General features: G+C 44.5%; 3 protein-coding genes across 3 annotated transcripts in view; 2 read left to right on the forward strand and 1 right to left on the reverse strand.

Moving 5' to 3' along the window:
* LOC147106682 (sperm-specific sodium:proton exchanger-like) overlaps positions 1–9,820 on the reverse strand; it is a 504,645-nt gene extending 494,825 nt beyond the window's left edge. Inside the window, exons 1-2 of the mRNA XM_086008503.1 lie at positions 9,460–9,820; positions 6,044–6,144 (exon numbers count right to left, since the gene is read on the reverse strand). Of these exons, the coding sequence (XP_085864629.1) occupies positions 6,044–6,144; positions 9,460–9,673 (315 nt within the window). The 5' untranslated portion in view covers positions 9,674–9,820. The remainder of the gene's footprint in view (positions 1–6,043; positions 6,145–9,459) is intronic.
* An 8,492-nt stretch (positions 9,821–18,312) lies between these two features.
* Positions 18,313–32,116, forward strand: gal (galanin/GMAP prepropeptide). The gene is made up of 6 exons (XM_086007725.1): positions 18,313–18,477; positions 18,620–18,700; positions 23,487–23,541; positions 26,841–26,927; positions 29,140–29,217; positions 31,817–32,116. The coding sequence occupies exons 2-6, from the start codon at positions 18,620–18,622 to the stop codon at positions 31,873–31,875; spliced, it is 360 nt and encodes a 119-aa protein (XP_085863851.1). The 5' UTR covers positions 18,313–18,477; the 3' UTR covers positions 31,876–32,116.
* A 4,894-nt stretch (positions 32,117–37,010) lies between these two features.
* Positions 37,011–60,348, forward strand: LOC147106684 (cytochrome c oxidase subunit 6A, mitochondrial-like). Its single transcript, XM_086007726.1, has 3 exons — positions 37,011–37,134; positions 57,676–57,809; positions 60,144–60,348. Exons 1-3 carry the CDS (start codon positions 37,050–37,052, stop codon positions 60,222–60,224), a joined length of 300 nt encoding a protein of 99 aa, XP_085863852.1. The 5' UTR covers positions 37,011–37,049; the 3' UTR covers positions 60,225–60,348.
* Positions 60,349–60,948: the final 600 nt, after the last annotated feature.

Here is a 60,948-nt window from a genome sequence, read left to right on the forward strand (position 1 = left end):
AGGTTGAGAAAGCGGTTGCAAAAGCATACAGGATTTTATTTTTTTAATTCGTTCATGGGATGTGGGCATCGCTGGCAAGGCCAGCATTTATTGCCCATCCCTAATTGCCCTTGAGAAGGTGGTGGTGAGCCGCCTTCTTGAACCACTGCAGTCTGTGTGATGAACAGTGCTGTTAGGTAGGGAGTTCCAGGATTTTGACCCAACGACGATGAAGGATCGGCGATATACTTCTAAGTAAGGATGGTGTGTGACTTGGAGGGGAACTTGGAGGTGGTGGTGTTCCAGTGCGCCTGCTGCACGTGTCCTTCTAGGAGGAAGAGGTCACGGGTTTCGGAGGTGCTGCCGTTGCTGTACTGCATCTTGTAGATGGTACACACAGCAGCCACGGTACGCCAATTGTGGAGGGATTGAATGCGGTGGCACAATTTAGGAGTGTGATGGAATACTCTCCACTTGCAGCTCCAACAACACTCAAGAAGCTCGACACCATCCAGGACAAAGCAGCCATCTTGATTGGCACTCCATCCACCACCTTAAACATTCAATCCCTCCACGATCGGTGTACCTTGGCTGCAGTGTGTACCATCTACAAGATGCAATGCAGCAATGGTGAATACCTAGCCTCTGACCTGCTCTTGTTGCCACAGTATTTATGTGGCTGGTCCAGTTAAGTTTCTGGTCAATGGTGACCCCCAGGATATTGATGGTAGGAGTTTCGGCGATGGTAATGCCGTTGAATGTCAAGGGGCGGTAGTTAGACTCTCACTTGTTGGAGATAGTCATTGCCTGGCAAATGTGTGGCGCGAATGTTACCTGCCACTTATCAGCCCAAGCCTGAACGTCGTCCAGGTCTTGTTGCATGCGGGCATGGACTGCTTCATTATCTGAGGAGTTGTGAATGGCACTGAACTCTGCAGTCATCAGCGAACATCTCCATTTGTGACCTTATGTTGGAGGGAAGGTCATTGATGAAGCAGTTGAAGATGGTTGGGCCTAGGACACTGCCCTGAGGAACTCCTACAGCGATGTTCTGGGGCTGTGATGATTGACCTTCAACCACCACAACTATTTTCCTTTGTGCTAGGTATGACTCCAGCCAGTGGAGAGTTTTCCCCCCGATTCCCATTGACTTCAGTTTTACTAGGGCTCCTGGATGCCACACTCGGTCAAATGCTGCCTTGATGTCAAGGGCAGTCACTCTCACCTCACCTCTGGAATTCAGCTCCTTTGTCTATGTTTGGATCAAGGCTGTAATGAGGTCGGGAGCGGAGTGGTCTTGGTGGAATCCAAACTGGGTATCAGTGGGCAGGTTATTGGTGAGTAAGTGCCGCTTGATAGCACTGTCGATGACACCTTTCATCACTTTGCTGATGATTGAGAGTAGACTGATGGGGCGGTAATTGGCCGGATTGGATTTGTCCTGCTTTTTGTGGACAGGACATACCTGGGCAGTTTTCCACATTGTCGGGTAGATGCCAGTGTTGTAGCTGTACTGGAACAGCTTGGCTAGAGGCGTGGCTAGTCCTAGAGCACAAGTCTTCAGCACAACATTGTCGGGGACCACAACCTTTGCTGTATCCAGTGGGCTCAGCCGTTCAAAAAGGGGTGCATATGGGAGCCTGGGCTTCATAAATAGAGGCATAGAGTATAAAAGCAGGGAAGTTATGATGAACCTTTATAAAACGCTGGTTTGGCCTCAACTGGAGTACTGTGTCCAATTCTGGGTACCGCACTTTAGGAAGGATGTGAAGGCATAGCGAGGGTGCAGAAAAGATTTACAAGAATGGTTCCAGGGATGAGGGACTTCAGTTACGTGGATAGACTGGAGAAGCTGGGGTTGTTCTCCTTAGAGCAGAGAAGGTTGAGAGATTTGATAGAGGTGTTCAAAATCATGAGGGGTCTTGACAGAGTAGATCAAGAGAAACTGTTCCCATTGGTGGAAGGGTGGAGAACCAGAGGACACAGATTTAAGGTGATTGGCAGAAGAACCAAAGGCGGCATGAGGAAAAACGTTTTTACGCAGGGCTACGGGGAAGGTGCAGGGGAGTGCTCTTGCAGAGAGCCGGCATGGGTTCAACGGGCCGAATGGCCTCCTTCTGTGCTGTAACCATTCTATGATTCCATGAAAATGCAAGTAGGAATATGGAGGAACATTTTTAACCAAGGACAAATCTGGGGTTGCTATTCGACCAGCGGAACCAACCAGCACTGACTTGAAATAAGACCTCATTCAACTGCAACAAGTGGCACGCATGATGAAGTAATCCCACTAAACTTTGAACCAACCATGACATAGAGAAAAGCCATGCTTGAAGGAACCAATCATTGAGATGTGCATGTGAGATCCACGAGAGAAGTCTGAACACAAAGAATATAAGAACTAACACAATACCTAGTTTTTTTTACTGCAGTCGGCCAGGACAAACGTGTCCTGGTCTAATGGGAAGAAGACGTCTAAACATTCAACAGACTCCAAGTGATCGGCGATTTGGCAACCGGGCACTTGAAGACTCCAGGACAGGTTAAGTTGGGTTCTTATTTAAGCTGTGTGTTAGTGGTTAAATAAAAGATCTCAGAGATAGTGGGGGCAATTTTCTCACTGGAGGCGAGATGGAGGCGGGTTTCAGTTTGGGTGGGTTTGAAACCCGCCTCCACTAATAGTTTACAAAAAATTGCGATTTTCCCATGATTGGCCACTTGATTTCAGAGGTGTGGGATGCCCTTGGTCAATTAGTGTTTTGGGATTGAAACTCGCCTCTGCTGACATCATTTTCCAGTCTGATTTTATGGCTTCTTGCTGCCTTGGCTCATTCCACAGGATTTCTGCCTATGCTGCACCACCTGCAACATATTCTGAGAAACCACTATGTCCAATTCCAAGGCAAGGGCCTACCCGAGGCTCTCGGATGAGGCGCGGCAAATGTTGGTTGAGGGGTGACAGCTAGCAGGGAGGTGCTCTTCCACTCATCTGGGAGGAAGAGGCCTCCCAAAGAAACCAAGGCTGTGTGGGTACAGCTGGCAAGGGATATAACCTCTCGATCGGGAGAATGTTTCTGTGTATTGATGAAATGCCATCCCTGTTGGAAAGCATTAAAATGATCTGATGCCAAAATGTTGGCGTTATGGAACCTGTTCTTTCACCTTAGGCAGCTCCACATTGCAGGCACTGCCACACTTGTCAAGTTGGTGGCCTGAGTGAAAGGAGGCCAGAGTCATGTCCATTGTCAATGATGTCTTAGGATGGAGGCAAGGACATGTGCCAACTTGGGCAACCTATGCAAATCTGGTCATCATAAGTTCATCCCTTGCATCCCGGGCAGCCATGTGCTTGCGTGCTGCCGCTGGTCGTTACACCGGCGCTCTGACCTCCTCCTGCTCCTCCTCCTCCTCCTCAGCCTCTTCCTCCTCATCTGAGGAGAGCTGGAACTGAGCCATTTGCTCCTCAGGAAGCTGCAAGCCACGATGCTGTGAGATGTTGTGCAGTGCACGGCAGACCACGACCAGTCTGGAGACCCTGTATGGTGTATACTGCAGGGCTCCACCTGATCGGTCAAGGCAACGGAAGCGCATCTTCAACAACTCAATGGTTTGCTCAATGATGGACCTGGTTGAAGTGTGGCTGGCGTTGTAGTACTCTTCAGCCTCGTTAGCTGGCCTCCTGATTGGCGTCATTAGCCACTTCTTCAGGGGGTAGCCTTTGTCACCAAGGAGCCATCCACTAAGTTGGTTTGGCGGATTGAAAAGCGGAGGAACACTAGAGTGCCGCAAGATGAAAGAGTCATGGCAACTACCACAGAACTTGGCGCAAACCTGCAAGAACTCCTTCTTGTGGTTACACTCCAGCTGTACATTGAGGGAGTGGAAGCCCTTTCGGTTGACAAAGATAGCTGGGTTGTGATAGGGTGCCCTAAGGGGCACATGTGTGCAGTCTATGACGCCCTGCACCATTGGCATGCCTGCCATATTTGCAAAGCCAACCGAACAGGCGGTTATACTTGCTTGATCCCTTGAGAACTGGATGTAATTGTGGGTCTTAGCAAAAAGGGCATCGGTAACCTGCATGATGCAACTGTGGGCAGCCGACTGGGAGATGCCGCTGATGTCTGCTGATGATCCCTGGAAGGAGCCTGAGGCAAAGAAGTTGAGTGCGGTGGTGACTTTGACAGCCACTGGTAAGGGGTATCCACCCATTCCTCTGGGCACCAGGTCCTGCTGCAGCAGGCCGCAGATCTCTTGGACAACCTCTCGCGAAAGTCTCAGCCTCCTTTGGCGCTGCGGCTCACTCATGTTGAGGTAGCTCATCCTTTGTCTGTAAACCCTCTGTCAGGGGTATCTCCTGTGGCAAGATGCCTCGATGCACTGGCGCCTTCTGCCCTGTGCAGCATCAGGTGGCTGAGCAGGAGGTTGGGGCTCCTGCTGCTGTTGCTGCTGAACTGCCTGGTTCTGCTGCTGCCGTGAATGCTCCTCTTCCTCATCTGAAGTCCATGGAGATAGAAAACGAATGGTTCCCATGCTGCTTGCAGATGCCTCTGTTGGGGAAGCGCTCATTGCAAGCAGGGAGAGGGTCTTCCAAGGAGGTCCCACAGTTGACAGATTCTAGTTGCAGCACCTCCGATTTTGGAAGGCCTTCTAAAAGTGCTCAAAGACCTTTTAAAGTAAAGTTCTGGCACCTGCAAGTAATCCTTGATGAAATAAATGATGTATTGTTGGACCTGCAGCTGTGAGGAGACCACCCACGAGTAGGTTTACCTGGCGTGGTTTAGGAGGGTCGTGGAACACGCCGAAATGCTCGAAAAATCACGAGGGCCTCTCAAAATAGGCTTAGAGAGGCCCTTAATGAGCATTTAATGATGTTAACTAGCGCCATGGCCAGCTGGAGGCGGGACCGTTTCTCGACCTCCAAAACCGGCACTGGCAAAATCCCACGGAGGCGGGTTCCAAACCCGCCCTCATTGATTCTGATTTTCCCGCCTTTAACGTCAGAAAATCGCCCACAGTGTATCTGTGTGTGTTTTCAAGTGGATTCAGGTCTATGAACCCCACTAACACCTAACGTGGGAGGTGTAAAAGTCATAAATAATTCCTACACCCCACACACCTTTCTACCATCACTGTCTAGAATTTGGCTGCACATAGTGACACCACCCCCAGCCAGAATGGAGATGATTGGTTAATTCCATCGAACACACCTGGAGACTGCTAGAAGTGAGTGGGATTGATTTTACGCACATAATTTGTATGTAACTATCCACTCACTGCATTTTTCTAGATAAATAATCAATTTGTATTATGCAACTAGCCTCCACTCACTGCATTTTGCTGCAGAAATCATCCTGCTTTTATTAGGAAACGTTGCTGCAGTTTCAGTCATGAGCTCTGTTTGTTGTGGTTCGTAGAGTCTCTTTTTAAATAGGCCCTGTAGCCTGCTTGCTGTAACACACTGTTTAAGCAGACTCTGTTTATGAGTAAATAGACTTTGTTTGCTGTGAGTACCGCCATAAGTCCCATGCCGCCTCCAATTCATTGGCTGACAGTGGTGTCAATAGACACCTTGCTAGAATTCTCATCCCAAAGTTCTCTACCTTGCTACATCCCACCCCACCTTAAAAAGCATCTTCAATCTACACACTGACTCTAAAAATTACTTCCGTAGCTCATCTCCTAACACATGCTTGATGTTAGTCAACCCTTTTGTCAAGCACCTTCGAACATTTTGCTAAATTAAAGGCTATAATGTAAATGATAGTTGTTGAATAACTAACCAGAAATAACACTACAGTGATGATTCAGGGATGCAATTAGTTCCTGACACTGGGATCTCATTAGTTGAAGGGACAATCACTGAGATATGACTAGCCATGGTTCTGAAATGTGATTTCTGTTTCCACAATCTGATTATCAAAGGGACTTTAAAACCCAATAGCATAACATTCACACGGGCATAAGACTTTTAATGATATATATATTATTTTTTAACTTATTTTTCTTTTAACATAGTTTGATATATTACAGTAAGATTTCCTTAGAGAGAGAAGATTCATACCTGTGGATACTTGACACTTAACGCTCCAAAAGCAATACCAGCCATGCAGACTATTACAGTGTATGGAAGCTTTATTCTCTTTAGCAGAGTTCTGGTCACAGCTGCAAAATAAAGCCCATCAAGTGTGTTTTCAATTTTCATAACACAAGAGTTAAATAAATAAAAATACATCAAGTCTGTGCCAAAATCAATTCAAATCAGATCCGGGTTTAATTGTTCTAGCCATTTCACAATCAAGACTATCAAGTTAAATATTAAGATGTATTTAAAGGAGAAGCTAAAAAGAAAAAAAAAACTTATATCAAATAAACCTCTTTTGGATATTTGTGTTTGCCAACCATTATTGCCTACAAAATGTAGAACCTTCTGAGTTTTATGTCTTAGATCTTGTTGCTAATGGAGCAATCTTCCTTTTTCAAGATTCATTCTCAACACTGCGTTGTGCCAAGGTATCTCACCACGGTGCGGATAAAGAAACAGAAGATTGGCTGGTGAAGATGTTACGCAGTTCATTACAATTGTGCAGTACCAAGCATGCAGTGGTACAAATGTTTACTGCAGGACCAGCTGCACTGGAAAGTACAAAGTCTTAGATTTGATTTTCTTTAAATCTTCTGAAGGAACATTGAAGATCGTTGAAATTAGGCCTATTGTCCTCACGGTGTGACAAACATCTTAAACATAGTGAAGGCTACGATGTTTAAAACTCTTGGGAATGGATGCGGTCAACATCCCACTGATTACAATGGTGACAAATTGCATAGTTGTGGAAAAATTAACTGACACTTTGAATCATACTGGGACCTTTTATACATAAGCAGAGAGGCATTCCAACATCAAAACAAAGTCACTGCAGGGTATTCTTTACCACATGCCTTCCAGGAACATTTTGAAGATTGGCTCAGTTCCAATGATAGGATGATGAATGAATAATAACAACTTATGGATTATGTTGTGACACTATAGTAGAAAAACATCCCAAGGCATTTCAAAGAGGCGTATTCAGACAAAAACTGAGCTCTTAGACGGGGTGATCAAAATCTTGGTCAAAGAGGTGGCTTTTAAGGAGGGCTTTAATGGAAAAGAGGGAGATGGAGAGGCGAAGAGGTTTAGGAAGGGTATTCTACAGCATGGGGCCGAGACAGCTGAAAGTACATACAGCAATGGCAGGAGGAGATGCACAGAAGGCCAAGTCCAAAATTTAAATCAAATTACATATTTTCCAATAATTACATTTATCCATTGAATTGTCTTTTGTGTCTTTCAATGTTTTCATTAAAGTTTTTACTGTACTTGAAGGCCTCAGCCTCTTCCAAAAGCCTCAACATGGACGATATGTTTGCCCAGAGCTGTGGGCTAAATTTGCACTGTGCAGTCTGGGTATATGCAATGTACCTAATTTTCCAGCTACACTGATAGAATATTTTTCTTTAGCTTCTAGAACTTTCTGCTCAGTACCTTTTCTTCAACTAATTTTGAAAAAGAGGATAAATTTCAGAAGATACAAGGTAAAATTTATATTGGTTGTTCTTTGTTAAGAGTGTGTGTGTGTGATAGAGGGAAATTACAATGTTCTGATTATACACTTTTAGCTTTTGTTCTGTGTTCTATAAACTTCAGAAAGTATATTAAGCAGGGAGTGAGAGATATGCTGGGGTTAGAGAAAGAGAAGGGAAGGGAGAGGGGTTAATTTTCCAAGAAAGTTGAATTTTGAAGCCATTACTTATTTCACCTGTGTTTGCACTGTCAAAACTGCTCACTACGCCAGCATCATCCTGGAATACAAAGATAACCCCTGGCTTCTTTTCTCCACTACGGTCTCCTTAAGCCCCTCTTCCTTGCTACCTCTACCCTCAATTTCAAAAACAAGTGCAAGGAGCTAATGGACTTCTTTGTCACTAAGATTTAAGACCATCTGTTCAACTACCTTTGCTACGTCCCTCCTTTCACCATGCCCACCATGAAACTCCCCCAAGGGGAGTTTTGATTTTGATATTGTACTTCTGATTTCCGAGTCCAAATAATTTATTTAAATGATGAATAACAGTGATCCCAACACCAATCCCTATAGAACACCACTTCCAACCTTCCACCAGTCTGAGTAACTACCTTTAACCCCTACTCACTGTTATGTTTTGCAGCCAGTTTGCTATCCATTCTACTTGTCCCCTGACCTTAGTCATGAGTCTACTAGGTACTTTATCAAAGGTCACAACCACTGCATTACCATTGTCTACACTTTGTTACTTCTTCAAAGAATTCAATAAGGTTAGCCAAGCATGACATTCCCTTTTGAAATCTATGCTGACTATTCTCTTATTATATTTTTGGCTTCTAGGTGTTTTTCTATTACACCTTTGAGTAAAGATTCCAGTATCTTTCCTACTAGGCTAACTGGTCTATAGTCCCCTGGATTTGTTCAACTTCCTTTGTAAATATAGGAATAACATTAGCTGTCCACCAGTCCTCTGGCAATGTTCCCTTTTCTATTGACTTTTCATTTAGTGGCCTTTCCTCATGTACTGTCCCCCTCTCTTTTCAAAACTGCCATCGTCACCACCCTCTTCAAAATTGAATATACTTGAACCCTCTGTCCTTGCAAACGACCACCCAAGCTCCAACCTCCCTTTCCTCTATAAAGTTTTGAACATGTTGTAGCTTCTCAAACATACCCATCTTTTTCGCAACTCCATGTTTGAAGCTCTCCAATCAGGTTTATGCTCTTGCCACAGCACTGCAACATTAAAAATTACATCCACTGTGACTGCGACCATGGTACACTATCCCACCTCATCCTTCGTGACCTCTCCACAGCCTTTGACACGGTAAAGCACACCATCTTCCTACAAAATCTCTCCTCCGTTGTCTAGCTGCGTGAGACAGACCTCACTTATCCACTCTTACCTATCCAATCAAAGCCAGAGCATCTCCAGCAATGGCAATCTTCCCCCACACAGTTACCATCTACATATTAACCCTCCACGACATCATTTAAAGACATCAGGTTCCACATATACACCAACGAAACCCAGGTCTACCACTCTCGACCCCTCCACTGCCTCAATATTGTCAGCCTTCTTGAGTGACATCCAGCCTTAGATGAGCCACAATTTCTTCCAGTTAAACACTGAAGCCAGCGTTTTCAACCCCTGCCATAAACTCCATACCCTCGCCTCCGATTCTAGCTGCATCCCTGGGCACTGGCTCAGGTTGAACCAGACTGCTCGCAATCTGAGTCATATCTGACCCCAAGCTGGGCTTCCAACCAGATCCTGCTGCAGCACTCCCCCACTGGCGGGGAGGTGTAATTACAGCAGGACATGTTTACATGGGCAATTTACGTTACAATCAGAAATTTATATTGCCCCATTATTTCAATGCTAACTGCGGTCTTTACATTATTTTTGAGACTTTACCTCCGAACAGAAAGGTTCCAAAGATGAAGGGAATGACTTGGGGCAGACCTTCGCCCATGATTCGAAAGGTGGATCTTCTGAAATGCAAGTACGTCCCCAATGTGCTCTTTTCAGATGCTACAAAATCGAAGCTGGTGGTATTCATCAGGTCGCCGCCTTCACTGGCAGTGTGCCACGGCAGGCCCCGCGTTACGTTGGGCAACACGCCCATCATTCGCACCGTTTTAATGGCTCCCCGTCCGACAGTTCGGCAACAACCACGCGCTCCGAATGCCCCACACGTTTGAACGGGCGAGACAACTGCGCATGCGGCTTGGGAAGCCAACGCGCGCCAGTCTCTTTGTCACGTGATCTCGAACCGCGCATGCGGCTTCACCAGAGGCGCCTCCTGCTGTGTACCTGTGCTGTTCTACCTTTCTGAGTGTCTGTCAGTGGTGCTCTGCTTCTGTCGCTGTGTGTTTCTGTGCGCGTCTCCCCCCTGCCTCTGTTTGTAAGGTTCACTCTCTGGTTCCCTAAGTTGTCTGTGATTCTCTCTTTCAGTCCCCTTATTACAACAACAACAACTTGTATTTATAAGGCGCCTTTAACTCGTAAAATGTCCCAAGGCGCTTCACAGGAGCGTTATCAAACAAAATTTAACACCGAGCCACATACGGAGATATCAGGGCAAATGGCCAAAAACTTGGTCAATGAGCTAATTTAAGGAGCATCTTAAAGGAGGCTAGAGAGGCGGAGAGGTTTAGGGAGGGAATTCCAGAGTGTAGGGCCTTGGCAGCTGAAGGCACAGCCAACAATGGTGGAGCGATTGAAATCAGGGATGCTCAGGAGGCCTGTTGAAGTTTCAAGGTCCATAGTGTGGCTCACCATTAAGAATAAATTTTGGATTTAGTTGTTGTGGGTGTCATTAACTTTTAATAATTTAAAAGAGAGAATGGAGGTGAAAGAAGAGGTGGTCATAATGTGTATATTTCTTTATACTGTTATGACCACACAGCTTTGCTTGACCCCGGCCCATACATGAATTGGGTCTGTGGTGGATCCGTTGGTCAGGATCGCGGCTTGCATGTCGTCGTGAAACAGGCGGAGGATGGTGACAAACCTTTGAGGGCAGCTGAATTTGAGCAGGACACTCCATAATCCCTCACGGTTGAATGTGTCGAAGGCCTTTGTGAGGTCAAAGAAGGCCATGTACAGCGGTTGGTGCTGTACCCTGCATTTCTTTTGTAGTTGACGCACGGTGAAGATCATGTCCGTTGTGCCCCTTAGTGGGAGGAATCCACATTGCGACTCAGGGAGGAGCTGTTCAGCCACTGGGAGAAGGCGATTGAGGAGGATTCTTGCAATGACTTTCCCTGTGGCAGACTGCAGGGAGGCTCCTCTGTAATGACCACAATCGGACTTGTCACCTTTCTTGAAGATGGTCACGATTACGGCATCTCTGAGATCCCCTGGCATGCTCTCCTCCTTCCAAATAAGAGAAATGAGTTCATGTATTCGCGCCAATAGTGCTTCTCCGCCATGTTTTAGCGCCTCGGCGTGGATTCCATCTGCTCCTGAGGCCTTGTTGTTCTTCAGTTGTCAGATGGCCTTTTCAACCTCATGCTGGGCTGGGGTTGTGCTAAGTTGGTAGCGGGCAGCATGCTGCAGGATGGAGTTGAGGACACTCGCGTCGAAGACAGAGTCTCGGTTAAGGAGATCTTCTAAGTGCTCCTTCGCATACGGACCAGGGTCAAGCAAGGCTGTGTCATCGCACCAACGCTCTTCTCAATCTTCCCAGCTGCAATGTGGAGCTAATCTACAGAACAAACGGCAAACTGTTCAACCTCCGTCGCCTCCAGTCCAGATCCAAGGTCGTCCCATCCTCTGTCATCGAATTACACTATGCAGACGATGCTTGCGTCTGCGCACACTCTGAGGCCAAATTCCAAACCATCGTCAACACCTTCACGGAAGCATGTGAGAGCATGGGCCTTACACTAAACATCCGTAAGACAAAGGTCCTCTACCAACCTGCCCCCACCACACAATACTGCTCCCCGATTATCAAAATCCATGACAAGGCCTTGGACAACATAGACCACTTTCCATACCTCAACAAGCGCAGATGTTGATGACGAACTCCAACACCGCCTTCAGTGTGCCAGTGCAGCTTTTGGTCACCTGAGGAAGAGAGTGTTTGAAGACCAGGACCTCAAACTCAGCACCAAGCTCATGGTCTACAGAGCAGCAGTGATACCCGCCCTCCTTTATGCTTCAAAGACATGGACCATGTACAGCAGGCACCTCAAAGCACTGGAGAGGTACCACCAACGCTGCCTCCACAAGATCCTGCAAATCCATTGGCAGGATAGGCGTACCAACGTCAGTGTTCTTGCTCAGGCCAACATCCCCAGCATTGAAGCTTTGACCACGTTAGATCAGCGCCGACGGACAGGCCACATTGTCTGCATGCCCAATACGAGACTCCCAAATCAAGCACTCTACTTGGAGCTCCGACACAGCAAGAGAGCCCCAGGTGGGCAGAGGAAATGCTTCAAGGGCACCCTCAAAGCCTCCTTGACAAAGTGCAACATCCCCACCGACACCTGTGAATCCCTGGCCCAAGACCGCACAAAGTGGAGGAGAAGCATCCGGGAAGGTGCCGAACACCTCGAGTCTCTTCACCGAGAGCAAGCGGAAGCCAAGCACAAAAAGCAGAAGGAGCGCACGTCAACCCAAGCACCCCACCCACCCGCCCCTTCAACCACCGTCTACCCCACCTGTGACAGAGACTGTAGGTCCCGCATTGGACTCATCAGTCACCTAAGAACTCATTTTTAATGTGGAAGCAAGTCATCGTTGGTTCCGAGGGACTGCCTAAGAAGAAGTTATGAACATAATCTTTATAGAAACATAGAAGATAGGAGCAGGAGTAGGCCATTTGGCCCCTCGAGCCTGCTCCGCCATTCAATGCGATCATCCAAATTCAGTACCCTGTCCCTGCTTTCTCCCCATATCCCTTGATCCCCTTAGCCTTAAGAAATATATCCAACACCTTCTTGAATATATTTAATGAATTGGCCTCAACTGTCTTCTGTGGTAGAGAATTCCACAGGTTCACCACTCTCTGGGTGAAGAAATTCCTCCTCGTCTCAGTTCTAAATGGCTTACCCCTTATCCTTAGACTGTGACCTCTGGTTCTGGACTCCCCTGCCATCGGGAACAGCCTTCCTGCATATAGTCTGTCTAGTCCTGTTAGAATTTTATAAGTTTCAATGAGATCCCCTCTCATTCTTCTAAACTCTAGCGAATATAAGCCTAATCGACCCAATCCCTCTTCATACGTCATTCCTGCCATCCCAGGTATCAGTCTGGTGAATCTTCGCTGCACTCCCTCCATGGCAAGAACATCCTTCCTCAGATAAGGTGACCAAAACTGCACACAATACTCAAGGTGTGGTCTCACCAAGGCCCTGTACAACTGCAGCAAGACATCCTTACTCCTGTACTCGAATCCTCTCGCTGTGAAGGCCAACATACCATTTGCCTTCTTAACCGCCTGCTGCACCTGCATGCTTACCTTCAGCGACTGGTGCACAAGGACACCCAGGTCTCGTGGCACTTCCCCTTTTCCCAATCTATTGCCGTTCAGATAATAATCTGCCTTCCTGTTTTTGCCACCAAAGTGGATAACCTCGTATTTACCCACATTATACTGCGTCTGCCATGCATCTGCCCAATCGCCCAACCTGTCCAAATCGTACTGGAGTTTCTCTGCATCCTCCTCACAGCACACACGCCCACCCAGCTTTGTGTCATCTGCAAACTTGGAGATATTACATCTAGTTCCCTCGTCTAGATCATTAATATATATTGTGAATAACTGGGGTCCTAGCACCGATCCCTACGGTACCCCACTAGTCACTGCCTTCCACTCGGAAAAAGACCCATTTATTCCAACTCTTTGCTTCCTGTCTGCCAACCAGTTTTCTATCCAAGTCAGTACCTTACCCCCAATCCCATGTGCTTTAACTTTGCACACTAGTCTCTTATGCGGGACCTTATCGAAAGCCTTCTGAAAGTCCAAATACACCACATCCACTGGTTCTCCCTTATCTATTCTACCAGTTACATCCTCAAAAAATTCCAGTAGATTAGTCAAGCATAATTTACCTTTTGTAAATCCATGTTGACTTTGTCCGATCCTGTCACTGTTTTCCAAGTGCTCTGCTATTACATCTTTTATAATGGACTCTAGCATTTTCCCCACTACCAATGTCAGGCTATAATTCCCCATTTTTTCTCTACCACCTTTTTTAATTGGTGGGGTTACATTAGCTACCCTCCAATCCATGGGAACTGTTCCAGAGTCCATAGAATTTTGGAAGATGACCAGCAATGCATCTACTATTTCTAGGGCCACTTCCTTAAGTACCCTAGGATGTAGATTATCAGGCCCTGTGGATTTATCGGCCTTCAATCCCGTCAATTTCGCTAACACCATTTCCCTACAAATACTGATTTCATTCAGTTCCTCCCTCTCATTAGATCCTATGTTCCCTGACATCTCTGGGAGTTTATTTGTGTCCTCCTTTGTGAAGACAGAACCAAAGTATGTATTTAATTGGTCTGCCATGTCTTTGTTCCCCATTATAAATTCCCCTGATTCTGACCGCAAGGGACCTACGCTTGACTTTAGCAATCTTTTTCTCTTCACATGTCTATAAAAGCTTTTACAGTCAGTTTTAATGTTCCCTGAAAGCTTACTTTCATACTCTATTTTCCCTTTCTTAATTAATCCCTTTGTCCTCCTTTGCTGGATCCTAAACTACTCCTAATCCTCAGGTTTGCTGCTTTTTCTGGCCAATTTATATGTCCTCTCCTTGGGTCTTATGCTATCCCTAATTTCCCTTGTTAGCCAATGTTGAGTCACCTTTTTTGTTTTATTTTATGCCAAAGAGGGATGAACAAATTCTGTAGTTCATCCATGCGATCTTTAAATGTTTGCCATTGCCTATTCACCGTCAACCCTTTAAGTAACATTCCCCAATCCATCCTAGCCAACTCACGCCTCATACCATCGTAGTTTCCTTTATTTAAATTCAGTTCCCAAGTCTCTGAATCAACTACTTCACTCTCCATCTTAAGGAAGAATTCTATCATATTATGATCGCTCCTCCCCAAGGGGCCTCGCACAACAAGATTGCTAATTAATCCTTTCTCATTACATAATACCCAGTCTAAGATGGCCTGATCTCTAGTTGGTTCCTCGACATATTGGTCCAGGAAGCCATCCCGTATACACTCTAGGAATTCCTCTTCCACAGTATTGTTACTAATTTGGTTAGACCAATCTATATGTAGATTAAAGTCACCCATGATAACTGCTGTGCCCTTATTGCACGCTTCTCTAATTTCTCATTTAATGCCATCGCCAACCTCAGCATTACTGTTTGGGGGTCTGTATACAACTCCCACTAACGTTTTCTGCCCCTTGGTATTTCTCAGCTCTACCCATACAGATTTCACATCATCAGAGCTAATATCCATCCTTACTATTGTGTTAATCTCCTCTTTAACCAGCAATGCTACCCCACTGCCTTTTTCTTTTTGCCTGTCCTTCCTGAATATTGAATACCCCTAGATGTTGAATTCCCAGCCTTGGTCACCCTGGAGCCATGTCTCCGTAATCCCAATTATATCATATCCGCTTACATCTATTTGCGCAGCTAATTCATCCACCTTATTACGAATACTCCTCGCATTAAGACAAAAAGCCTTCAGGCTTGTTTTTTAAACACTCTTAGACATTTTAGAATTATTGTTTACTGTGGCCATGTTTGATTTACACCCTTGATTTCTCTGACTTCCACTTTTGCTTTTCTCCTTCCTGTCTTTTGCTTCTATCCTTGCTTCCCTTTCCTCTGTCTCCCTGCACAGGTTCCCAACCCCCCACCATTTTAGTTTAAACCCTCTCCAACAGCACTAGCAAACACTCCCCCTAGGACATCGGTCCCGGTCCTGCCCAGGTGCAAATCGTCCAGTTTGTACTGGTCCCACCTCCCCCAGAACCGGTTCCAATGTCCCAGGAATTTGAATCCCTCCTCCTTGCACCATTCCTCTAGCCACGTATTCATCTGAAATATCCTTCTATTTCTACTCTGACTAGCACGTGGCACTGGTAGCAATCCTGACATTACTACCTTTGAGGTCCTATTTTTTAATTTACCTCCTAACTCCCTATATTCAGCTTTTAGGACCTCATTCCGTTTTTTACCTATATCGTTGGTACCTATATGCACCACAACAACTGGCTGTTCACCCTTCCCCTCCAGAATGCCCTGCAGCCGCTCCAAGACATCCTTGACCCTTGCACCAGGGAGGCAACATACCATCCTGGAGTCTTGTTTGCGGCTGCAGAAATGCCTATCTATACCCCTTACAATAGAATGCCCTATCACTATAACTCTCCCACTCTTTTTCCTCCCATCCCATGCAGCAGAACTACCCATGGTGCCAGGAGGTTGGTTGCTGCTGCCTTCCCCCGATAAGCCATCCTCCCCAACAATATCCAAAGAGTATATCTGTTTGAGAGGTGGATGGCCAAAGGGGACCCCTGCACTACCTGCCTGCACCTACTACTCTGCCTGGTGGTCACCTATTCCCTTCCTGCCTGTGCAGCCTTTACCTGTGGTGTGACCAACTGATTAAACGTGATATCCACAACGTCCTCAGCATCGCGAATGCTCCAGTGTGTATCCATTCGCAGCTCCAGCGCTGCAATGCGGTCTGCCAGTTGCTGCAGTTGGATACACTTCCCGCACACATGGTCGGCAGGGACACAGGAAGTGTCCCTGATTTCCCACATAGTGCTGAAGGAGCATGCCACGGGGCTGAGCTTTGCTGCCATGACTTACCCTTTAATTAATTTACATTAAATCAATACCACCAATTGTACTACAATTAAATGATATACTCAAGGGCCCTTGTTTCCTAGCACTCCCCGCTACACAACAGAGACCTTAGAAACTATAACCACAAAATTAAGACCTTCTAAACTTTATAAACTATGAACCTTAACTGTCTAACTATAGAGTAGTATTAATACTCACCTGGCAGTACTCACCCAATCAGCTGCTTCCTCCTGCCCGCATCACATTTTGAATCGTGACATGGCTCTGGAACGCCGCCGCCGGTGGTCTGTGAGATTGGTAAGCCTCTGTAAAAAAGCCCGTGAAAGTGAGTTTAAATACTCACTGAAACTCCGCTCTCACCGCTCCCGACAATGGCCTCTGTAAAAAAGCCCGCGAAAGTGAATTTAAATACTCACTGAAACTCCACTCTCATCGCTCCCGACACTGGCCTCTGTTATAACCATACAACTGAGTGAACAAGATTTAACTCAAGATTGCGAAAAATGTAAGGGGAAAAGAAAGCATGCAGATAAATATCTACTTTTACCAGAGTGGCAATGTATCTATTTGTAGGGTGTAATGGGAAATCATTAGATGAGCACAGATATCTTGCAGGGTTGTGGCCCTGGAGGAGATTACAGAGATAAGGAGGAGTGAGGCCATGGAGGGATTTGAAAACTGAGTGCGTGGTTTGCCCTCTGTATCTGAGTCTATCTCTCTCCTGAACAACAGAGTTCTGCCAGTGTTCTGGCCAACATGATTCCTAAATCAGCACCACTAAAGTCATTTCTCTCCTTTGCTGTTTATGGGGCCTTGCTGTACACTTACCTAAAAACAGTACCCTTCAAAAAAAGGCAATTAATTGGATGTAAAAACAGAAAATGCTGGAAATACTCAGCAGGTCATTGACCTGAAACGTTAACTCTTTCTCTCTCCACAGATGCTGCCTGCCCTGCTGAGTATTTCCAGCATTTTCTGTTTTTATTTCAGATTTCCAGCGTCCACAGTAATTTGCTAATTAATTGGATGTGAAGCGCTTTTGAGACATTCGGAGGACGTGAAAGACTGTAAAAATGCAAGTTCTTTCTTACTGTAACATGGAAGAATTGTGTATAGCTGCTTCAAACTTCATACATTGTACACTATTACATCCCTACTGTGTTGAAACCAAGATTCATTGCACTGTCTCCTACTACAATCTTTTCCCCAGAATCTTAAAAGTGGAGCCCTACATCTCCCTCAGTATTCCCACCCTCCTATAATCTACCGGCTTTTAAGCCCCAAGCTCGGTATCATCTAAATACTACTGCCAGATGTTTCGTGTGAACTATGAGTCTGGGCCCCACACTCCAATTGTTTAGTCATTTTAAAAATACACTATCTCACGAACGAGTGAAAAGATGCTTCGGAAGTCTGTAAACCTTGATTTGCATCAGAAGTTGTGATCAGCTTGAGGTATTGGTTTGTGCTTCAGCTCTGGGAGTAACAGGTGACAGGAAACAAAGTGGTTTTAAATCCCAATCGAGATCCATGGTTAAAAATATTGAAATCGCAGAGATTTTGATCTGTAATACCGGTTCACTGGTCATGGGGGAGGGTGGTGTAAGGATATATTTTTGGTACCTAACGCTGAAAAATGTACGAGTGTTCGCATTTTATTAATTATATAACTTAGAAAGTATTCCTGTCACGGACGGAAAATATAAAATTTAATTCTGAAGAGGATTTAAAAAAAAATTCGCCGCCAGCGTACAGCAGGCAAATTACGCTTTGTGCAGCCAGCCTTCGGGACAGTGCACTCATCAAATGTAATTATGTGCTTCGTGTCTATCTGCAGCCAAATTACCTAAAAGTATACTTCATATAATTGGTGCAATTTTGGTTCTAATGGGGGTGACATACAGAGGAAATAGGGCTCGTGACGCGAGAGGGGGATTGGCGATGCGATTGGCTTCCAATATAAAGGTACACAGCCCACTCGGCTCTCTGCAACAACTTCTGTGTTATGGCAGTTATTGCTCCAGGCAAGAGGCAGACGTGTTAGTTCAGCAACTCTCGAGGCTGCAATCACAAAAGTACGTCAAACCAGCGAGTTCAGAAGAAAACATACTACGGCCAAAGCAAGGTAAGATCACAATAGTCAGGGGGGAAAAAACATTTTTCTATTTACTTTTCTTTTATCTTAAAATGTTACGTATATTTTTTCTCTTTTTCTGGGATATTTCTTCAGGAATTCAGCTGTTTTATTCTTCCTCCTCCGCTTTCAGATGCCGAGCTGCGCCAGCCTCCTGTGTGCGTCTCTGGTCCTGTGTGCCGCCGTCTCCCACTCTTTCGGGCTAGTCCTCTCGGTGAGTTCTTTCTGAAGTGTCTCGTCCCCCTTTTCAGATGCTCCATTATTTAATTGACTTCAGCGAAGGTGCCTGTAACTCTGCACCTAGCGCTGCCGGTTTAGCACTCTCCCTCCCTTCCCTATATGAATTGAGGATTGTCTTTAAAAAAGTCAATAAACCTGTCACTAAGGACGACTTTTTAAAATTGTTACAGTTAGAAAGAAACGTGAATGCTGATGATGTGAAATGAAAACCGTGTTGCAAGTGCTTGGCAGATTTCTTTAGCACCCAAAATATTAACCTATTATGAAGAGTCTGATTAAGGATCTCTCCTGGAAACAGCCTGTTTATTAAATAAAAGGTCTGTTGAAAGATCACCATTCAAAATATCAACCTGTTCTTCCTACTGCTGTGGCCACTATTTATTTCTGAATTTGTGTATTGTAACTATAAATGTGGGGTATAAGATAATATAAAATATGTTTTACTATGAAACTTTGTATTTGATGTCATGTGTATATGATCATTATATTGGGGGGATTTTTAACTGGGAATGGGATTCAGGTGGGCAGGATGGCATGAGTGCCCAATGTATCTGAGATTGGCATTGTGAGTCTGACTATATTAACTCCATGGGCTTTATCTGCATGCTGCCAGTCAGCTGCCTGCCCAAAATGGGTGAAAAGCAGCAGCTGGTCAATGGCAGTAAAAGTTTGGGCAGCAGGAGGCCACTGGCCAGCACCAAAAGAAGGCTCATGGGCAAGAAGGTAAGTCATTGGGGATATAATAGCAAAATACTGCGGATGCTGGAAATCTGAAATAACAACAGAAAATGCTGGAAATACTCAGCAGGCCAGGCAGCATCCGTGGAGAGAGAAACAGAGTTAACGTTTCAGGTCTGGGACCCTTCATCAGAACTGGAAAAAGGTGGAGATGAAATAGATATTAAGCAGGTGCAGAGACAGAGGGGGGGGGGGCTTTAGGAGGGGAGGAAGGAATTGAAAGAACACCCTGTACTTTTGTAAGAGGCAGGAAAGATAAAATGTTGCAAATGGGAATGGCAAAAATCATACTGCATGAAAAATGGGGGCAGGATAATTATCTGAAATTGTTGAACTCAATGAGTCCGGCAGGCTGCAAAGTGCCCAATCGAAAGATGAGGTGCTGTTCCTTGAGCTTACGTTGAGCTTCATTGGAACAATGCAATAGGCCGAGGACAGAGAGATCAGAGTGGGAGTGAAGCGGTGAATTAAACTGACAGGCAACCGAAAGCTCAGGGTCACCCTTACGGACTGAACGGAGGTGTTCCGCAAAGCAGTCGCCCAATCTGCGTTTGGTCTCCCCAATGTAGAGGAGACCGCATCGTGAGCAGCAAATACAGTATATTAAATTGCAAGAAGTACAAGTAAATCGCTGTTTCACCTGGAAGGGGTGTTTGGGGCCCTGGACAGTGGGAAGGGAGGAGGTAAAAGGGCATGTGTTGCATCTCCTGCGCTTGCACGGGAAGGTGCCAGGTGAAGGAGAAGGGTTGTTGGGGGTGATTGAGGAGTGGACCAGGGTGTTGCGGAGGGAGCAGTCCCTTCGGAATGCTGAAAGGGGAGGTGAGGGGAAGATGTGTTTGGTGGTGGGATCACGTTGGAGGTGGCGGAAATGGCGGAGGATGATCTGTTGAATGTGGAGGCTGGTGGGGTGAAAGGTGAGGACAAGGGGAACCCTATCGTGGTTCTGGGAGGGGAAGGGGTGAGAGCAGAAGTGCGGGAAATAGAACGGACACGGTCAAGGGCCGTGTCAACCACGGTAGAGGGGAATCCTCGGTTGAGGAAAAAGGAAGACATGTCGGAAGCACTAGTATGGAAGGTGGCATCGTCGGAACAGACGCGGCGGAGAGGGAGAAACTGGGAGAATGGAATAGAGTCCTTACAGGAAGCGGGGTGGGAGGAAGTGTAGTCCAGGTAGCTGTGGGAGTCGGTGAGCTTGTAGTGGATGTTTGTTGAAAGCCGATCACCAGAAATGGAGACGGAGAAGTCAAGGAAGGGAAGAGTCGGAGATGGACCATGTGAAGGTGAGGGAAGGGTGCAAATTGGAAGTAAAGTGAATGAACTTATCTAATTCAGGGCGAGAGCAGGAAACGGCACCAATACAGTCATCGATGTACCGGAAAAAGAGGTGAGGGAGAGGACCTGAGTAGGACTGGAACAAAGAATGTTCCACATATCCCATGAACAGGCAGGCATAGCTAGGGCCCATGCGGGCTCCCATAGCAACACCTTTAATTTGGAGGAAGTGAGTGAAGTCAAAGGAGAAGTTGTTCAATGTGCCCTCTGTCACTTTAACAGTTTCCAGTTTCCTGGCCCCAACCATCCCCTTTTCACTGGACGTCCAATCCCTTTACACTTCCATCCCCCACCAGGACGGCCTTCGGGCACTCCGTTTCTTCCTTGAACAGAGGCCCAACCAGTCCCCATCCACCACCACCCTCCTCCGCCTGGCTGAACTTGTTCTCACATTGAATAACTTCTCCTTTGACTCCACTCACTTCCTCCAAATTAAAGGTGTTGCTATGGGAACCTGCATGGGCCCTAGCTATGCCTGCCTGTTCATGGGATATGTGGAACATTCTTTGTTCCAGTCCTACTCGGGTCCTCTCCCTCACCTCTTTTTCCGGTACATCGATGACTATATTGGTGCCGTTTCCTGCTCTCGCCCTGAACTAGATAAGTTCATTCACTTTACTTCCAATTTCCACCCTTCCCTCGCCTTCACATGGTCCATCTCCGACTCTTCCCTTCCTTGACTTCTCCATCTCCATTTCTGGTGATCGGCTTTCAACAAACAATCACTACAAGCCCACCGACTCCCACAGCTACCTGGACTACACTTCCTCCCACCCCGCTTCCTGTAAGGACTCTATTCCATTCTCCCAGTTTCTCCGTCTCCGCCGCATCTGTTCTGACGATGCCACCTTCCATACTAGTGCTTCCGACATGTCTTCCTTTTTCCTCAACCAAGGATTCCCCTCTACCGTGGTTGACACGGCCCTTGACCGTGTCTGTTCTATTTCCCGCACTTCTGCTCTCACCTCTTCCCCTCCCTCCCAGAACCACGATAGGGTTCCCCTTGTCCTCACCTTTCACCCCACCAGCCTCCACATTCAACGGATCATCCTCCGCCACCTCCAATGTGATCCCACCACCAAACACATCTTCCCCTCACCTCCCCTTTCAGCATTCCAAAGGGCCCGCTCCCTTCGCGACACCCTGGTCTACTCCCCAATCACCCCCAACAGCCCTTCTTCACCTGGCACCTTCCTGTGCAAGTGCAGGAGATGCAACACATGCCCTTTCACCACCTCCCTTCCCACTGTTTAGGGCCCCAAACACCCCTTCCAGGTGAAACAGCAATTTACTTGTACTTCTTGCAATTTAATATACTGTATTCGCTGCTCACGATGCGGTCTCCTCTACATTGGGGAGACCAAACGCAGATTGGGCGACCGCTTTGCGGAACACCTCCGTTCAGACCGTAAGGGTGACCCTGAGCTTCCGGTCGCCTGTCATTTTAATTCACTGCTCCATTCCCACTCGGACCTCACCATCCTTGGCCTCTTGCATTGTTCCACGGAAGCTCAATGTAAACTCGAGGAACAGCACCTCCTCTTCCGATTAGGCACTTTGCAGCCCTCTGGACTCTATCGAGTTCAACAATTTCTGATCATAACCTCGGCCCCTATTACATTTTTACTTTTTTTTTCCACCCCTTTGTTTTGGGTTTTCCCTCCCCCCCCCCCCCCTTTTTTTTTTTCTCTCTCCCACATGGCAGCTGTCTTTCTTTCTGCCAGTACACTTCACACCTAATCTGAGCCATCTTTTGTCTCCACTTGTCCTATTACCATCTTGTCTGGTTTTGAATACCTCTTAATGTCTCTTTACTTCTTTTGTTCTATCGCAGCCCTGCCTTCGATCTATTTCATTTCCTTTCCAGTTTTGAAAAAGGGTTCACCCGAAACGTCGACTCTAATTTCTCTCCACAGATGTTGCCTGGCCTGCTGAGTTTTTCCAGCATTTTCTGTTGTTATTTCGGATTTCCAGCATCTGCAGTATTTTGCTATCGTAGTAGGATATTTTAACTGCCCATCTGCCTGTTTTTTGTCAGATGTATAGAGTTAAAATTGTCCCCTATCTCATTCTCTGGTCAATTTTCTCTGCTGAAGGTAAGGATTGTTGCTGGGGTACAGTTTTATTAGTGCTGGTTCCCCTGCAGTACCTCACCTAAGTGTTATTATTCATATGTGAACCATTCTTTTGAAGACATCAATGTATTATTGTAAAGTGTATCTATTGCTTTGTTATTTATTTGGGCCCATATATTTCCAAATGATGTCGGCAATGATTTTACACTACATCTTACTGAATGTTCTATAGGTGTCTCATCAACCAAATTTTTTTGTTCAAAATTGTAGTTGGAAATGAATATTTCAGCGTTTAGTCCTTGTTTTATAAAACATTTTAAACAGCTCAATTTTCTTTTATTTCATCTATCATTAGTTACAAATGAGATCCAGCAAACAATGGCTGCATTATTTCAGATGTTTTAACTTTGTGATGAATAGCATGTCCTCCAAACATTTTATATTTTGGTCTGGTGCTGTGCCCTGCTTTACATTCAACCTTTTAAAACGTTAAATAGTGTGCTCGAAGCTTCCCTACTTGCAGTAGCTACTGTTTATGTTTTGAAATAGTGATAGATTTGGTGTTTATTATTCAGGTACACTAAAAAAGGTAATATTCAGATATTTCTCCAACAGGCAAAAGATAAAAGGGGCTGGACACTAAACAGTGCAGGATACCTACTAGGACCACGTGAGTATGATTGTGCAAATGATAAATTATGTTGAGAGCTTGTAATATCTGTTTGAGAAATTTCAATCCTTTGTCCCCACCCCTGAGCTGTAATGTGTCCTGTCAATGAAATATTTTGGCAATTTTTCAAACTATGGGATACATGTGACCTGTCTACACTGGAACTTGACATAGAATAGGTAAAAATGCGCTGACCCCTGATCTCTCACTCCTGACCTGCTGTTGCCTTCTACCCCACTCTCCCAACCTGCATTGGGGAGACCAAACGCAGATTGGGTGACCGCTTTGCGGAACACCTCCGTTCAGTCCGTAAGGGTGACCCCGAGCTTCCGGTCGCCTGTCATTTCAATTCACCGCTCCATTCCCACTCGGACCTCACCGTCCTTGGCCTCTTGTACTGTTCCACGGAAGCTCAACGTAAACTCGAGGAACAGCACCTCATCTTCCGATTAGGCACTCTGCAGCCTTCCGGTCTCAATATCGAGTTCAACAATTTCAGATCATAACCTCGGCCCCTATTTCATTTTCACTTATATTTTTCCACTCCTTTCCTTTCCCCCCCCCCCTTTCCTTTTGTTTCTCTCTCACACCTGGCAGCTATCTTTTGCCCTGCCAGTACACTTTACACCTAATCACAGCCTATTACCATCTCGTCTAGCTTCTAATCTCTTTTACTTCTTTTGGTTCTTTTATTCTTTTGTCCGATCGCAGCCCTGCCTTCGATCTAGTTCCTTTTCTCTCCAGTTTTGAAGAAGGGTCAAACCCGAAACGTCAACTCAAATTTCTCTCCACGGATGTTGCCTGACTTGCTGAGTTTTTCCAGCATTTTCTGTTGTTATTTCTGCATTGTTTCTTGCCTGATCCCACCTGTTGCTGCCGCTTGCCCGACTCTCCCAGACTGCTGCTAGCTCCTGCAGGTTTTAAACCATCAGGACATCTAGATACCATTCTCTAGTCTATAAACCTGTTATAATGTTGAAGCACTTTTTAATGTGATAAAATGCAGTGTAATGAAAAAGGAAGGGGAAGAAGAAACTAGACTGAGAAAGTCCTCTCAGTGGTCTCATATTTCCACGTTAGTATTTTTAAAAATCCTTAACCGTTACTTGTGCACACTGATCCCAATTGTCTCACCATAATTAAAAGGCAGCTCGAAGTACACAATTTCTGTAGACCACTTGAAATAGTCGAACACTGTTCAATTTTTGGGCTGGAAGGGGAATGTCTTCTGTTTGTGTACATTTTATCTCCTGTAAAATGTGCAGATTGGACATAATACTGATTACTGTGTAATAGAGATTTCAAACACCTAGGGAACAAACTTGGGTAGAATTTGCATGAGATACTGAGAAACCATTAATCAGGTGTCTGAGTTGTGTAGAACAGAATCCCATAGGCCTTGTCTTTAGGAGGGATTCTCCTGAAGTAGGTTATGAGCTGACAATTTAAAGAAGTGGCAGCATTACAGAAGAGGAGCATGGTTGGCAGAGAGCAGCATGATCAGCACAGAAGTATTGATTGTCAAATGGGACGAGAAGATGGGAATCTGCAGGGAGAAAAGCACAGTCGTTGGTTAGTAAGTAGTAATCTAGAACATGAATAGTTAGTACAAAGAATGTGAAAGGGTCAGTAACTAACAGAATTGAAACAAATTAGATGCATGTAAGAGAAAAATAGTAAAAGAAATGGGGCATTTGGGATAACAGACCAGAGGTAAGAATTGACTTAAAATAAGAGTCAAGAAACAGGTATAGTTTGCTAAAAATAACTTTTTCCACATGTATCATTCACTATTTTAATTTTCTGTCTGGATCAGTGCAGCTACAACAACACTCCAGAAGCTCAACACTACCAGTACAAAGCAATCCGCTTGAATGGCACCCTTCTACCATGGCGGCATTGTGTACAACAACAACATGCATTTATATTGTGCCTTTTAACAGTAAAGTCCCAAGTGCTATCTACAGGAGGCACTACAGCAAGTCACCAAGGCTTCTCTGGCAACACCTCCCAAACCTTCCAACACCTAGAGGGACAAGAGCAGCATGGAAACAACAACAGTGACTACACTCAAGTATTTCATTGACTGTAAAGCACTTTAAGACATCTGGTGGTCGTGAAAGGCGCTATATAAATGCAAGTCTTTCTTTCTCTTTAGTGCCCTCACACCTGCCCTGGCTGACATCCACTCATTCAACGCAAACAGTAGATCCAACCTGGGATCTTCCTGCTTTTATATGGCTCAGTTCCATTCTTGCGGCACACCTACCCACTGAGCCATTGAGGCAACTAGACTTATGATTTTAATAAGAATTTAATACTGGTTATACTGTTAGAATTAGGGACTGCAATCTGAATCATTTACTGGTTGTCTGGAAAAAGTCAGGGACAACAAAGCACTCCCTCAATACGAAAGCCAAATACTGCGGATGCTGGAAATCTGAAATAAAAACAGAAAATGCTGGAAATACTCAGTAGGTCAGGCAGCATGTGTAGAGAGAAAAACCGAGTTAACATTTCAGGTCGATGACCTTTCATCAGAACTGGAAAAAGTTAGATGTAACAGGTTTGAAGCAAATAGAGGGGAGGAAACAACAAAAGAGGTCTGTGATAGGGTGGAAGGCAGGAGTGATTAAATGACAAAATATCTCACTGCAGGTTACGAACAAATTCTTTTCAGTACGTCATTGTGATCATATTTTAAGTGAGTTGCTATGCTTTCACATTTTTTTATTCAAACTAGTTGACATGCCTATCGCCAACCTGTCACAATGTGCAAATATCTCGCCTCCCAGAAGGTTGTATGCCCATGGAATAAAGCTGAAAGTTACCTCAGTACTGTTGGGTTAGGGAACAGACAAAACGGCCAGGATTCTTGCTGCAGGTTGCTATCCAGAATCCTGCAGGATGGATGTCTGATGAGAGCTTGGCTGTAATGGCCTCTATAATCGAACAACCTACCAAACTCAATGTCTATGCTCAGCCATTAAAAGAATGGACATTTGGACAAGTCTTCTGATGCTTGAGGAACCATATTCCAGCATGTTCCTCATGTTCTACTATCCTAATGATTTAAATGTAGTTGGTATACATAGATGGATATTGAGCAGTTAACCATAGTAACTGATTTGATGTGGCTTACTTAATCTTGAATTAAAGCACTATAATTCTCTAGGAAAATTCAATAGCCATTAATGTTAGATTTCTGAAATTTGTTGACCAGTTTTGGTGTTGCAGACGTAATAAGATTTTACATGAATATAAGTTCTCAATGTTGCATTTGGAAACTGTCCTCACAGATGCTGTGGACAATCACCGGTCCTTAAACGAAAAGACTGGCCTTGCTGGCAAACGTGAACTGCAGCTTGACGATGAATTTAAACCTGGTAAGAAAAAATGTTCTTCTTTGACCTCCATAGGAGGTCCTAACAACAAATACATTTTGGATTAAGAGAGAAACAGAACTGACCCAAATAGGGCCTGATGAAAGGGAGGAACTGAAAGAAATCAGTATTTGTAGGGAAATGGTGTTAGGGAAATTGATGGGATTGAAGGCCGATAAATCCCCAGGGCCTGATAATCTACATCCTAGGGTACTTAAGGAAGTGGCCCTAGAAATAGTAGATGCATTGCTGATCATCTTCCAACATTCGATGGAATCTGGAACAGTACCCATGGATTGGAGGGTAGCTAATGTTACCCCACTATTCAAAAAAGGTGGTGGAGAGAAAACGGGGAATTCTAGACCGGTAAGCCTGACATCGGTAGTGGGGAAAATGCTAGAGTCCATTATAAAAGATGTAATAGCAGATCACTTGGAAAACAGTGACAGGATCGGACAAAGTCAACATGGATTTTCAAAAGGTAAATCGTGCTTGACTAATCTACTGGAATTTTTTGAGGATGTAACTAGTAAAATAGATAAGGGAGAACCAGTGGATGTGGTCTACATGGACTTTCAGAAGGCTTTTGATAAGGTCCCGCATAAGAGATTAGCATGTAAAGTTAAGGCACATGGGATTGGGGGCAAGGTATTGACTTGGATAGAGAACTGGTTGGCAGATAGAAAGCAAAGAATTGGAATAAACGGGTCTTTTTCCAAGTGGCAGGCAGTGACTATTGGGGTACCGCAGGGATCGGTCCTTGGACCCCAGCTATTCACAATATATATTAATGATCTAGACAAGGGAACTAGATGTAATATCTCCAAATTTGCAGATGAGACAAAGCTGGGTGGACGTGTGTGCTGTGAGGAGGATGCCAAAAAACTCCAGGATGATTTGGACAGGTTGGGTGATTGGGCAGAAGCATGGCAGATGCAATATAACGTGGATAAATGTAAGGTTATCCACTTTGGTGTCAAAAACAGGAAGGCAGATTATTATCTGAATGGCAATAGATTGGGAGAAGGGGAAGTGCAACGAGACCTGGGTGTCCTTGTGCACCAGTCGCTGAAGGTAAGCATGCAGGTGCAGCAGGCGGTTAAGAAGGCAAATGGTACGTTGGCCTTCATAGCGAGAGGGTTTGAGTACAGGAACAAGGATGTCTTGCTACAGTTGTACAGGGCCTTGGTGAGACCGCATCTTGAGTATTATGTGCAGTTTTGGTCGCCTTATCTGAGGAAGGATATTCTTGCCATGGAAGGAGTTCAGCGAAGATTCACCAGGCTGATACCTGGGATGGCAGGAATGACGTATGAGGAGAGATTGGGTCAATTGGGCTTGTACTCGCTGGAGTTTAGAAGAATGAGAGGGGATCTCATTGAAACTTATAAAATTCTGGCAGGACTGGACAGACTAGATGCAGGGAGGATGTTCCTGATGGTCAGGGAATCCAGAACCAGGGGTCACAGTCTAAGGATAAGGGGTAGGCCTTTTAGGACAGAAATGAGGAGGAATTTCTTCACCCAGAGAGTGGTGAACCTGTGGAATTCTCTACCACAGAAGGCAGTAGAGGCCAATTCATTAAATATATTCAGGAAGGAGTTGGATATATTTCTTAAGGCTAAAGGGATTAAGGGGTATGGGGAGAAAGCAGGTGCCGGGTACTGAACTTGGATGATCAGCCATGATCGCATTGAATGGTGGAGCAGGCTCGAGGGGCCGAATGGCCTACTCCTGCTCCTATCTTCTATGTTTCTATATAAATTACCAGTTTCACATTCCATACTTGGATGGAAGTAATGAAACAGATGGGAAGGAACAGGAAGCAGCAAATGAATTGTCATAGACTCATCCATGACAATGTTTGTTTGTGGGTTGGATGATGCCCCAATCCAAACAAACAGAATAATCCATTCTCCATCAGTGAAAAGGGCTACATGTAGGATGTGTTAGACTGGATAAAGTGTCAGAGACATCTGATAATTGAGTATTGCAGGAATAGTTGGTTTGGAAAATTAATAATTGACACAGCAATGCTGTCCTTTTAAGATACAATGTTTGTGTGGGGGTTTGTCTACAGTGCATCTGACTCATCAACCTAGGAACATTTGTTGTGATGGAATATAAATTGCAAACATTTTCTATGCTCCATTATCACACTTTGCTGAACAAAACATTTCTAGACTAAACATAAATCCTAATGTCCATTTTCTAGATAACTTGCTACAAACCCTTGCTGATGAAAGTGCTGCTCGTATAGCCATCGAATTTCTTATGTACTTGCACCTAAAAGGTAAGAATATTTGATATTGGAAGCATATTTGCTAGCCAAGGGTACAAAAGGATATGGAGCCAAGGTAGATGGATGGAGTTAAGTTACAGATCAGCCATGATCTTGCTGGCAGAACAGGGTCGAGGGGCTGTTCCTATTACTACAGATGTGATACACCAGCACTGCAAACCATGCTGTTGCTTATTTGCAGTTTATTTTTCCTTTTTTAACCTGGTCCAGTTGACTTGATGGATGATATTTACAGATTGTCATTATTATAGACTATAAAAGCAGTTCCCAATTAAATATGTTCCTGGTTCAGTGAACTCTTCATGGATGCTTTTTGGAATCCTGTAATTTTTCCAACTTGTAAATGAATAGTATTCAAATGAGTATATGTGTAAGAGTGTGGCAGGAATTGAAAACACTGACTGGAGTATGTAACAGGAAGTATCTGGATTCCATAGAAGATGGGCAAGGTTGGCAATTCCATGAATTGTTAGAGCTAGGTGCATTGGTGAATGATTGATTAGGTAGTAGTGGCATTGAAGACTAGTTTAAATATTGGATAAGTAAGATAATCATGGCAATGAATTACATGAGTAAATAAAGGCAAGATTTGTGGCTGGATATCAAGATGAGCTAAATTGGTCACTGATTGAACTGGATAAGGTCTATGTGAGAGACTCCCAATAGGGAAGTGGCTGCATAGGACCTAAATGGAACTAACTGGGATTGGTGACTAGGTAAGGAATGTGGATCTCATTGATTATGGATGTAAGTAGGTGAGATGAGTTTTGGATTAGATGCAAATTGGTTGAGGTGAGTGAGATGGGTATTCATTTGGTGCTCTATTGAAAGTAGTGAGTGACATAATTGATGTGAGATGGCTACGTTGTGAACATTTGGTGTTGGACTAGACAGTAGGTGACTAGATATCCATTAGAGTTGATTGCATTGATGTCTATATTGGACAGGATACAATGTGAGCAAGATTGATGACTAGGTTTATAACAAAATTTATAATACAGGTTTAACAGTGGATATGAGGTGGGTGAAGTGAGACTGGTGTCTGATTTGGCATTGAATCAGATTAGAAATGGGCTGGGTGAAATTGGTGACATGAATTAAAGTGAGTGATTGATTGAATTAATTAAATTAATATCTGGATTGTACACAAAAGATTGACAGATTGGTTGCAAAGTGGCTGAGATTAGTATTTGGTTTGCATATGGGATGTGATTTTTTTTTTTTTAAATTATGGAATGGGTATAGAGCCAGTGAGAATCCTAATTTCAGTGAAATTAGGAGCTGAAGTGTGGTGATGCTGCTGTATGTATTGCTACAGTTAATCAATTTTTTTTCTTTTTTTCCTTTTTCTCTCATGAAGGAAATCTTTATCCGCCTGGATTCTGGGGGTAATCTTGCATCTGCTCAGGAATGTGCATGAATGCCAGGTTGGAGGAGAAGGGGGGGGGGGTGATACATTTTTTTTGAAGATTGTTTGTTTGGGTGGTGTTTATCCACTATCTAAAAGATTGTGTAGGGTGATATTAAGTCCCCAGGACAGTATTGTCACTTTCTCAAATTATACCAGCGATATTTTTTTTTAAGGAAAAGATGAACTGTCAATCAATCAATGACTGAGGTAAAATAGTTGAATAGTAAAAATTGGAGAACTAAATGACTGAGTGAGTTAACCCATTGAGCTTTACTCTGGGATGAATTTGAATCCAGTTCAGACTGATGATGGACAGTCTCCTTGTCTGCTAATTGTTAGGGTCCTTTTGTGAAGTGAATTAGGTTAGCCTCAAACCAATTGCTTGTGGGCAGAGGTCAACAGTTTACTCCCCCAATTCAGTTCTAATTTATAATAAAAACAGAAAATGCTGGAAATACTTGGCAGGTCAGGCAGCATCTGTAGAGCGAGAAACAGAGTTAACATTTTAGGTCGATGACCCTTCGTCAGAACTAATTTATAATAACTTGGTATTCTCACTCAAAAGAGACAGCTGGTGTAGGTGGTGCTGTCGAGATTGTTTGTTTGTTTTTTTTTAAAGGTTTAGCAGAGTAAAGGGAAAATTGTTCTACATCAAACTACAGGAATACTTGATCAAACTGCATCAAATCTTATTCAATAGCAAAATACTGCAGATGCTGGAAATCTGAAATAACAGAAAATGCTGAAAACACTCAGCAGGCCAGGCAGCATCCATGGAGAGAGAAACGGAGTTAACATTTCAGGTCTGACCCTTCATCAGAACTGGAAAAAGTTAGAGACGTGTCACTTTAATTCTCCGCTCCGCTTAAAGTGACACATCTCTAACTTTTTCCAGCTCTGTAACCTGTTTCTCTCTCCACGGATGCTGCCTGGCCTGCTGAGTGTTTCCAGCATTTTCTGCAACAAATCTTACCAGGGTATTTGATGCTGACACTGGATACCAGAAATTGAAAATATTCAATTTCCCACCATTAACTGTTCAGTTGAGTACAAAAAACACACTAAGACACTAAACTGCAAAGAACACAGCTTCAGATTGCATTTCTCGCTTTGCTGTATCTATACAACATTGGTCCATGTTCTGAGCTTGACCCTAATGAACACTATTATTTGTTTCAGAGATTGGTGCACTTGATAACCTGCCACCATTGTTATCATCTGAAGTTGGACAGCCATAACCTGTTAGAGCAACTTTTCTGGAATGTGAACAGCATGGGATTAGTGACTGCAACCTCCAGTGAACAAATCAAAGATTATTGATGACATTTAGGATAAATTGTAATTAGATGGTTGAATATTTCAATCAATTTCCATTACTTTTGTTGATTTAGTTTTGGGATAATACTTTGTGAAAATCTTCAAATTTCCACACTGAGGAAAACGTGTAAACAAATAAAATTAACAGCTGCAACAAGTGCATTTCATTGCTTAGCCTTTCTTTTCGCATGTGAGACTAATCTTCCTCTGCAACTATAGTACTGAAGTAACTATCAGGCATCCATCAGCAACAAGCTATTACTCTGATGACCCTAGTGATTCTAAAAGTGTACCTCTAGCCCTGAAGAGCTACCAATTGACTTGTTGCATACATCAAGGACTTGTTGTAGTACTCTATACGACTTATTTATACTTCCATGTTAAATGGGCCTTCCAATACAGTAGTTATATAATTGTTATTAACATAACTAATTAATTTAAAGAGCCATACATAGAGTAGCATAACAATCAGATGAAATTAAATGCATAACAAACATGTGATCTCTTTAAATTGACTAATCAGTGTGTCTGGAGTGACAAAAATCTATCTCTGACTGGAGGGCTAATCAGATGGCTGTAGGAATAGTATAAAATGTATTTTATTAAGATGCAGGTGAAATGTGTAGTTGATGATAATGGAGATGTGGTCACTGCTCTGCTTCTCCAAAGAGTCTTTCTTTGTTTTTCCCCCTTTGAGTCAATCAAGACAAATGAATGTTAGTTCAATTGTGAGTGTGAAGAATATGTCTGAAGACAAGACTGAACAAGTGCAGTGTTAAATCTCCTTGCATGTTCTCATTTAAGTACCTTTTTAAATTATTAGATCCAATGATTAACAACATCCCTTGCTCTAAGCACTGTAAGTGCACTTAAATATTCTTTTTGATCCTTCCCTCCCCTTTCCTTAGCTGCATATTTCTCTATAATTTTAAAGACCTGTATCATTGTCCCCCTTCAGTTTCTTGCAAAAATAAATCTAATCGCTTGAGACTTGCTTCACTTAACCTCTGAAACCTAGAATTATTCTGACCACTCTTCTCTGAACCTGTTATATATTTATATCCTTTTTTGAGTAGGGTGACCAAATTGCTTGTTACCTGGCATTTGATGGCCGGGGTGAGGGAGGCCTCTTGGCATGTGGCAGCACTGCAGTAGCGTCTAGAGGTTTTGCAACATGGTGGTGGGGAAGTTCTGACCACTGGGACATTGTGGGGAAAGGTTATTTGAGTTTGACAGCACTACAGAGGGGGAAACCTGGGGTTTGGCAGAGATGGGGAGTGCAGTGTGGGATTTCGCTCAATCTGTGGCTCGCGTCTGCCAGCGTGGGAGAATACCAGGGTCAGGCAGCATATCGGAGTGCGTTCTAGGGTCTGGTAGCATTGGATAGATCTTTGCGGTCTATAAATTTCTGTTCATCTTGGATGAGCAGAAAATTACTCCAACTAAATATTGGGTGGACTGAAGCCATTGAGGGGAATTTTTAACGCCTAAAAAATGGTGGGTTGGGGTCAGGTGGGAGGTTGAAGTGTTAAGAAACTAATCCCAACCCACCCAATTCTAGTTTTAACGGAGGCAGGACAGGGGGCGGGCAGTCAATCTGCTCCCAGGAAGCGGGTCTCCCACTTTAAATATCATGATGAGGCAGGCCTCCGATTTAACCAGCATTTCAAATTTAACTGTCTGGTTGGGTTTCTCAAGCCTCAGAACCCACCAGCTAAACTGTGGCTGGTCAGGTTTCTCAAGCTTCGGAGAACCTGCCAGCTAAAGTAAGGCGAGGACTGCTGGATCCAGGAAGTAAGTGCCTTTACACTTGCCTCCTGGTATCCCTGCCTCACCCACCCCCACAATCGGACCCGCCTTGAGGCCTCCAATTTTTTTTTCAATTTCTTTCCCCCACGGGCCTCCGATCGTCTTCCCGGACTCCTCCCTCCCTCTCTCTCCCCTCCCCTCCCCTCCAGCCCGATGCTCCTCTGGCCCCCACCCTTCCCCTGGCCTCACCTACCTATTAAAATTCCAGCCATTGTCTTTGGTTCCCGCCACAATCCTTTTCCTGACTCAACGTTTCCATCTCTCTCCCTGGCAACGCTGAAGCTGAGCCAGACCGTTCGCAACCTTGATGTTGCATTTGATCCCGAGATGAGCTTCCGATCACTTATCCGCTCCATCATTAAGACTGCCTACTTCCACCTCCATAACTCACCCAACTCCGACCCTGCCTCAGCTCATCTGTTGCTGAATCCCTCATTAATGCCTTTGTCACCACTAGATTTGATTATTCCAATACTATCCTGGTCACTTTCCCATTTTCCACCCTACATAAACTTGTTCTCATCCAAAACTGCTGCCCGTATCTTAACTCACACCAAGTCCCGTTCACCTATCACCCCTGTGCTTTCTGACCTACACTGGTTCCCAGACCGACACGCCTCAATTTTAAAATCCTCATCCTTGTTTTCAAATCCCTCTATGGCCTTGCCCCTATCACTGTAACCTCCTCCAGCCCTACAAACCTGCGAGATCTCTGCACTCCTCCAATTCTGACATTTTGCGCATCCCCAATTTAAGTCGCTACACCATTGGCGGCTTTCAGCTGCCTTGGCCCTAAGCTCTGGAATTCCCTCAAACCTCGCTGCTTCGCTACCTCTCTCTCTCTCTCCTCATTTAAGATGCTCCTTAAAACCTACCTCTTTTTACCAAGCTTTTGGTCATCTGTCCTGATATCTCCTTCTTTGGCTTGGTGTCAACACATTTATTGATAATGCTCCTGTTAAGTGTCTTGGGACATTTTGCTATGTTGCTGTCTGCCAGAAAGGGAAGAGGACATTTGTCATGGTAAATCAGAAAATGTGCTATTTTATAATGAGTGGAACATTATACTGAAAAATGAACAATACATTATTCAGCTGCTAAGATGGAGCTGTGTTTTAAGTTAGCCTTCTGTTGCAAGTTTGGGTTGATCAAAGCTTTCGATCTTCATGAGCCATTTAGATGTATACCAGGGCACCTCAGGGGCCTCATCTAAGGTTTATTTCAATGTCTCCATTGATTTGCATATATCTCAAGTTGCCAATACTAATAGATCTTGGTATTCTGGTTTTTGGATTTATCCATAGGCAACAGCACTAAGACAACCCACCCCAAATCTCCAGGCCCACAAAATTCAAACAGAACAAACCATCAAATAAGAAACCTAAGCACAAATAGGATTACATGGCTTGGCTTAGAGGGCAAGATTATTAGGAATCTGGGCTGTTGTTTGGACACTGTTTTAAGCCATAAAGTCTAATTGCTATAAGTAAACACAATCTGAGATCATTCTGAGTTTAATGATTGTGTGGTGAGGAAACTTTGCAGATTGGGATAAACTGGTCAGTTTGGGGCTGCAACTCAGAAGCACCCAGCATTTTAAGAGTGCTTTCATGTGTAACAAAGTGTAATTGGGTACACCAAATACACTATTTAAATATATTAAAAGATAAATAGATGTGTATATACAGATAGATACAGGAGAGTTATAATAGATGTTGCTGTATAACATTCCTGTATCATATTCACTCATAGCAGCCAGTAAAATAGATCTGGATATTCCTCCTAGGTCACCTACATAGCATAATATCCAGGGCCATCTCGAGGCAAATCCTGCAGTTGCATAGGTCTCAAAACACCAAGTTGATCTTTGTAATCTTAAGTTGCTAGTGAACACTGACCAGCTATTCAGAAGCCTGGGGAATGACAAAGCAAGTTATACCCGCACACAGATCCTCTATTCATGAGCACAGGGAGCAAAAGGACAACTTATACATTAGTTATTCTGGAGTTGGAGAAATAGAGGAGCATTTTATATAATGCATGGCTAGATGTTCAAGGGTCCATGCAGAAGAAAAGCACAAGTGTTTTTTGCAGTACACGTGTGAGGTTGTGGAGTTGGGAGATTGTTGGGAAGAAAAGGTGGCAATTGGAAGAATCTAGAGATTGCTGTCTGCCAGAAGGGGAGGTAATGTCATGGTAAATCAGAAAATGCCAGGAGCAGTAAAAAGTAATAAAGGGAGAACCAGAGAAAGACATTGGGAAGAGTAGCAGACACACAACAGGAGGCACAATTTCACGTCGTCTAATTTTTTTTGCTGGTAGGTATTTTTACCCGAAGGGGGCAGTAAATAGAGAGAAAGCAGAGTACGAGGCAAAGGTAGGAAATAAGTGAGATAATTCTATTGATCTCAAAGAAACTTGGATTGAGGTAATACACCATTCAGAACTTAGTTAGATTGATGAATGAGGTAAATAATTTGCATAAAATTAGGAACCCCTGAGGAAAAGTAAGTAACTGGAATAGTACCAGTTTTTACAAAAACTTCTGAATTTTCCAAGGGGATAGAATGGGTGTCATTTTAGCCTAAACCGCTGGGCAAGGAACAGGTGGGTTTCCGCCAGACGAGTTAGGGCACATTCCCTGGAAACCCTTCAATAAAAGTCCAGCACAAACTGAGGTGAGGGGAGGGGTTGGGGGGGGGGAGAAAAAGAGGGACTCAAAGAGAACCCCTTGCAATGGACATCATAAACCAGTCCTGACAGTATCAGCTCTGGCTAATCATTTGGTACACAGGCAGGAGGGAACTGACTACTGTTACTGTGGGGCATGGCAGCTCACTGACAATTAAAAAAAATACCTTCTTTCTTCTCATCACCATATTTTCCTCTTATCCCTTCTCTTTCCCATTTCAATCGTCTTTCCCTTCATCTATCTTTCCCCTCTTTCCTTCTCTCCTCCTTTCTACTCCGTCTCTATTCAATTCTGGCATCTCAACCTAATCGCTCTACCCAATCTTTGCCCTTGTCCCAATTTTGTTCCACATACTCTCGCTTCCTTGGTGTTCTCATCCATCCTGTCGTTTCCTCTCCCTATTTCCCTCTCTCTCATGTCTCTTTTTCATTCTTTCCTTTCTCTCTATTTCACCCTCACTATCTCCCCATTCTCTTCTAACTTGTTCCCCATTGGCCATCGGCCGATCCCCATTGTATTGACGATATGACGTAAACATTGTGACGTCATCGACGATGCCGGGCGACCTCGTTGTCAACAGTCACTCTGTTGAAGATGGCACGACGATTGGGAGTAAGAGGATTCAGTGTCGGCAGGACCTTGGCTGCAGCCAGCCAGGCACACGGACATCATGGAGCAGGTAAAATAAAAACAAACAGCACCAAGCGATCAATAATCACCACAGTAAAATCGAAATTTTATCAAATACGTATTTGCAAACGCGCGAGGGGTGGGAACGGACACTGGCCATCGCAGAGCACGAGCCAGACACGCGCTGCAATCCTATTTCAAAAATATAACCGGAGAGGGGCGGCTCGTGCTGCAGTCAGCGCGCCAAGATTTCAATCAAACCGCGACTGGGTGAGGGGAGGGAGAGGCTGACTGTGTGACACCTGAAATAGTAAAATGACCTGCAACCTCATTTATATATTTGGAGCTGTATCTGAGTGACGTTTCATTTTAATCAAAATGATCCCCCCCATTTCATATGAATAAAATTTGGTAGGTCTGCTCCTTGAAACAGCTTTATAAAATGTAACCATTTGCAAGATCTTGACATTGACTGTCATGAAGACCAGACACACAGAAAGTGAACACAAATGCAGACAGAAGAGATAACGGGAGTCTATCTGATATGTGGGACAATTTCCCGTGTGGTTCCTGTCTTTCAACTTGAATTCCTGATATGTACTATAGATAACATCTTACTTGCATGATAATACAAGTGCTAATAACTGAAATAACAACAGAAAATGCTGGAAAAACTCAGCAGGCCAGGCAACAGCAGTGGAGAGAGAAATAGAGTCAACGTTTCCAGTCGAAACCCTTCTACAGAACTGAGAGAAAAGGCAGGAAATGAGACAAAAGGCAGTGGGGGCTGGGAAATGGGGGAGGGGATGAAAAAAGAGATATTAAGAGATATTCAAGGTGAGACGAGATAGTAATAGGATAGGTAAAGAAACAGACAATGGAGTGTGAAATGCAGAGTGAAAGACAGCTGCCATGTGGGAGAGAGAGAAAAAAAGGGAAAAGTCACAAACCAAAAGTGGATAAAAAATATAATAGGGGCCGAGGTTATGATCTGAAGTTGTTGAACTCGATATTGAGTCCGGAAGGCTGTAAAGTGCCTAATTGGAAGATGAGGTGCTGTTCCTCGAGTTTACGGTGAGCTTCCGTGGAACAATGCAAGAGGCCGCGTTGATCTCTGTCCTTCACCTGCTCTCGCCTCTGAGTCAGAAGGTTGTGGATTCATTTCCACTCCACTACACTTAATGGCACAGTTTTAAAGAGTGTGCAGGGACAGTGGGACCTGGGAGTTAATGTGCATAGGTCCCTGAAGGTGGCGGGACATATTGAGAGAGTGGTTAGCAAAGCATATGGGATCTTGGGCTTCGTAAATAGAGGTATTGAGTACAAAAGTAGAGAAGTTATGCTGAACCTTTATAAAGCGCTGGTTAGGCCACAACTGGAGTATTGCGTCCAGTTCTGGTCACCACACTTTAGGAAGGATGTGAAGGCACTTGAGGGTGCAGAGGAGATTTACCAGAATGGTTCCGGGGATGGGGTATCTTAGTTATAAGGACAGGTTGGAGAAGCTGGATTTGTTTTGATTAGAGCAAAGGAGGTTGAGGGGTGATTTGATAGAGGTGTACAAGATTATGACTGGTTTGGATAGGCTGGACGGGGAAAGGCTGTTCCCACTAGTTGATGGTACAAGGACTAGGGGACACAGATTTAAAGTTTTGGGCAAGAGATACATGGGGGATGTGAGGAAAAACTTTTTTACGCAGCGAGTGGTGAGAACCTGGAACTCGTTGCCGACGGAAGTGGTGGAAGCAGACACTCACTGTTTTCAAGGAGAGACTGGATAGGCACTTGAGGGAAATAAACTTGCAAGGCTATGGGGATAGAGCAGGGGAATGGTACTGACTGGATTGCTCTACAGAGAGTCAGCACAGACTTGATGGGCCGAATGGCCTTCTGTGCCGTTATGACTCTATGGGATCGATTTTACCAGGCCCGAGGAGGTGGGATTGGAGGCGTGTGAGGTGTTAAAATCGCAAAAACTGGCAGGCGGACCCGATCCCGCCTCCGAGCAATTTTCCCACATGCGAGTTTTCTGATCCCGTCTCCATCCCGCCTCCAAGAGGCGGGATAGGCTCTTAAGGCCCTTAACAACCAGTTAAGTGCCTCTATAATCCCATTTTGCGAGGCCTTTCTGATTTTAACACTTTTCCCACGCGCTTCACGCCTCCTCTGAAACCTGGCAGCAGCACAAGTGGATTGCTTACTAACAGCTGCAGCTCCACCATTAAAAAGGAGTTTTCAGCAATCTTCATTTGCAGGTGGCAGAACTTTGTTGTCTCAGGTCTGGGGGAACTTTTAACAGGCCTACTCATTGTTCTGGAAGTTTGGAGCCTGACACCCATCTCCAGTGTGACCTCCTGGGAAACCCCTCTCCCCACCTTGACTGAGCGCTTCCTCAACTCAACTGAGGCATATACCAGAAGCATGGGAACCATTTATTTCCTTTCCTCCTGGACATCAGATTCGGACGAAGACCAGCCGTGGCAGCAGCATGAACAACAGCACCACCAACAGCAGCAGCATCAACAGGAGTGCCAAGCTGCTGCTCACCCACCTGAAACTGCACAGGCCAGAAGGCACCAGCGCGCGACCACATTGCTGCCCGGGATGCAAGGGACGCACTCATGTTGGCCAGATTTGCTTAACCTGCACAATCAAACACTTTTGCCTCACAGCTTCTTATCAGACCATTGACAATGGCCAAGAGCCTGCGGATTCCTATCACTCTGACCACCATACTGACAATTGCAAGTCACTCTAAGCCCTCAATGTGGAAGTCCCATTTGCAAAATGACAGACGCCACAACTGCAACAGTTTCCCATCAGTAATTTTTATGTCAATATGCAACTGATGGCATGTTAAAAATAAACACAAAATTACACCCAAGTGACTACCCTTGTGACTGCTTGTGCATTATCTTTCTTTTACGCGTGCTCCTACGTGGTGCTGCCCCTGTGGCTTCAGCAGATGTGGAGGCCCCTTGCTCACTTTCTTGCTGCTCCTGCCTTGACACCTTTGGAGGGCGTCTTCTGGGGTTGCGAGCCTGTGAGGCCTCGTCAACAGTCTGCTGCTCCTGCGGCTGTGCAGGGGTTGAGACGCCGATCTCAGTTGGGTGGGGGCTCTGACCGAGGGCTCTGCAGTGGCATGGAAGTGTGAGCGCTTGGAGAGGAGCCCCCACTTCCTTGATGTCTGCCACCAACTTCCCTCTCATGGGTCAGGCCCCCCTCAGCGCTTGCAAGTGGCTTGAGAGCACCTCGCTGCACATCAGGGGGGCCATGGGGACCCATATTTGCCCTGGCAGTCCTACTCAGAAGGACTTCCATGAAGCTCTGGTTTCTCTGTTCAATAGCTGACCATCGCTTCTCCAGAGATGTCAGTCTATTCTGAACACTCACCATGTTTTCCTCACTCAGGCGACTTACTGCCTCCATGGCCATAGCCAGCCTTTCCACAGAGGTTGCTATCCTTTCCATGGTGCTGCCTTCATGTGCCAACGCCTCCACAAAGGCTCTGCTCATGTTAGCGATGGACTCCTCCATTCGCTTCACACTCGCAGCTACCCTAGACACAAAACCTGCCAGAGACTCCTGCACCTGTTCCTGGAGTTCCAGCACCGCTCTTCCTCTGGATGGACCTGTAGGCACAGGGTTGACATGCAGCTGAGCCGAGCTGGCAGAGTCCTGCGCCCTCCGACGAGGACTCTCCACTGCTGTCCCTGTCTCCACCATCTGCTGTGAGCTTGTTCGCTGTAATACACCAGGTGACAACACTACTCTATCTCCTGAAGGTCCCACCGAGGTGTGAGTGTCTGCACTGGTGCTGGGTGCTCTGAATTGTGCTGATGCTGCGCCCTCAGAGGTTGGAGCTTCCTCTGAGGAGTCTGGAAGCTCAGGCTGTTCCTCCTGGACAGTGGGGACGGGGGCTCGCGATGGTCCTGTGGGGGAGTAAAGGAAAGAGTCAAGATGTGAGGCCAAGGTTACATGCACATTGAATATTGCAGATGATCAAAAGTCAATCTGTTAGAGCATCAGAATCATTATCAGTGACTCATGCAATGTCAGTGAGAGAGATGATAAACTATTCTGTCACCAGCTTGCTCTGATGCACCCGTCTGTCCATCCCCACTTGTGCATCCTCCTCCACTCCCACGATCTCCAGGACTGCCTCCTCCCAGGGGGTGAGCTGGGCTACTGAGGGTGGCCCTCCTCCTGTCCTCGCTCTTTCCCTCTTATTGTGAGCTCTCTTTTCCTGCAATGAGGGAGACAAGTGGAGTTTGAGTGAGAATGAAGGAGTGTAGAGAATCCATATCATTGATGGTTAGAAGGAGACAAAGATGGAGTGAAGTGGCAAGACCAAGGGCCCTCCCTGTGTGTTGTAAGTTGTTTTCATAGCATCACAGCGATAGGGAGTGTGAGGGCTGCATAGTCGAATAGTTAGATGAATGTGACCATAGAGAGGGAATGGGTAAGGGTACATGAATGTCAGTGTCAAGTGGGATGTGGAGGAAGAGGTTGTCAAAGCAGAGTGCTGGTGAGGAGAGGCGATGGGGATCAGATTGAGCGTGAAGGGAAAGTCATACTCACTTTTCCAGTGCGCAGAAGGTCATGAAACCTCTTCCTGCACTGAAGCCAGGTTCTGCGGCACATAGACATTGAATTGACCTCCTGGGCCACTTGCATCCACACAGCTTTAGTCTGCTGAGGAGGCTTTTTCCTCCCCGAGGAAGGGAAGAGCACCTCTTTATTGGATCTGGCTCCCTCCACCAGAGCTTGCAGGGCGGCTTCATCAAAGCGTGGAGCAGACTTTGGCCCGTTGCTGGACATTGTGGCTGAAATAAGGGCTTACAGCAATGGGCATGAAGTTTGCAGTCTCCAGAAGAAGCAAGGCTGCTTGCAGGCCTTAAATCCAGCAGCATTGATGATGTAATCGGAGGCGACTTTCAGGATGGAAAGACTAATTGGGCCAGAGCTTCCCACATGCTAGGAATCAATTGGCCAATTAGGTGAAAATTGCATTTTTCCCCCCACATCAAAGTGGAGTCGGGTGGCTAACATGAAAAGCAGCTGACACGCCCGCAGCCTGCCCCAATGACAAAATCGAGCCCTATGACTCCAGAGACTTGAGCACAAAATCTATGCTGACACTCTAGCGCAGTGCTGCACTGTCGGAGGTGCCGTCTTGCGAATGAGATGTCAAACCGAGGCCCCCGTCTGCCTTCAGGTGGACATAAAAGATCCATGACACTATTTGAAGAAAAGCAGGGAGCGTTCTCCCCGGTAACCTGGCCAATATTTACCCTTCAACCAACATCACAAACATATCTGGTCATTATCACATTGCTGTTTGTGGGAGCTTGCTGTGAGCAAATTGGCTGCACGTTGCCTGCATTACAACAGTGACTACACTTCAAAAGTACAGTACTTCATTGGCTGTAAAGTGCTTTGGGACGTCCTGAGCTCGTTAAAAGGCGCTATATAAATGTAAGTTCTTTCTTTTGCAAGGTGGCTGACAAAGCAACTGATTGTTCCAGCACTCCTGTAGTCCGGGTAAAGAAAGACTTGCATTCACGTATCTCAAAAGGACTTCACATACAGTGAATATATCCTCCTCCCCATGGTACCACTGCTTCAAATTTAGAATTTAATTTTAAATAGTGACCAAACGTATAATGTGTAAATGAGGCACAAAGTATCTGCTTTTATACTTGTGGCTTACAATATGAAAGTATTAGTTATGAATCAACATCTACAGAGATATCAGAATTCCCACCCTCCTCTGTTAACTCTTGGATTTTGCAAATGGTCATCCCAAATAACAGTTGTTTCCAGAAGGTAAAAGCAGCTGGAGTTTGGATCTTAGGTTGGAAAGTGCTACTTTGCCATTAAGAGGGGCATGTTAGAATTTGTTCTGATTCTGCTGTTGTCTTTCGCCATTATTTCGAATCCATATGCTGCAAGGTGATTCTGAGGAGCACCCGGTAGTTTGAGTCCTACCCATTGAGCCGCTTGTGTGGTTGCTTTCTCTTCTGTTACTCTGCTGAAGAAAAGAACAGTGCATTATTGTGCTTCACCTTGGAAGCAAAGTGGCATTTTCACCCTATTAGTAACAGCAGTTTGGATTATCAAAAATATTACCTTTTTTTAAGCATTACCCCACACAGGCCAAGTAAAATAAAGCATGTCTGCCAATAACAGTAGCATTTCCCTTTCTCTGGTTGCCATCTCAAACACCTCATCCAGTGAAGTGGCTAGCTTTGTAATGTGCTAAGTTGATCTTGAATGAAATAAATCAGCTGAATATTAGCATTTCAGGATTTGACAAACACTGAATCACAATTTTTAAGCCCCCTCGAGCAACAAGATTTTTAATATATGTTTATCATTCAGCATTTACCTAATTTCAGCTTTTGAAACAAACCTGTTCAGAGGCTATTTTAACTACTTCTTTGTGAAAGTAGTTAACATATAATGCTCTTGATTTTTATGCATTCTTCCCTCCCTTTGTTTTGTGCAGTACTATAAAGAACGTCAATTATCTTTCAGTTCCAGTAGTTAACATTTCTCTTTCCATATTGTTACTGATCTGTGTATTTCCAACATTTTCTGCTTTAAATTTAAGGAGTTTGATGTCCCTCAATTTAATCAATTCTAAATTAGTGCACTGCATCTTCTTGCAGACGTGACCTTCTCTGCCATTTCAGTTTCTCTGTTTTCTCCTTTGAGCCTAATCTAATTTCAGTTTATCTCCTAGTGTAGTCTTGTCTCCATTTTTTTTCTGTAGTCCCCCAAATCTGATCTCGCCTCTATTTCCTCCTGCTAATCCTGAGTTAATCTACAGTTCTCAGATAAAGCTTTCAGCATTAAGGAGCTGATACAGAAACACAGCTGCTTTCCCAATGGTTGCTTCACTTGTTTTTTCCTTAAAGATCTTGTTCTCCTTACAGAAAAAGGTAAATGAGAATATATGCAGAAAAGGACCTTATCCAACAGTAAGGGGTCTCACTACGGAATTGCTGGGGGGGGGGGGGTGGGGGGCCTTCTGGCAGAAAAAGCCTTTACTGCGGATAGCACCAAGTCATTAGAGGAGAGGTCTTGATATGGACAGCTGCCAATCTGGCAGAGATGAATCTCACTGTCACTGTGAGCAGGCATCAGCCTTGCAGAGTGGGGTCTTGGGATGGAAACGTGCTTGTTTTATTATTTCTACAATAGTGGGTCAGTAAAATATCCATGAAAAATTGTATTCTTCCATGAGTTGCTGTTTCCTTTTCAGTTTTACGTGGCACGGTTGCTGTGTTTCCTATAAGTTGATGAGGCAGTTAGGTTTTAGCTTGATTTTGGTCAATAATGGTGTCTCATAGGTAAAAGCACTTCCAGCTGCAAACTACTACTAAGAGACTATCTAGATTGTAAATTACTTTAAATTTTTTAAGCAAAGTGTATTCTAGCAAATAAACAAAAAGCACCTAGATGAAAGGTGGTTAATATAGTAAATTGAAGTTGTTTTCCTCATAAGCTAAACAATAAGCAATGTTAGCTTGTCTTGGTATTCAAAAAGCACCTCACACCTAATCTGAGCCGTCTTTTGTCTCCACTAGTCCTATCACCATCTCGTCTCCTTTTGAATACCTCTTAATGTCTCTTCACTTCTTTTGTTCTCTCCCAGCCCTGCCTTTCGATCTATTTCATTTCCTTTCCAGTTTTGAAAAAGGGTTAGACCCGAAACATCGACTCTAATTTCTCTCCATGGATGTTGCCTGGCCTGCTGAGTTTTTCCAGCATTTTCTGTTGTTATTTCACACTCATTGTGTTGGGTAGTCCTTTGTTTCCTGTCCATCTGTGAGAATAGAGAGGAACACGAGCAGAAGATCTTTTTAAAGAGGAAGGCTTGCGAGGCAGTCAGGCCTTTAAACAGAGAGTTGGAAAAGTGGGCTAGGAACGTCAGAAATGCAAGGGGAGCAATTAGAAGACATCTGTTTAAGTCAAATAAGATGATGACCCACTGATGTGAAGATACATTACTGATTAAACTAGGTGAAGCTGATCATAACTCATGCTCTGTTTACTTGCTGTGAAATAAAGCTTCTTAATGAATCATATCAGATCTCACCTCGCAATTGTTTGCTTCATCTGCCTTTGGAGAGATTGAAGAAGGGTTGCATTGTTACACCCCTAGGTCATGTAAGCAAATATAGGGCAGTATGTATCAACTGCCACAAAAGTAAGATGCTCAAATTGCTTATGCAAACCAAACCAATGACGCCACTAAACCTAAGAAGGTACCTAAAGCAGACCCAAGTTCATAAGTCATTTTTGTAGTTAGTACTGTGGGGACACATTGCATTTGAGAGAATGTGCTGTGCAAGTACTGAAATGTGACCTAGTTTGAATCAGCTGTGCTTCTAGTTTTTTATCACGTGGTGGCAGTAAAAGCGTGAGAATATAGTATCTGTGACACTGAATGTGGAAATGATTATGCTGGGAATGGTAGTAGACTAACATGTCAAAGCTGGGACTTCCTCAAGGTATTTTTAAGGGTTTGTATCAATGTCTGCCAATAATCCTTGTTCCTGTTGGTCCATATCCACATAGCCTGTTGAGCACAGAATATTCTCTTCATCATTCTGTTAAAGAATTCTTTCAATGATCTGTAATATTAGAACAGTTACTCATTGTTTCAGAATAAAATTCAACATTTAACCCTTGCCTGTGCAACTGGCATATTATTAAGATGTGAAATCCCTGAAAATTGAGAATATCTTTGGACTTGCTCATGTCGGAATGAGCACTATATATGCTTTAGCGATGAAATCACTTCCTCCATCTATTAAAAACAAATATGGAAGATATCACTCACTTTTTTTGACAAATGGGTGATTTGCTTTTTTTTTAAAGTCTGATTACACCCCTTTGAAGCAGCTTGGAACATTTTTCTATGTTAAAGGTGCTATATAAATGCAAGTTGCTATAAACTAGTTTAGTTAGTTCTGCTTTTAAACAAAGATTCCCATGTGAATTAATGTCTTATACTTTGAATGATGCTGAGGATGAACAGAAAGAAGGTAGTTAATATACTAAACAATGACTCCCTCGTGTATTCACTAGGGAAGACTTGTGGAACATGTCTTCCCTAAATAGTTAATAGTCCAAGCAGAATTAGCTTTAAAATAAATTAAATAGAAAACAGATAAATAACCAGGGGTGGATGGTACTTATGCTCAAGTACTGAGAGGGAGAGAGAGACGAGATTTGTGAGACATTGCCAATCATTATGAGGAAGTTGAACACTGGAGATGTCATAATAGGTTGGAAACAGGTTCATGTGCTGATAAAACAGGCCCAAACTACTACAAATCCATTAGTATATCAATACTATGTGAAATAATGAAATGAATCAGGAGTAAACAGAAGATTATCTGTGCGATTCAGTAAACTGCAGCCAACACAGATTCAAAAGGTGAAGATACCACCTGACCAACCTCCTTGAGTGTTTTGAGGAAGTGACATTCCAAGTAGATTGTGGAAAGCCCTACAACATGGTGTACCTTTGACGAAAAATATTTGACAAAGTTTTGTACAAAAGGCAATTATTTTAATGAGATTCAGGGTAAAACTTGGAATAAGAAATTGGCTGAAGCATAGGCAGCAGTGGACATATTAGAAGAATTATGTGGGGTGGGATAGAGGTGCTGAGTGTTTTACCTGGCGATTGATATTGAGACCCCTGTTGTTTCTAATTTATATTAATTTCTTAGATTCAGAAGCTAAATGCAAACTGTTCAACTTCGCAGATAAAATTAGAGAGCGCAGTTGAATCTGAAGAGGCAGCTTGAAAACTACAAAATTAGTTAGACAAAATTTGTATATGAGCAGAACAATTTCAGATAGACAAGTGGAAAGTACAGTGAATAATAAAATATTAATGATATAATTGCTCTGGAAGGTGTTGAAAATATCTACAGATGAAGTTGAAAGAGAAATATACAGTAGTAGCTATGTGGTGATGCACCATTGGAAACAGATCAAAAAGAACAGAAAGTCCAGCCACTTCTGGGGCCATGTGACCATTTTTGTCTGATTACACTTCTGCGAAGCATCGTGGGACAATTTTCTACATTAAAGGTGCTACGCAAGTTGTTGATTTTTGCTGCATCTTGCCCAGTCCACCCAACAGCTTACCCTTTTGCATAATCATTAATTGCATACAGTCCTGCTTACAAATTCCATCATAGCTCTCTTACTAAAACACTAACATTCAGCTTTTTCCATTACATCAACTATGGACAGCTGCCATTATCACCATAAGACTATTTATCATTACAGGTTTTTAATGTGCACCATCATTTTACATTATGTCTTTCTTCTGAACAGTATGCTTCCCCTTGGTGCCCCGGTGAGCTGTTCTTTCAGCTTATTCTCATGCTGTCTAGATGATTGAGGACCATGAATGCCAGAGGTACTTGGTTGCACTCTGGGAACATGACCCTACAGGATCTGACATTCTCTTCAGGCTGTTGAGGTTCCTTCTGCAGGCTGTGTCTTCATTGTTGGTACACAGGCAGTCTGGTTCTGACTCCATGATCAGACAGCTGAGGAGACGGACAGGAAGGCATCAGAAGTGAAAGCAGCATCTTGAGGGCAGGCACCTACCTCTACCCCTTGAAATACTCGCTCAACTTTTGTAACCTCCACTCCTCCTCACTCTAGTGTCACTCACTTCACCCTTAACCCTCCATCCACTCAGTTCCTCCGTCCAAGTAGCCAGAAGCCACTTCACTCAGTTTCTCTCCTACCATAACCAGCTTATTCATTTCCCTCAGTAATTTTGTTCGCTTTCAAAATTAAATTTTAACAAAAAATGAACTTAGGATAAAGAAAGGTGTCTGATGCTCTCTTTCTCTTCTGTCATGGAGGTGTGAGTAATTGGAATGTCAACAAAACAGGTGACAATTAGAAGCTTTCCATTTGCATCAAAATTTAACTTAAAAAAAAACCAAATAAACTAAAATTAGAGCGAGGAAAGTAATTCTCTCTGCTTAATACACTTTCTGAAGTTTATTGAACACAAAACAAAAGCTGCAACATATGAGTAATCTATACAGTCGTTTTTGTCACTCCCACACAAAAAAATCAGTCTATCTGTTTAAGAAAATACTCAAATAAACTTTACTTGAACAATCCTTTTGAAATGTGTCTTCTAGCTTCAAATAATTTTGAAAAATAACTGAGCAGCAATTGCTAGAAGTTGACTAAATGGAATTGGGAAATCAGATAGACTGCACATTCTCAGATTTAACAGAGTAACGGGTCTGGGCAAAAATATCAAGTCCAAACCAAGCTTCAGTTAAGGGTTAGCAAAATACTGCAGATGTTGGAAATCCGAAATAACAACAGAAAATGCTGGAAAAACTCAGCAGGTCAGGCAACATCCGTGGAGAGAAATTTGAGTTGACGTTTCGGGTTGGACCCTTCTTCAAAACTGGAAAGAAAAGAAACTAGATCGAAGGCAGGGCTGCGATCGGACAAAAGAATAAAAGAAACAAAAGAAGTAAAAGAGATTAGAAGCTAGACGAGATGGTAATAGACTGGGATTGGGTGTAAAGTGTACTGGCAGGGCAAAAGATAGCTGCCAGGTGTGAGAGAGAAACAAAAGGAAAGGTGGGGGGGGGGCGGAAAGGAGTGGAACAATTACAAGAGAAAATGAAATGGGGGCCGAGCTTATGATCTGAAATTGTTGAACTCGATATTGAGTCCGGAAGGCTGCAGACTGCCTAATCGGAAGATGAGGTGCTGTTCCTCGAGTTTACGTTGAGCTTCCGTGGAACAATACAAGAGGCCAAGGACGGTGAGGTTGTTTGGCGCACTGACCTCTACCTAGCGGAAGTTGAACGCCAACTCTCCGACACCTCCTCCTACCTCCACCTGGACCATGACCCCACTACCGAACATCAAACCACTGTTTCCAAGACTGTCACTGACCTCATCTCCTCTGGAGATCTTCCCCCAGCTGCCACCAACCTCATAGTTCCCCAACCCCGCACAGCCCGCTTCTACCTCCTTCCCAAGATCCACAAACAGGACTGCCCTGGTAGACCCATCATTTCAGCCTGTTCTTGCCCTACGGAACTTATCTCTTCCTATCTTGACTCTATCTTTTCTCCCCTTGTCCAGTCTCTTCCCACCTACATCCGCGACTCTTCGGACGCCCTCCGCCACTTTAACAGTTTCCAGTTTCCTGGCCCCAACCGCTTCCTTTTCACCATGGACGTACAATCCCTCTACACCTCCATCCCCCACCCGGATGGCCTGAGGGCGCTCCGCTTCTTCCTTGAACAGAGGCCCGACCAGTCTCCATCCACCACCACCCTCCTCCGCCTGGCTGAACTTGTTCTCACATTGAACAACTTCTCCTTTAACTCCACTCATTTCCTCCAAATCAAAGGTGTTGCCATGGGTACCCGCATGGGCCCTAGCTATGCCTGCCTTTTCGTGGGCTATGTGGAACAATCTTTGTTCCAGTCCTACTCGGGTCCCCTCCCTCACCTCTTTTTCCGATACATTGATGACTGTATCGGTGCCGTTTCCCGCTCTCGCCCCGAACTTGACAATTTCATTCACTTTGCCTCCAATTTCCACCCTTCCCTCACCTTCACATGGTCCATCTCGGACTCTTCCCTTCCCTTCCTCGACTTCTCCGTCTCCATCTCTGGGGATAGGTTATCGACCAATATTTACTACAAGCCCACTGACTCCCACAGCTACCTGGACTACACTTCCTCCCACCCCGCTTCCTGTAAGGACTCTATTCCATTCTCCCAGTTTCTCCGCCTCCGCCGTATCTGCTCCGACGACGCCACCTTCCACACCAGTGCTTCAGACATGTCTTCCTTTTTCCGCAACCGAGGATTCCCCTCTACTGTGGTTGACACTGCCCTCGACCGTGTCAGTTCTATCTCCCGCACTTCTGCCCTCACCCCTGCCCCTCCCTCCCGGAACCACGATAGGGTTCCCCTTGTCCTCACCTTTCACCCCACCAGCCTCCACATTCAACGGATCATCCTCCGGCATTTCCGCTACCTCCAAAGTGATCCCACCACCAAACGTATCTTCCCCTCCCCTCCCCTTTCAGCATTCCGCAGGGACCGCTCCCTCCGAGACACCCTAGTCCACTCCTCTATCACCCCAAACAGCCCTTCCTCTTCGCCTGGCACCTTCCCGTGCAAGCGGAGGAGATGTAACACCTGCCCCTATACCTCCCCCCTTCCCACTGTCCAGGGCCCCAAACACCCCTTCCAGGTGAAACAGCGATTTACTTGTACTTCTCGCAATCTAGTATACTGTATTCGCTGCTCACGATGCGGTCTCCTCTACATTGGGGAGACCAAACGCAGATTGGGTGACCGCTTTGCGGAACACCTCCGTTCAGTCCGTAAGGGTGACCCCGAGCTTCCGGTCGCCTGTCCTTTTAATTCACCGCTCCATTCCCACTCGGACCTCACCGTCCTTGGCCTCTTGTATTGTTCCACGGAAGCTCAACGTAAACTCGAGGAACAGCACCTCATCTTCCGATTAGGCAGTCTGCAGCCTTCCGGACTCAATATCGAGTTCAACAATTTCAGATCATAAGCTCGGCCCCCATTTCATTTTCTCTTGTAATTGTTCCACTCCTTTCCCCCCCCCCCCCCCCCCTTTCCTTTTGTTTCTCTCTCACACCTGGCAGCTATCTTTTGCCCTGCCAGTACACTTTACACCCAATCCCAGCCTATTACCATCTCGTCTAGCTTCTAATCTCTTTTACTTCTTTTGTTTCTTTTATTCTTTTGTCCGATCGCAGCCCTGCCTTCGATCTAGTTTCTTTTCTTTCCAGTTTTGAAGAAGGGTCCAACCCGAAACGTCAACTCAAATTTCTCTCCACGGATGTTGCCTGACCTGCTGAGTTTTTCCAGCATTTTCTGTTATTATTTCAGTTAAGGGTTTACATTTTAATACTGGATTTCCCTGAGTATATGTTGATAAAGCAGGTTTCAATGGAGTATCGACCTATGTAAGAATTCTAATATGTTATAGATTATTAGTAGATTTCCTGTTGGGTTGCTTGTGGTAAAGTAGATTGTACTCTCTTTTCTAAGGACTGGAATGGTATACCATCTGTTAAAAAAAGTGTGCTTATTTTTGTAGTGTCCGAGTATCAATAATACACAGACTGCAGGAGAACAATAATAACAGGTATTTACTGAACAGAGGGTAAACTTAAGACTGAAGTACAGAAGCCTGCTATGGCTTTATATACAGGTGTGGTCACTGCCGGTACTGCAGTATAAAATCAGTTCTCTCTTAAAGGTACATACACAACAATTCCTCCCCTTTTAGATAAACAGTACATAACATTCATTTAACAACTAAATAATAACTAATTACAATTACAATTTTCTCTGTACCATATACATCAACTGAAATAATCATTTATAAGTTCAGTCTTTGAGGAGGCTTCCTGATCCTGACTGGATAGCGCCTTTCTCGAGTATCCTGTTCTTGCGGCGGAGTCGATTCTGGCTCATTGTCATTGGTTGGTTCGTCAGCTTCCAATACCACTGCTTCTGAGGTAGACGCAATCTGTACTTCGGGTTCATTACCAGGTGCACATGCTCGTGGTATGAGTTTGGCTTGTTCCTGTGGCTCTAGAATCTGGTCAGCACGGCGTCTCACGATGCTCTCTCCAACGTCCACTGTGTACATTAGTGGTCCCTGCTGTGTGCATATCGTTCCTGGCTGCCATTTTTCTGTTCGGTAGTCGCGGGCCAAGACTGGTTGCCCTATCTTGAAGCTCCTGGTTGGCTTCTCATTGATGTGCTGGAATTGCTTATCCTCAACATCTCGTCTTATGTTTGGTTTGAGCAAATCCAGGCGACATCTTAGCCTTCGGTTGAAGAACATTATGGCTGGAGCTTGGTTGGTGACTGCATGTGTCGCATTCCGGTAAGCAAACAAGAAATTATCCACCTTGTGTTGTAGTGGTATGTCGTCGTTATACATCACCTTTATTGCCTTTTTAAAGGTCTGAACAAACCTCTCAGCCAATCCATTTGTGGCTGGATGATATGGGGCAGATGTGTAATGTTTCACCCCATTATTCCTCAGAAACCTCCGGAAATCCTCGGACACAAACTGTGGCCCATTGTCGGAGCAAATCTGTTCTGGCAAGCCATTCCTGGCGAAGATGGTCCGTAGGACTGCAATAGTTTTCTCCGTGGTGGTGGAGGACATTTTGATGACCTTTGGCCATTTCGAATGGGCATCCACGGCGATTAGAAACATTGAGTCCATAAATGGACCAGCAAAATCAATGTGTACCCGTTGCCATGGAGATGAGGGCCACTCCCATGGGTGTAGCGGGGCCTGTGGTGGAGCGCTTTGGACCTTCTGGCATCCTGTGCATCTCTTGCTCATATCCTCGATTTCTTTATCGATTCCCGGCCACCACACAAACGCCCTGGCTAGGCTCTTCATTTTTACCCCTCCCAGATGACCCTCATGAAGCTCATTGAGCACTCTATCTCTCAACTTGGGTGGAATTACCACTCGGGATCCACACATCAAGGTCCCCCGGCACACTGACAGCTGTTCTCTCCTTGGCGAGAATGCTGGCAACAGTGAGTCGCCATGTGCTGGCCATCCCTTCACCGTCAAATCATAGACCCGAGAGAGTGTCGGGTCATTTCGGGTTTCCTTCTCTATACTTGAGTTTGTAACAGGTAGACATTCGACTATGGTCGCATGGAATATCTCAACAGGGTCCACTGCAGGTGCTTCCTCTACCGTAGGCAACGGTAGGCGCGACAGCCCATCAGCATTTCCATGCTGTTTCGTACCCTTGTACTCTATGTCGTACTGATGTGCCCCTAGAAAAAGTGACCATCTTTGCAGCCGTTGCGCCGTCATCACCGGAACGCCCTTCTTTGGGTTAGAAATGGAGACCAGGGGCTGATGATCAGTCAGTAGGGTGAATTTCTGCCCGTGCAGATAGTGATTGAACTTCTTCACCCCCCACACCAGGCTGAGGGCCTCCCTGTCAATCTGGGCATAGTTACGCTCGGCTGAGGTTAACGAGCGCGACGCAAAGGCTATTGGCCTCTCTGAACCGTCATGGAATTTGTGTGACAGCACCGCTCCAATGCCATAGGGAGACGCATCACATGCCAACCGAATCGGTAGTGTTGGATTGTAGTGGGCCAATACTTCTTTTGAAGTGATTAGGCATTTACATTTCTGAAAGGCACGCTTACACTCATCACCCCATTTCCATGTTACTCCAGTTTGCAGCAGGGCGTTCAGTGGGTGCAGAATTGTAGATAAATTCGGCAAGAACTTATGGTAGTAGTTCACCAACCTGAGAAACGACCTCAGTTGCGACACATTTTCCGGTGCTGGAGCCTTGAGTACAGCCTCAATCTTGCCTGGCGACTTATGCAACCCTTCCTCATCAATCATGTGGCCACAATACGAGATTTGTCTCCTGAAGAACTCGCATTTGGGGCGGTTGGCTCGTAGCCCATATTCTTGTAATCTAGTGAGCACCTGCTCCAGGTTGGCAAGGTGTTCACTGTCATTTTCGCCCGTAACCAGGATGTCGTCCAAATAACACTGGGTCCCCGGGATCCCTTGCAGGACTTGTTCCATCGCCCTCTGCCAAATAGCCGGGGCTGATGCTACCCCGAATACCAGTCGATTGTACTGGTAAAGGCCTTTGTGAGTGTTTATCGTGAGGTATTTCCTAGATGCTCTTCCACCTCCATTTGTAGATACGCTTGGGCCAGATCAATCTTCGTAAAGCGTTTCCCTCCAGATAGTGAGGCGAAAATATCTTCTATCCGTGGAAGTGGATATTGTACTGTGTGCAGGACTGGGTTCACAGTTACCTTGAAGTCCCCACAGATGCGAACCTTCTTCGGCTCCCCAGGCATGCTGCTCAATGATTTCTTCATTACAGGAACGATGGGTGTGGCCCACTCGCTCCAGTCCACCTTGGACAGCACACCCAAACGCTTCAGACTCTGCAGCTCTGCTTCAATGGCTGGGCGGATCGCGTACGGTACCGGTCTGGCCTTAAAACATTTTGGGTTTGCGTTATCTTCGATTTTTATCGTTGCCGTTACTCCTTTTAAAGTCCCAAGTCCTTGTTGGAACACCTCTTTCGCGTCAGTTAGAATTTTTGACAGTCGTCCAGGTGTGACGTCATCATCCTTTTTGTCAGTCACAGTTAGCGCCTGAATGGAATGCCAAACCAATTGTATTTTTTGGATCCATTCACGTCCCAATAATGGTGGTCCTCCATCTTGTAGTATATATAGATACAGTTTCTGTGTTTCCTTGCCGTTGTATTTAACTAGCACCCTTATTTTTCCTCTGGGGTAGACTTTTTGCCCCGTGTATGTCTTCAATACAATGGACGTGTCCTTCAAGGGTATGTGTGAGAATAGCCGTTCATAGTCTCGTCGATTCATGACAGGGCTGATCCTGTGTCCAATTCCATCTTTACTTGGGACCCTGCTATCATGAGGGTGACCCAAGTGGTTCGGTGATCCTCCTTTGCGATCACGTTGTGTAACTTTAGACAACTTAGTCTCCTGCTCCCGGAGTCATTATCACTCTCCTGATCTTCTGAACTACTGTCTGTCTTTTTTTTTTTTACTTTCTTGTACTTTTCCTTAGTAGTTCTTTTGGTGTTGGTCTTCTTTCCCGACCTGCAGACTCTTGCTATGTGTCCCATTTTCCCACATTGCCTGCATACTTTGTCCTTAAACCAGCAGTCCTTCTGATCGTGGGTTGTTCTGCCGCAGCGATAGCACTTTTCTGCTCCATACGCCATTTCGTTAGCGCTGTATTCTTGTGGTTTCTGCTGTATTTCCGCAGCTCCCCGTGTTGCTGCTTCGTAGGATACTGCCACGCTGAAAGCCTGTTCTAGCGTCAGGTCCTTTTCCGAAAGTAGTCGTTTCTGGGTTCCTTCACTCTGGAGCCCGCAGACAAACTTATCCCGTAAAGTGTCTGCCAGTCCTGCTCCGAACTGGCAGTGCTTCGATAACTTGCGTAGTTCCGTAAGAGAGTCAGCATTGCTCTCATCTTTGTGCTGGTTTCTTTTATGGAACTTGAATCTTTCTGCTATCAGCAGTGGTGTAGGGTTTAGGTGTTCCTGTAAGATATTAACAATCTCTTCAAAACTTTTCTCCATTGGTTTAGCTGGGGTAATTAAATTCCGCAATAGGCCATACGTTCTCGCGCCCATCAAATTTAATAATACCGACGCCTTCTTTCCATCGGCTACCTCATTTGCCTTGCAGTACACTTCAATTCTTTCCACATACGTGGTCCAGTCTTCTACCTCGTTGTCGAAAGCAGTGATACTGCCACTCTTCGGCATCTTGGGTGATTTAAAATGGCGCCTCCCGCGCTTTTTCTTCTTCCCCAATGGATTCAAATGGAGCCTCCCGCGCTTTTCCTTCTTCCCCAATGGAATAAATGGCGCCTCCCGCGCTTTTCCTTCTTCCCCTTGCTGCCACGCTGCTCCTAGCGTTCTACAGGGTAATGGCGGCGACCCGTGGCTTCGGCGCATCTCACTTTTCCTTCCCCTCGTTTTATTTTCTCTACGCTGCCCGGTTCTTGAGCACCGACCGCGCCCTGTGCGCTCCACCCTCTCTCTTTTCCTCCCGACGACGCTGCACGGCCCCTTTGCAGAGCCGCTCGATTGAGCTCGAGCCCATCGCAGTCCGGAAGGGTCAGCGCACTACCTGCTACCAGCACGATTTGCTGGAACACCTTGACTGGGGAGCCAAGCCCAGCTCGCCACAGCCTCCCCTGCAATTCTCCGAACTCCGATGGATCCTTGGGCGGTTGCCCGCGGTCGACGCCCGTTGCTCTGACTTCGACCTCCAAGAAGCTTCTTCTCAGGGAAAGATCCCCGTGAGGTGATGCAGTACTGCAGGCGAGTTCGAACCTGCTCGTCGCCAGCGTAGTGTCCGAGTATCAATAATACACGGACTGCAGGAGAACAATAATAACAGGTATTTACTGAACAGAGGGTAAACTTAAGACTGAAGTACAGAAGCCTGCTATGGCTTTATATACAGGTGTGGTCACTGCCGGTACTGCAGTATAAAATCAGTTCTCTCTTAAAGGTACATACACAACAATTTTGATGTATATCACTCTTTAAAAGATAGACACTGGGCTGGATTTTCATTGAGGAGTCGGGTTGGAGGCGGGACTACAACTTTCGGGGTTGTAGTCCTGCCTCCATCGAGATGCAGCCAATCCACGCGATTTTAACTTGATTGACCTTGTTGAGCCCGGCAACAGGTGATGTCACAGACTGAAATTTCATCTGTCAAGAGATTTTGACAGATGAAATATCAGCGTTTCACAGCTGTTTGAAGCTGTCAAACACTGACAGTCTTACTTCTAACATGAGTCCTTCTCCACAGACTCAGTTAGAAATCTCACCGGCACAGAAAGCTGCAGGCTGTCACTTTTGACAGTTCACAGCCATTTAGCTTTCTGTGCTGGTGAGATGACGGACTCCTGGGACCTAAAGGAAGGAAGGCTGTAAAGGTAAGAAAAGGTAATTTACACTTCTTTAATCACTTTAGACACACCAAACACAGCTACCTTTGCACTCATGCACACATTACTCACCTGAACACCGACATCTCGACCCCTCCAAGTCCTTCAACCCGACGGCCCGACTCCTCTAACTTGGCGTGGTTTGGAGTCGTCGGGAATCCCACACTTCAACCTTCAAAATAGGGATTAGGCTAAAAACTGCCTGTTAACAGGCAGTTAATTGGCACTAATCCCTTCCCGCCTCGGCAGGTCCCAGTGCGGGGCGGGTACCCACCTCCTTTGAAACTGGTATGGAGGCGGGTTGGGGGCAGGATGGTGTCGGGATCCCCGATTTCGGGATTTTAACCCCCCGCACGCCTCCAATCCCGACTCCACGGCACAATGAAAATCCTGCCCACTGTGTTTGTGAGTGGTTCCATGATCAACAATTTGCTGATCATGTCACTTCCGATGTCAATAACTACACTTTCTGTTCATCTCTTTATGTCACACTTGATAATACTTGCTATCTTGTATTAGTAGCCCCTCCCACTCACAGTTCTGCTGTGACTGTATTGAGCTAAGTGATGCAGTACCAACTTTGTGCAGTGATGTGAATGTGGAGCTGCTTGTATCACTTGGAGCCCTGGAAGTCAGAGCTATAATCACAGTTGAGCATCAATTTAAGGTTTTTAGTAATTGAGAAGAAATGATAGAAAATTGATGATACAGCAGACAGTCAGAATTGTTTTTTCGTTTAAAAAAAAGTTTAAAAAGCAGGTTCCCCAACTGCACTGGTCTGAAGTGAAATGAAATGAATCTTTGTTTTGTATTCGTGTTCTGAGAGTATCAACACCTAGCATACAGTATATAATTGCTTCATCCTGTGCTGCAATAAACTCTAGATGCTTTTAGCTGTGTTGCCACCACTGCACACCGCCAAGGACATGTACACTCTTTGGTCTACATCTGATGGTTTCTCTGTCTCTCTGTTCTTCAGGTCGTATCTGGAAGTTAGTGAGTTTTGTAGTTGCTTTACCAGGAGTTGGTGTCTGCATGCTGAATGCTTATCTAAAGCAGTCACATGGACCTGCTGAATTTGTGCCGTATTCTCATCTCCGCATCCGCTCCAAGGTATAAGACAAAGTAAATAAGCTGTAACAGATATTTCAATACTTACTAAAACAATGTTCTAATTATCATAGAATTTAGCAATCGAAATAATAAAAGTACACCAGGTCTTTGTATTCTAGCGTGGACATGGGTAAAAATAAAACACATTATGTATGCCCATCAATACTCGGAAGAATGAAAGTATCACACTCTACCAACCTTCAAAATTTGCATCAATGGTAGAAATATAACCATTTAGCAGATTGACTCCTAGAATTAAAAAAATCATATTGGCTCCTCTGTATCCATGCTGTGCGCAGTCTCCACGGTAGAAATATTGCATTTTTGGTGCTAAACTATACAGGCCAAATGGTTTCGGCTCCGAATCCTGGCCTGTGCTAAATTAGTTGATTTTTAAAAATTATTATTTATTCTTGGGATGTAGATGACACTGGCAAGCCAATATTTATTACCAATTCCTAGTTGCCCTGAGGGTATTAAGAGTCAACAAGAGTATGAGACAGGAGTCACATATAGGCCCACAGTTACCAGATTTATTGAATTCAATTCACAATTTTTCATGGTGGGATTTGATCTCCTGATTTTGGGTTGCCTTAGTGCAGTATCGTGACCACTGGGCCACCTTACCCATCTGAGCTGGGGTAATGTTGTATTTGACCTCAGGCCTGGGCTAGGGAGAAAAAAAATCATTCAATTTCATCATGAAGCACTCCCAGGTCAGGTACAGCACAACTAGATACAGAGTAAAGCTCCTGTTACATTTTTAAGGTTTCACCATTTGCAGCACCAAAGGCTACTACTCCCTTAAGTGAGCCCTTACTGATAAACCAGAGTGTGACTTTATACATAAATTATCTGGTGATGGTAATGTTGCCCAAAGGTTGAACATAAACCCTTATTACTATAATTAACTCACTAAATTGACATAGTTCTCTTGTATTTTCGTTGTCTTCACATAACAGAAGAATAAACACTATTTATGCAACTCAGACTATAACCTACAAATCAGGTTTCTTAAAAGTAAAAAGTAGACAGCAGTGAAAAGTCAAGACGGTAGATTTCACTTGATTACAGAACATTTAGCTTACAGCTCATCATGAAGGGTTTTGATAAATAAGGAGAAACATTCAAGTGGCAGAAGGGTTGGTAACCAGTGGACACAGATTTAAGGTAATTGCCAAAAGACCTAGCGGCAACATGAGGAAAGCATTTTTTATGCAGCGAGTTATGATCTGAAATGCACTAAGGGTGGTGAAAGCAGATTCAATAATAACTTTCAAGGGGGAGCATTGGATAAATACTTGAAGGGGAAAAATTTGCAGGGCTATGGGGAAAGAGCAGGGGAGTGGGACTAATTGGACAGCTCTTTCAAAGAGCTGGCATGATGGGTCGAATGGCCTACTTCTATGCTATATTATTCTGTGATTTTATGAGCTCCTAGGATATACAAAAATAATAAAACATGCTACTTCATTAATTCACTGACTAATACTAAACCTGGATCAGAGTCCATAACAAAACCTATATTTTGTCTTATTGACAAGAAATCTCCTGCCTCTGTCTAATTGGGCTCAGAAAAACTGAAAAGCTGGTTGTTGAAATATATCCCCATGCCTGAGCCAAGAGTTGTTCTGTAGACCATCTGCCATTCCACATTAACTCTAACAGGCATCTGGACTACAGATGAAATAAGCTGCGTATTGGATGCAAGACGCATATCCAATTGCACGTTACCAAACCCTTTACCTTAAATTGATTGTTTTCAATACAAAACAAGCAATCTGTGTCAAGTGGTTTGTACTTGCTTTACAATCAAAATGTATTGAAAAATGTAATGTATCTTCACAATGGCAGTTTTCAGATATTCCTATTGATTCTACCCCCAACACAGAGAAACTAGGCCTAGAGTAAAACAAACTAAATAACAAGCCACATTTCAGTTCATATGTGACAGTCATTCTCTTTCAATAGTAATTTATAGCACATGAAGCACTTTGGGATGTGTCTGAGAGGTGTGATAAGGACCTATATAAAAGCAAGTCTCTTTTTCTTAAGTCATATATGACATTTTTCCATTTCCTATACCACCATCTCCAAATGACCAATTTAGTGCCAATGAGTGGACCAATTTGGTGCCTGTGATTGGAGATTAAGGGAAGTTTTATGTGCTGGCCCAATGCTCACAAGAGATTAGATTGAGACTGTCCCGAACCTGTTTCACACAGAATCCTTGCAGCTAGCAGACAAATGAGAAAAATTCAGTTTCTACAGTAGTTTTGGATTATTTTTTCTGTCTCACAGCAGTACTGATGCAACTTTGTTTCTCTTTTATAGCCTTTTCCTTGGAGGGATGGGAATCATACACTTCTCCACAACTCTCACGTCAATCCATTACCCACCGGCTATGAAAAATAAAGCATTGAATTCATTGGTGGGAATTCCAGCCCCACAATGCATTCATCATTAAAATGCGTGATTCACATGTACTATTATAATCCACATGTAACATTCAAAATATACAATAAAAGGCTTTACATGACCTCTCTGTAACCCTTGAAAAATTATCTCCTTGGACAGTAAAGCAAAACTTCACTTGAAGTTCAGTCACCATGCAAATCGATTGAGTAACATTTTGGAATAGGCGTGAGACTGGAAAAACCCACAAACCTGCATTTACTTTGATTCATGACTTCAAAACATTCGAAAATAATATAAGGTCTACGCAGTAACATAATAAACGTACAGAAATGAGCTTGCACCATGTGTTGGGCATGCAGCAGTGATTCTCTGCCACCTAATAATTACACAATAATGTACCTCATAATCATAATCATAATCAACTTTATTGTCATTGTTAGTGCACAAGTGCAGTACAACGAAATGTAGGCCTGCGGCTCCCGAGAGTGTACATTTAGATTAAGACATTTAAACATTCAACATACATTTGGCTTGTAATACATTAACATAAACATAACCATAATAAAGTGCATTGGCAGATGTGCAGGCTTTAGAGTTTATTTGTGGAGTTCAGTAGGATGACAGCCCTGGGAAAGAAGCTGTTCCTAAATCTGGTCGTACGGGTGCGAATGCATCTGTAGCGTCTCCCAGATGGCAGGAGGGCGAACAGACTGTGGCTGGG

The sequence above is a fragment of the Somniosus microcephalus genome, chromosome 15 (genome assembly GCF_052327205.1).
Source record: "Somniosus microcephalus isolate GS21.2 chromosome 15, FLI_Smic_1.0, whole genome shotgun sequence".
Taxonomy (NCBI): domain Eukaryota; kingdom Metazoa; phylum Chordata; class Chondrichthyes; order Squaliformes; family Somniosidae; genus Somniosus; species Somniosus microcephalus.

Bases quoted from the DNA above. Each gene is read 5' to 3' on its own strand.
- gal (XM_086007725.1), top strand. From the start codon at position 18,620: ATGCCGAGCTGCGCCAGCCTCCTGTGTGCGTCTCTGGTCCTGTGTGCC. The intron at 18,701-23,486 runs GTGAGTTCTTTC...TTTCTCCAACAG, and splicing joins CTTTCGGGCTAGTCCTCTCG to GCAAAAGATAAAAGGGGCTG. The intron at 26,928-29,139 runs GTAAGAAAAAAT...TCCATTTTCTAG, and splicing joins TGACGATGAATTTAAACCTG to ATAACTTGCTACAAACCCTT.
- LOC147106684 (XM_086007726.1), top strand. From the start codon at position 37,050: ATGGCACGACGATTGGGAGTAAGAGGATTCAGTGTCGGCAGGACCTTG. The intron at 37,135-57,675 runs GTAAAATAAAAA...TCTGTTCTTCAG, and splicing joins ACACGGACATCATGGAGCAG to GTCGTATCTGGAAGTTAGTG. The intron at 57,810-60,143 runs GTATAAGACAAA...TCTCTTTTATAG, and splicing joins ATCTCCGCATCCGCTCCAAG to CCTTTTCCTTGGAGGGATGG.